Here is a 72,089-nt window from a genome sequence, read left to right on the forward strand (position 1 = left end):
ATTTATAAATGATCTCCATTCCTACTAGACTTCATGGTTTTCGGCCAAAAATAGTAAATGTCCACTTTAGCCAAACCATGTTATTTTTCTAATTTTTCCAAGTAATGTTTCATGTTGGACAGGACCCTTGCGACTCAAAGGATTAAAAGTTAAACTAAAACTTACTATTTATAATAAAAATGAAAATAAAAAGAACTTTTGACCTCAATGCGTTGGAATCTTACAAATCGCATGGGTAACCTGATGTAAGGGGAAGTACTTTCTTCTACCCAAAATTATATATGATATCTCAAAAAACTCATCTCAATTTGGGAGCTGCAATTGTTTGAAGGTTCTGATTATTCAGAATATTTCTGCATCTGATTGGGCCTTCTATTGTCCAATCCTTGCCATGAAAGTGTCTTTGGCCCGCTCTTTGGCCCGCTCTACATCATACATTTAAGATGGATAGTTGTAGGATGCTTAATCGGGCAATTCATGTGGGCCCAAGCCCACCAAAAGTCGGGTCGGGCTACCCAGCCCATTGTCACCCTTAGTCAAAAAAACAAATAAAAATAGAAATCCCCCCTTTTCGTCATCGATGAATTGATAAACAAGCGAAGGGTTGGGCGTCATCTTCATCCATCCATCACCACACCCATTCGTCAATGGCAGCAGCAACAGCAACAGCAGCAGCTCTGATGATGGCCCACCACCACCATCATCATCTCCTGAGACCTGCATTTCCCTTCCTTCCCAAGCTTCTCCATCACTCTTCCTCTTTCTTACTTACTCTCCCCACCTCATTCCCTCGCCGTTTCTTCTGCACTCGCTCTTCTCTCACTCACCCTCACATCTCTTCTTCCGTCGTCGATGACTTTCAAGTCGAGGCCGAGTACGAGGACGCGGACCCCGAACAACCACAACCACAAGAAGAGGAAACAACAGCAGCAGCAGCAGCAGCGATCACAGATTCCATCAGAAGAACTATAGTAGTGCCCGTTGCCGCTTCTTCTTCTTCTTCGTTGCCACTGCCGAACCTTAGCATTAAGGAAAAGAAAGAACTGGCCTCGTACGCCCACAGCCTCGGGAAGAAGCTCAAATGCCAACAGGTCGGCAAGTCCGGCATCACTCCGTCAGTTGCAGCGGCTTTCGTCGAGAACCTTGAGTCCAACGAGCTCTTGAAGGTAAACCCTCTCACTAATTTGAGTGTCATGCATTCATGTATTTGAGGATTTATGTGAATTTCTAGTGGTGGATATCGATAGTGCCCTCGAGTTTTCGTTGTTGTACAAGTGGGTTTTTGGTTATCTTGGTATGATGGGTCCCATATGGAATGGGGCATGCTTCCATCATGGTTACTGAAAAACTCGTTTAGGGGCTGTTTGGATTGGGGGAATTTGGATGGCCTGGAAATTTCGTTTACCATGTATTGTTTTTTTTTTTTTTTTTGAAGATGAGAATTTTATTGAAGGCCACCAAAGGGCATGAAACACAACCTTAAAAAAAAGAAGAAGAAAGCCCCTCCTTAGCAGGTAGAAAGCCCCAAAGAAAAGAGGAGCTAAGGAGCACAATCTCTAACAAAACCAAAACCCTCGGAAAAGCCCCTCCTTAGAGACACTATGGTTGGCAACGGTTGTTTCTTTCTGCCCAAACTGCCCAAAGAACAGCCATATGGATAGTTCTCCACTTCTTTTTTCCAAGGGCTCCTCCAGTGCCTTGGTGCCAAGTGCAAAACATATCGTCCACGTATTTAGGGAAGACCCACTTAATCCCTGCCAACCTCAGGACACTCCACCAAATATCTGTAGTGAAGGTATAGTGCAAGAAAAGATGATCCACTGTTTCTTTTGCATTTAGGCATAGAAGGCTAACATTTGGGAGTTGCATGCCTCTCGTCCTAAGGTTGTTGATAGTGAGTACTATATTCCTTCCTAGGAGCCAACCAAACGCTGCAACTTTTGGTGGCACTCCGTAATTCCAAATGGATCCAGTATGCAAGCAAGAGGAGTTTGAAAGATATCTGTAGATGGATTGGACTGTGAACTTTATGGAGGAAGCTAACTTCCAGCAAGGAGAGTCATCCGAGGTCAAAGAAGGATGGAAGCGAGTATCCTGCAGGAAAGATAACAACATTAGGAACTCCTCTAATTATGAATTTGAAAGGTTCCTACAAAAGGGAGGCATCCAGGTTCGTTGGTTCCCATCAGAAGAAAAACAGTCTCTGACCACTATGTTGGGGTCGGAGGTAATGGCAAACAACACTGGATATGATTCAACTAACAAGCAATCTCTGCACCACAAATCAAGCCAGAATCTGATTCTAGTACCATTTCCCAAGTTGAAGGCGATTTTTTCATGCATAGTTGGGGCCGTGGAGACGATTCTTTTCCGCAAGGAGGCACGGTAAAGAGAAAAGCTTTTTGTCCACCACCTAGAGGGTGTGGTACCGTACTTGGCAGCTACAATTTGGCGCCATAGACTGTCTTTCTCACTGCCAAACCCCCAGATCGACTTTCCCAGAAGGGCTTTATTAACTTTCTTGAGGTCTTTAATATGCTCCGCACGCCCCCCCCCCCCTTCAAAGTACAAACGTCCCTCCATTTTAAAAGAGGGAACTTTTCCCCATTAGAACCACCTTGCCAGAGGAAATTTCTTTTGAGCTTGTCTATTTTAGTGATAACAGATTTTGGGCAACGAAAGAGTGAAAGGAAATAGATAGGCATACTAGAAAGAGATGAATTGATCAAATTAATTCTTCCTCCCAGAGAAAGCAAATTAAGCTTCCAAGAGGACAGCTTATTCTCCATCATTTCCACGACCATACCCCATAAAGCCATGGGAGGCCTACCAATGCACAGAAGGAGACCCAGATACAAAGTTGGCAAAATACTTACCTTGGAGCCAAATGCATCGGCCAAAGATAAACATACCTGAGGCTCCAGATTGATGCAAAAAATTTCACTTTTGTTAAGGTTGATTTTCAATCCTGACATCACTTGGAACCAACATATTGTCATACTTAAGTTGGAGACCATTAAATATCGGCTTCGGAGAATAGGAGGGTATCATCCGCAAACTGTCGTTGAGATGGAGGGGTGTGGACATTTTTAATGGAGAGGCCTCTGTATAATCCTGCTTCCTGCCCTCGAGTTATCATCCCACTAAGAGCTTCAATCACCATCACGAATAAGAAAGGGGACAAAGGGTAAACCTGACGAATGCCTCTCAAAGGCCTGAAAAAACTAAAAGGAGATCCATTGATTATGATTAAAAATTTAGGAGACGTTAGACAAATTTTAATCTAAGCTCTCCACTTGAAGCCAAATCCCATTCTCTCCTGGACATAATCAAGAAAAGCCTACTCCACATGGTCGTAGGCCTTCTCGAGGTCAAGTTTGCACAAGATTCCCGGTTTCTTCGATATAGCTTGGGAGTGCAAGCACTCATTAGCTATAGGAATCTAGTTCAAGATCTGCCTACCTTCCACAAAAGCAAATTGATACAGGGCAATGATTTTTGGAAGGATCGTCCTTTGTCTTTGGCTAAGGATTTTAGAAAGGATTTTATAAGGAGAGCCAATAAGGCCGATCAGACGAAAATCCTTGACCTTTTGAGCTCCTTCCAATTTGGGGATTAGGGCAATGAAAGTGCTCCCCAACTCAGTAGCCAACCTGTTGTGGTCAAAGAAGTCAGCAATGAAATTGAACAAATCTAATTTTATAACTTCCTAGAAAGATTGGAAGAAAGCAATTGGAAACTCATTTGGACTAGGGGGGCTTTGTCCTTACGCAAGCCCCAAACCACTTCTTTAACCTCCTTGATGAGGATAGGGCGCTCGAGAAAGCAGACGTCAGACTCGGAGATGGTTCTAAAAGGGAGATTATCTACACGAGGCCTAATAACACTATTAGTTGTTAGCAGTTTAGAATAGGAATCCACTATGGCAGAATATATATATATATATATATATATATATAGAGAGAGAGAGAGAGAGAGAGAGAGAGAGAGAGAGAGAGAGAGAGAGAGAGAGAGAGAGATGCTCACACACAACTAGTTGGACCATTTAAATTGGTCCAACTAGCTATGCATTAAATGACAAAAAAATCATCTTTCTATACACATGTAATGCACTACATATGAAGATACGTGACATCGAGTCTTACATAAGTATAATGGCAGTTACATGTCATAGATCCAGTTCGTTTATCAAATAGGGCCCACCAATAAAATTTTATGTACTAAAAATTAGTAAATAATTCTCATCATTGGAAACCACACATATAAGTGGAATTTATATTGTTGGAATGGATTTTTAGCAACTTGCTTTTCTTGTAAATGAAAATATTATATTATTGATAACCAAAAAAAAATTAAAAATAAAAAATCCTTAATATGCTTACATGGGACCTAATCTAATGAACGAACTAGATTTTTTTAGACATGTGGGGCATCGCTCCAATATGTCACACATGCACAACTTATTTAATCATCCCACTTTATTTAGAAACAACCATTCTCCGTATCTCTCACCTCATTTAATGCACTACTCTCCTTCTTTAGTTACCTTTACTGACACGGTTTGGCTAGCTAGAGTCGTTGCCAGTGGTCGGTGCTTTGTGGGCTGCACTATCAAGTATTTGTTTTATCCATGCCGTCCATACATTTTTATAGATCATTTTAGGCCTTGATCCCAAAAATTAGGGGAATATAAATCTTAGGTCGACCACACCACAAGAAAACAGTAGTGATTGAATACACACCATTAAAATCCTCCTAAGGCCCACTATCCTATTTATTTGACATCCAATCTGTTGATTATGTCATGTAGACCTAGGTGTAGGATAAAAACAAAGATCAGCTTGATCCAAGACTTTTATGGCCCCTAAGAAGTTTTTAATGGTGGACTTTCAATCAACACTATTTCCTGTGATATGGTCCACTTGAAATTGGAATATACCTCTTTTTTGGTATCATACCATAAAATGATATAGAAAAATAGATGAATAGCACGGATGAAACAAATACATCAGGGTGAGGCCCATAGAGCACCGACCACTAGCCATTGGTGGCAGGGTCAGTAGCCTATCCGCCCTCCATCTTTACAGTGCTGGAACTTCCATCCCCGCATGGAGTGGATTAGGTGCAACCTTGTCCAAGCATAACAGGGTGTATCCCTTACCGTGGGGCTCACTTTGATGTATGTATTATATATCCATGCAATCCAACCATATTTTTAATTCATTTTAAAACACTATTCAAAAAATGAAATAGATATAAGTCTCAGGTGGACCACACCATAGGAAACAATGGTGATTAGCCATTAGAAACATTTTGTAAACCACAAAATTTTTGGATCAAGAAATTTTTTTTTAAATTATTTTTTCACTTTCCCATAATCTAGGTTTTCATAACTTTATCACTATGTCAAGTGGAAAATAAACACTAAAGTGGGCCTTAAGAAGTTTTTAATGATAAATGTTCAATATCAAATATTTCTTATCGTGTGGTAGTCCTGAGAATTTTATCTTCTCACTTTTTGGAATCTTGCTGTAACATGACATGAAGATACGGACCAATGACATGGATATACAATACGTATACTAAGGTGACCCAACGGTGAAGGATGCACCGTATTGCGTGAGGACCATGCCACACCTATTTTCGTGGGTGTTTTTTTTTTCTCGGAATGATGAGCGGGGAGGGCCCTTATCTCGGAGCCAACAGCGGGAGAGGGAGGCTAACATTGATTTTTTATAAGGCCCACCATGTGATGATGTATTTATAAGATCCCCTCCGACCATCATATTTGTAATCTCATTCTAGTTAAAGAGTCAAAATATCAAGCCGATATTTGATTCAAGTAGGCCACCCAAATAGAACAGTTGATGCAAAGACGTCCACCCTTAATTTTTATAGGGCCCACATTTATCGTTATGTGAAATCCACTCTAGCCGTTAGAGGCCACACCAAAAGCCATGTGTGGTACCAAAATATCATGCTTACATATGATTCAAATAGGCCCCATTAAAGGAATCATTTTGAATGGTGAGATTTTTTTTACACTATTTTCAATTATGTGGTCCACTTGAATAATGGATGGGGCTAATTTTTGGACCCGAGGTCTAACATGAGGTGACGCACATGATGATCAGAGAAAATTTCACATTAACACCATGGTAGGTCCCATGACTTTTGATCTTTTTTTAATAAGAGCCTAGTAAAAGCCACCGAGAAACAACCGTCTCTCTTTCTAAGCATTAATTAGCATTAATTGATCAAACTAGTTGGACGGTCCAACTAGTTGTGTCTGAGCATTACTCATATATATATTAGAAAGAATGACCCCATCAACTCGTAGAGAGGAGATGACATTGGATCGCATCCTTGCGCTTGCCATAGAGTGGAAAATTTTAGTATCGAGATCTCCTTCTTTGAGCCAGGTGGCCCTAGATCTTTGACGCCATTTGATTTCCTCCTCTTTTAATCTAGAGTAGTATTTAACTGATAAGCGATTTTTGGAATCCGAATCTTCCTCTAATAACTGCCTCGCTTCCTCAAGCAGATTGAAATCTTGAATGGCTACCAGAATGGAAGCCATTTTAGATTCCCTCTACCCCAAGATTTCCCAGTGCCATAATTTTAACTTACCTTTAAACGTTTGAAACTTTTTATGGAGGATGAAACCATTCGTGCCCTCAATTTGAAAGGAAGACCACCAGTTTGCCACCAGTTCCTTGAAACCTGCCATTTCCATCGAACCCAACTCAAACCGAAAAGGTTTTGGACTCCAGTTGATTTCCTTTGTTTCGAGAAGGATTGTACAATGGTTAGAGATCGGTTTAGGCAAGCCCTTTTGACGCGCAAAGGAGAAATGGGAAAGCCAATCAGGAGTGACCAGGAAACGGTCTAGCAGGGACATCGCCGTGGAGGATCTCCCATTAGACCAAGAAAATTTTATAATACCCATCAGGAGGTCCAACATCCCGCGTTTGACAACCCATTCAAAAAACCCTCTCATCGATTTAGAAATACCAAAATCGATGAGCTTTTCAAACGAGAACCTAACCACATTAAAGTCGTCTCCAAACAACCCAAGGCAGCTGCCATCTATTGGGAACCGAAGAAAGTTCTACCCAGAATAACGGCCGAGGGGAGGGCGTGAAAGGCTCGCAAACCCCTGAAAATATCCAACGGAATTCGGAAGTTTCCCGGAAAACGACGTTTATTGAAAACATCCTTGTCCAACAGTCTTCCATGGATCTCGAAGAGGAATCCCAAAGAAGAAGAATTCCTCCCGTAGATCTAGACGAGTCGAGCGCAATCCACTTGAAACCTTTCTTTTTCTAGATGGATCTAACGATACCTCTGTTCATAGAGGGCGATTTCGTTTCTTGGAGCACGATCACCTTTGCTTTCGAGCGGCGGCTCATTTCCTTGACTCGAGCCAGCTTCTGAGGGCATACCTAGCCCTTGGACGTTCTCGAGGAATGTTTGGGCCAAATCCTTTTCTTGATTCTTGAGAGATAATGAAACTTGGACCAAGGCCGGATCTCCAACCGAAGGAGGGGGTATCTGAAGAGGGAGTAGAGAATGAAAGACAGTGTGATTCCCAAAAATTGTAATGCTTGCATTTGTCTGGCTTATGATATTGAAATCATGTGTTGTTTTTCTTTTATCTATTTTTTTAAAGAAGTGTACAAATTGAAAGAAAAACTGCGGCCCATCTAATCAAGATCAACTTTAAATTGATGGACAGTTATGAATCGATGCCGTACAGATGGATGGTTATGAATCAAATAATACTTTACCAGATGACCGGTTATGAATTCCTGCTGTCCACATGTGGCCTACTCTCATGTCCATGATAGCCCTCAGCAAAAGCTCGAAGATTTCAAGGCAAATGATAAATGCTCCAAACAGTGACTCAGAACTACATGCAGAGTATTACAGTCACAAAAAAGAAAGAATGAAAGAAAGAAAAGAAATGAAAAGAAAACACTCATCACTAAGCAAGAGCAAGTAAATATAACTCAGCTGGTATGTTTTGAGTTCAACTCCCATGCAGTTGTTATGGCGTAATCCAGGCAACATGTGTTGATTTCTCTGTTGGTCATCCTAAGATCTATTGATGGGCCACACTGTGAATGTCTTATAGGTCAGAAATAGCACCAGTTGGACCTACCTAATTGCCAAATTAATGGACTTTTGGCTACTGAAATTTCCGAAGGTCTGTTTCATTCCAACACCTTTGTTTATTATCATGCTCACCATGGGATGGTTCATCATCCGGCATGCTATTTTTAGGTTGTTGCCTGTCAACAGTGGGGGCCATTGGATGAACTGTTCCCGTAGCCATAGGTGTGTGATGAAAAATCAAGGCCCTTCATCTATCCACCTGTCCCAAAAAAAAAAAAAAAAAAAAAAAAAAAAACTCAAAATTAAAATTCTAAAGTGTTCTAACTTTCTGCTTTACAAGAGGCATTGCTAGTTCTTAACCACAACACACCTCTCAATTTAACCCAAATAACAAAATCCAACAAAGACCACCATACCAATTACCAAAAGATTGCAGCATTAACTCATATGTCAAAAGAAAAAGTTGACAAGAGTCGGAAAAGTAATTTAACATAACACTTGAAATATAATTTGTCTTTCATGGCAATAAAATGCCACCCAAAAAAACATAATCAACATAAAAAATACAGAACCCATTAGAAACTATTGTCCCATCGGTTCACTACTCCCCATATTGAAATTCTTGACACATCCTGCTCATCTACCCTCCTAATTTCCCAACGCTCCGTACCCAGTCATACAACTAGCTTATAAACTATATCCACTCCGTCAACCAAACTGTTACTCCAGTGGAAAATCCTCATCAATTAATCCATCATTTTGAATTATAGAGCTAAGGTAACAAAATACATTGCTTGTGGAATCTTGAGGATACCGATTTTAACTAAAGCCTCACCTCGGTAGGTATTCCTACTAAAATTTGTTTCAGTTCTGCTAACCTTGAAATGTGTAGCTCTACAGCCTTCTTCCAGACCTCCAGTGTAGCATTTGCCTCCTTAGTCTTGTTGACCAACATCATATTGTCCATGACCACAAGTCCATTGATAAAGAAAATCTAATATTTGTAGATGCACTTGAACTGATTTTTCCTTTTGCTAGTCATACAAGATTTCTGCAACTATTTTTTCCAAAACTTTCCTCTACTTATGGATGAGCAATTTCTTTAGCCATGGTATGAGAGGGGAGAAAATGACATGATAAACTTGATAGGAAGGTAGATGTATTTTCCTTTGCAAATGGCAACAGGTAAAACAGGGTTTGAATAGAAATAGAAGTACTTACATTGGGAGATCCTGATTTATTGAGATCAAGGTCTAGGGGTGTACTGCGTTCAGCTTCCCTAAGAAACTTAAATGTGTGAAAAAAGTAGAATGAAGGAGTGGAATACACTCATTTTTGGAAATCTTGAGCAGGAAGAAGTGAGAATTCTTGGGGAAATATGGCTATCAACTTTGGGTAAGATCGCAATAACTTATTAGAAGAGTTCATTGTGACAAGATCCTTTCTAAAAAGGAGTTTGATGACATAAAGTGATTTTTTGGAGAAGAAATCACAACATTCGTCTAAAAGAGCATGGTAAAAATGTACTGCTTTCAACGTAGAATGTATTCTATGAGAATTAGATTAAAGACCCTTCTTCTTGGCGGGTTCTCAATATGAGCTTCCCACTAAGTTTCTTGCCAATAGACTGAAGGATGCGATGGGGCCTTTGATCAAGAGTCTCAAATTCTAGGTGGCATATGTATCACAATTGATGTGTGGATCTTTGCTAAGGGGCCTCCATTCAAGATTGTTGAATTCTTGATGGCATCCTTGTTACAATTGTAATGCAGGGGCATTTTCACACCGGGCTCGAGTGGGGTTGCTTGTGGGATGCAGGGGCACACTCGAGGTGGGCGGCCTGTGTGAGACGGGTGGCTCGTGTGAGGTGGTACCCATGTGATTTGGGGCGCATGAGGGGGGTTCGGCCGAGGTCTTAACCCATGAGATGTGGGGCTTGTGCTATGAGATAAAGGATTGATTTGTCATGCTCTAACAATTCGAGCTTTTAGTGCAAGTGGTTAACTGTCATGCATCAAATTGGTATCAGAGCGGGAGGTCTCGTGTTCGAGACTCCTCACCGGGGGTGATTAATGCAGGGACATTTTCACATTGGGCTTGAGTGGGGTGGCTCGTGTGGGGTTGTGCCCATGTGATTTGGGGCCCACAAGGGGGGTTCAGCCGAGGTCCTAACCCATGAGATGTGGGGCCTGGGCTATGATATAAAGGATTGATTCGTTATGCTCTAACAGTTCGAGCTTTTAGAGCAAGTGGTTAATTGTCCTGCATCAAATTGTATGTGTGGATCTTTGCTAAAGTTTGAGGATCTTTGGCAACTTCATGTGTGGAAGCCTTCTATTGGATGACAATGGTTAAAAGGGTCCTTACCTTGGATCACCTTCCTAGTGGAATTCGTTGCTTCAAAATCTTTGCTTTGTATATTGGAATGATAAGGAATCCATTGATCACAATTATTTGTGAGAAGTAATGATTTTATTAGATAGGGCCTGGAAGGCCAAAAGAGATGCAATTGCCAAAAGCAATTAAAATCGAAACCTATACTATTGCATCCACGTTATCCCATGAAAAGACCTCCAACCTTGCAAAGACTGTTGGAAGCATTGGTTGCCCCCCCTCCCCCAAATAAAAAATAAAAAATAAAAACAAAACAAAAAACACACACACACACACACACACAAAAAGGCCCAAAAGTCAGCTAAGAAGGCCAACCTCCACAACATCTTGCCTTTCTTACCAACCCCTCCCCCATGCCAAGCATGAATGAGATCTGCAATAGACTTCAGCATCACCCATTGCATGCCAAAAATACCCAAGAATCTTTCTAGCAATTCTCTTGCAAAGAGAAATGGATGAATAGGTGGTCAACTGATTCTTCACTCATGCATAGTACGCTTATGTTGGCAATCACCATACCCCTCTTGCAAAGGTTGTCCATCATGAGGACCTTGTTCCACACCAACATGATCTTTTGGTGTTGATCTCATCTCTTATGTAGGGATTGCCCCTGAGCCTATTTTTGGGGGTATGCTCTCTCTCGATTGTGATCATATGTGGTATTTGGATGGAACACAGTAGAAGAATGTTATAGAGGCTGTCTTCCTGAGCCTATTTTTTTGGGGCATGCTCTCTCTCAGTTGCGATCATATGTGGTATTTGGATGGAACACAGTAGAAGAATGTTATAGAGGCTGTCTTCCTGAGCCTATTTTTTTGGGGCATGCTCTCTCTCAGTTGCGATCATATGTGGTATTTGGATGGAACACAGTAGAAGAATGTTATAGAGGCTGTCTTCTGTTCAGTGTGTGTGAAATGCTGAATTTGTTCCATCTCATAGAGGCTCTCTTCCTCGCTGTGTGTGTGAAAGGCTGAATCAAGAGAGTGAATTTTTTGGGGTATGCTCTTCCGATTATGATCACGTGTGGTATTTGGATGGAACACAGTAGAAGAATGTCATAGAGGATGTCTTCCTTGCCGTGTGTACGAAAGAAAGCGTCAAGTTCCATCTCATGAGTTGGGTTTGTCTCTAGAGAATTTAAAGGGTGTTGATTTTAGACCTTGACAGGAATTGGGGTGGAGTTAATCAAGAATCAAGATGAAGGCTAAACCTTGAAGAAGATTGATTTGTGGAAAACAACTCCTCTCTAATGGTGGAAATTGAACATCGATGGTAGTTTCTTGGGCGTACTGACCAATTCTGCACTTTGTTGTGTGGTTAGGGATGAAAAAACGTTGGTACAGCTGATAGATTAAAAAAACGGATCTGCATTGTTAGTATTGACCATGTCTGTATCAGCGTCTTACAAGATGCGATATGGGGGTGTGTCATTATTTTGGGCGTATGCATAGACATATCAGCATGTATCATCTCCGATACACCCCTTTAACAATCTGAGGCTCATAAATTTGTTATTGTTCATCCTGTTTCATATATACGTTTTTTTTTTTTCATTTTGAGCTTGTAGGAGGAATAGATAGGGGTTTTAATCTGATTTGTGCTGTTTTAAAGATCAAAACACAAAATTCAAGAGTCTTCAGATGAATGGAAGCCACGTGGGTCAATTTGTGGAAAATATCCATCAATATGTTTTCAATTTTTCTTCCTCTGTTGTTTTTAATATAATCTGCCCTAATTGAGAAATTCATGCTTGATTTTTCTTCGATGAAGGTCTATTTTATTGTTTTTCCTATTGTTTCATGTTTTAACCAAATCTTGCTGATTCTTGACGAAAATTTTCTTCTCTCTCTCTCTCTCTCTCTCTCTCTCTCTCTCGCGTGCGTGCGCGCGCGATTGAAGCATGATTTTGTTGTTTGTGCTCTAGATTTATGGAGGGAATGCACAAAAAAAAGAAAAAGAAAGAGAGGTTGATTTGGGTATATTTGGGCATTTTGGCATTTTTGTTTACCATTTGTGTGTGTTTTACAGTTTTATCTGAAATGTTTTTGGTATTTTCTTAAAATTTGTTTAGGCAAAGAGATGATTTAACTACCTTCAACCTAGATCTGCTCAGGTATGAGATCGGTCCTATATAGTTTGCCTCTTTTCTTTCTTTCTTTCTTTCTTTCTTCTTTTCTATTATTATTATTATTATTTTTTTTTAATAAATTGATTTTATAATTTAATGTAGATGTGTATATGTAAGCATTTTTTTTTATGACAGTCTAGAAAGTAATTTTTGAAAACATGTTCATGCGGGAATGTAGTTTTAGTAGCACAGTTTCTGGAAACTCATTTTATCTGGAAATGTCATTTGGATGACAGTGTCTATTTTTCTTTTTTCCTTATGATGTTGTTTGTGATCATGTCATATAAAGTCAATATAGTATAAAGAGTCCGTCTTATGCAACTATCAGATGATGTACAGATGACTTAAACATGTGCCTTTCTGTGTGTAAGTGATGTATGCGGGCTGGCAGATATACGATTCCTTCATTTCAAGGGGTGTAACAAGTGGACTGACCTGATTTTTCAAGTTTTTTAAAGTTCTTTATTTGATTTCATGCAAAGGTGGCCAACCTGATGAGTGGACTGACCCAATTGTTGGGCCATTCTAGTTGCTGGCCCACCTTATGCACGTGCCTGATGTACACGTGCCAATGCAGCAGGCATGAGGCAAGTGGTGCATGAGGCTAGCCAACCTTACTTGCGTTTATTCTTGGACTGTACACCAATAGTAGTTCACTGCCATTTTAAAATAGTCATGAGTTTTCCATGTGCACATGGAGTAGTTGTATATTGAACGACAATCCAAACTGTCCAAATCACTAGCGTAATCATGGATGGAGCATAACGCAATATTACATTGAGCATATGGTAATAAAGTCTGATTTTAGTCTGGGAATTTGAACCACTCAATGTTTTACTTTTAACCATCCATTTGATATCTGCCGATTGAATGACCAAGATTGGTTGATCACTGTGATTTTCAAGATAGGCTCTATCCACATTTTAACCTGCACTACTGTGGTTTGGATAGCTGCACATCAGTGGCACTTGTGAGGTGTATAAGTCACCACCATTTTAAACTAGTGGTGAACTGTCACAGGAGGATAGCCCGAACCAAGAGTGCTATTATGCATAAGGCATATGATATGGTAGGGTTGGAAGAACCCTAATATGGTAGACCCAGCTCTACACAGTTCATGTGGCATAATTTTGTAACAATCGGGACCAAGGGATGTTAGGCCATCTTTTCAAAGCATGTTAAATCACCAACCAAACACTTCCAACGCAGAAAATTTTAAAAACATGAAAATAAAAATAGAAAACTAAAATTTCACAAAATTTATTTTGACAAGACATCCAAACATAGCCAAAACTTTGCTTCCTTCTCTCTTCTCATAGCATCAATAAAAAAACAAGTATTGGTTATTAACTAGTCCCTGCACTGTATGAACAGCTTAAAGTGCACAACAGCTGCCCAGGTGAGCTGGCCGATGTGGTGAAGCAATTAGAAGAATCGACAGGATCAGTAGCTGTTGGTCAGATTGGCCGAGCAGTGATTCTTTACAGGCCTAGCCTCACCAAGTTGAAGGCAGCTGAGAAAAAGAAACAGCATGTCCAAAGAGTCAGGAAAGGATTCCCTCTGAAAACTGATAAGCCGGTAAATGTTCATTCTCAGAGTACAAATTCCTCCACTTCTTATTTCTATTTTTAGTTATGTTTTTTCCTAAACGCTAAACTTCTGTTAACGTAAATGAGGAATTAGATGATATGAAAAGTATACTTGGGCTTTCATTTTGCATTAGTGGGGCCTGTATTTCAGCTGTCCAGATTGATGGTCTGATACAACCTGCCATGGACCAGAAAATCCCCAGATTGGAAGATCCTGGCCACTTACTGTGCCTTTTATCATCTGAATGTGGGCCTCTGCAGGCCAATCATTGAGATGTTAGGTTGGCTTGATTTGGGGCATGGTCATCCACTGTGGCACAAAATAACCCGGTCTGGACTACTGAATTATGGCCTGGCCCACTTATACAAACTGAAAACCTGAGTATACTGCACATATTCTCCAGTTGAGGATCACATACAAATTTCGTCTTCTTAAAAATGCAGAAGGTACAAGTAATGAGATCATCTGGTCAGGGGCGCCGTTGACGCAGACGGATTTAAAGGTCTCGTGTCATTGGATCTTCAGGAAACAGTATGGTAAGCTGATTTGATCCTGTTTCAGACTCGTAAACATGTTTACATTGTTTTTCGGGTGGTGTAGCTGGTGCTCTCGGCAGTCTGTACAAGCCCTACTGAGGGTAGATTTTGTCTTGAGGTGATCAGTTTCCAGGAGCATCTATCTGATTGGCTGCATCCATAAGAAAAGAAAAGGGAAGTGGATAAATGAGGGACTTGCTGATTTAACTGAGCAATCTAGAGGTCTAGTTTCCCTTGGAAGTCTAAAACTCTGTGAGCTCATAATGTAATCTAGTTCTGAGATGAGGGAGTTTTCCATTGTTGCATATCTTGCTTGCTGTAGTACATTCTCACTCTCAGATTGATAGCTGGGGCCCTCATGTGGGACACTCTTACAGTAGGCCCTCTGATAATTATATATATAGTAGGTCTCAAGTCCAACCAGTTGGACCACAAGCTATAGTCCACCCAGCTGATAACTTCCAACCAGTAATGTGAAATTCAACACCTCAAATAGGTTGACCCAACCATGAGGATTTCCTACTTAAAAAATCAGCCCCATCTACTCATTGGGTGGACCATGCTATAGGGAAAATTTTTCTAGCCATTAGTACATAGCAAAATACAAGAATGGTCCACTTGATTAGTTGATGCGGCTGATTTTTGCTGTATGCAACCTATTAGACAGGTTGGATGTTGCACATGCATCAACGGTTGGAAGTTATCTTCTGGGTGGACCGTAATTTATAGTCCAACTGGTTGGACTTGAGACCTTATATATACTATATAGGGCTAATTTTTCCACACAATTAGTTTTGGAGGGTTTTACAGGGCAAGGATTTGATCAAAGTGTAAATGAGTTTAGGTAATTTGGAGGTTTTTGACTTCCTAGTTACCAATTGTTGAGATTTTACCTACTCACCCCCATCATTGGTGTATATTTTACCCATTCAATAGGAGTATTTTTGTCATTTTAAAATGTTGATGCTGAGTAGCCAGCACATGCCTTAAGTGCGCGCAAGCACATAAACCCAAACGTGGTTTGCTAGAATACTTCTAGATGTATTGCTAGGGTCCTTTCTCATTCCTCGGTGGTAGACTCACAAGAGTTTCAACACGAGTTCATGGGTTCAAGTACCCATTGTGGCGAAATCTCACTGTGGTGTGAGTGCGTGGGTGTGTGTGAGGTGTGCGAAATTGATGTATTGCTATAGGAATCATTGGGACTTTAGTATTTGAATCTGGAGTTATCTTCCAATAATCCAAACTGTCTATATGATGGATCTTACCTTACATGGGGGTATATACAGAATATAAGATCTCTTAGATTGTGATATTTTATGCCTTTGACTCCTTCCCTTTGAATTTGGACAGTCTCCATAGCCTTCTAATAGCCTTGATAATATTTCAATCTAGGAGGTTTTTTTTTTTTTTGAAAGATGAAAGATTTCATTAAGCAAGCTCTAAATGTATGTGTATCAGCTGCATACAGTTCCAGAATATCAAATGACTCCCCTTCTACAATCACTCCACACATCTTCTCAATCTTCCAAACGGTTCCTCTCCACATTTGTTGCATGTGCCATAACCCACTAGTTGATAATAAATATAACTACTTAACATATGCACCATTGTTTGTTGTAATGTCATGTGCAAAAACTTCTTGATTCCTAGGCTCCTTTTTTTTTTTTTTTTTTTCTCTGTAGTTAATATGTATTGAGCCAGGGATTGGTAAGTAAAGCAGATGTTTTGACTCTTGTTTTTAGAAGACATGATCCTATGCATTGAAATGTGGATAGTTTCTTGTTGTGTGAGTCCACGCAAGTGGGGCCCATGGATCAAATTGTTGAGCTAATGGTCTCTGCTATGAATGCGGGATTCTCCAAAGCTTGAATATTCTAGTTTACTTTAGTATGCAGTTGAAAGTAAAAAAGCTTAACGTGTCCAATCATAGTCAATGCATGGTAGCGCTTATCATGCATCCATTTAATAGATAAAATTGACTCTTTTACCAGATTCATTGTAATGTTACAATATACTTCCACAAGTAATATTATTTTTCACACACACACACATATATTACACACGCACACACACACACCCCCACACACTCACACCATAGTGGGCTTTCACCACCTATGGATACTCGAAACCCTTGAATGGGTGTTGAAACTCCCGATAGTCTACCAGCCGAGCAAGAGCAAGGATCCAATTATTATTTTTCATATTTAATCTATGCTGAATTACCTCACAAGTATTATTAGTTAGTAGATGTTAGACATTTTATATTCTGGAATAAAGTTGGTGCATCAAAAATTATTTTACATTAGAACTCTTATTAGATTTGATAATGTTAGTTGCAAGAACCTTCAAAGCATGGGCTTGTGGCCCATTGCCAAGAAAGCATGGTGGTTGGATAATCCTAATCTAGTACGATGCATAGCCATCATTTACTAGGATCAATCGAGATTCTAAATATGGGCTTGACTTTCAGCCATGATATTCTGCCCATGTCTGCACTAAGATTGGTTGGATAAGTGTATGGCCCATCTGATGAGCAAATGAGTGTGATTTTTGGGCTAGGGCATCCATGTTCCATGGTGGGATGTAGCTCTTGACCAACTTTGATCTCGCAGACCTGATCACATGGGAGCAATGCCATGCGCTCTCTTATGCAACATATCGACGGAGTAAATATGCAAAGGTTCACAGCCAAACAAGAAAATATGAACCATTTACAGGTAGGATCTTCCACACTGAAATTAATTATATCAATGGTTTCGGATTATAGAACCAAGACCTCACCTTGTGCCAAGAAAACCCTAATGGCATTGTACGGACTCTTTGCTGTGGAGGTGGTAGCCTTTTCTTAGATGATCAGAGCTATTAAACTGATGGTCCCTTCTATGGGGGTGTACTCCTAAACTATTTGATGGGGACATCATGTGCACATGCATGCCCCCTATGCACGCACGCCCCCTATGTACGTACGCAAGGAGGAGAAGGGCCCCACATGATTGATAATAAACATCAAAGGTCATCCTAATGATGAGTGGCTCATATTCAAGGAAGGTCCGCATGATGGATTGGCCCACATCCAAGGTAAGCCCCGCATGATGGGCAACCTACATCAAAGGTGAGCTACACATGATGGCCAATTAATAATGGTGGACCCCACATGACAGATGATCCACATCAAGGTGGGCTACATATGATGGCCAATTAATAATGGTGGACCCCACATGACGATGATCCACATCAAGGTGGGCTACACATGTGGCCAATTAATAATGGTGGACCCCACATGACAGATGATCCACATCAAAGGTTGGCCTAATGATGAGTGGCCCATATCCAACGCGGGTCCTGCATGATGGACGGCCCACATGATGGACGGTCCACATCAAAGGTGGTCTCCACTGATGGGCAATAGATATTGAAGATGGGCCCCACATGATGGACAATAACATTGATGGTGGGCCTCATATAGTAAATGACTAACGTAAAAGGTGGTCGCTGCCTAATGAACTGTGCATATTAAAGCTTGGGCCCTAATGATGAATGACCGACAACCAAGGTAAGCCCTGCATGATGGATGACCTACATCAAATGTGGGACCCACACAATGAACGGTCCACATCAAAGGTTGGCCCCGCATGATGGACAGTGGATGTGAGGGGGGCCAAACAAACTTTCGGGATAATTACTTACGATGTTTGAAACCAAATATGCTTTTCTACTTTTTGAATGATAAGTATGTTGTTTACCAAATATACTTATCTGCTGATTAAATAAAAACCAAGATAACCTACTTATGGCATAAGAAGCTTATCTAAAGTAACTTACGATCCAAATGCCCCCTAAGTGAAAAATTGGCATAAAGTAGAATTGGCTGCCCATTGGACAAACTTTTGTGTCTTACCCAAGCTTTGGAACCGACCATTCTAGAGTCTCACATGTATAAATAGATGGATAAGAGAAATTAAACAACAACCCAAATTAACATACACATGGCGCTCATATCAGCCAGAAGGATAGTTTCCCCTTTGTCAAGGACATAGAAGTTTGGCACTTTTAGATGGGAGAGGTGTCTAATGCGTCCGGTCCCTTACCATAGAAGATTCTCTCTGGTGCATGGGAGGCTGGTTCAATGGGCTTTAACAAAATTCCATAGCTATGTATTCATGCTTCAGAAGAGATAAAATAAAATAAAAATTGCAAGCAGAATTAAATTCAACACATTGATATTTCACAACTTAGAAATGTTAAAAGAAAAAGGAATCTCAAGAAGAATATGTCCCATCAAATGTGTAGAGCTTGCATAAGTGACCTACTCACCTATTTCAAACCCTATTGATCTCTTTGGTGCGACCCACCATAACTTTAAATCAGTTCCATTTTTTAACGATGAAACAGATAAACGAAATGTTTCCTGTAACACCAATGTAGAGCCCATTAGGTAAATAAATAAATAAAGTGTGTAATCAATAAATTTTTGTTTTACTCTCCTTTTTCGTTTTCTCTGTTCATAATGAAATGCTTTATAACGATCTTTTACGTCTAAATAACAGGGAAAGAAGGGTGGGATTCTTCCTTTGAAGATGGGTTGCTTTATGCCGTCCTCAAGAAAGGACTTTTCAAAACACCAGTGCAATCAAATAAAAGAAAATAATAAAAATAAATTCACAACTCTTTAAATAGAGCTAACAAAAGAATGCATCTCTTAAAAGAACTGCATGATTTTGGATAAAGGACAAATCTAGTATATGAGCATAGATTTGGATTACAACTAAAGACTATAGCTAATAATTACCGCTACTTGATTATCATTACTTTTAGGATAACTCTAAGATAAAAGATATGTATATTTGATTTGTGTTGGATTGTATTTGGTTTGTCCGTCTATTATTTTGATGATTTCCTCTACTATTTATAGAGTTCTCCTATATAACACATTCTTCCATGCTTCTTTTATTACTCCAACGGTTACAATAGTCGAAGAGCCTCTCTCTAGATTATTCCCTTGCTATGTTTTTCCTTTTATGATTGTTTCTCTTCTGTCGGACAAGTTCTTTGTTTCTCGATCGCCTTTTGTATCTTGAACTGCTTCTGCCTCTTGAGCTTCTCAGTCATGCCCCATCTTTCCGCTCAACCGCTTTCCACACCTTGGATACCTTGGTTGTGCCAGTTGTAAGTCTGTGAAAAGTTCTTTGAATATCTTTAAAGATCTCGCGCATGCTATATATGTCCCTTGCAATGACACGTTTCCTTTTGTAATTAGATTTCCCAAGAATGGTAGAAATAGGGTACAACACTAGTAGCTATACTTCCCTTCCATTTGCGCATGTGTGCCAGATTTGAAGGAAGATCTTAGCTTTATGAATTATCCACCTAAGCTCATACTCTAGGCTAACTATAGTTAAATTCAGCGGTCATAGTTGAAAAATGATAAATTTGGTCATTTTGTTCAAAAATGCCTATCTTGATCGGAAAACATCAAAGCCAGTCAACTTGGCTGAACTCAACCATCTTGGTCAAAAAATATCAAAGTCGACCATTTTGGTCGAACTCGACCTTATTAATCGAAAACGATAAATTCATTCATTTTAGTCGAACTTGGCCGTCATTATCGAAAATTTTCGAATTCTGCCATCTTGGTTGAACTGGGCCATCTTGATCAAGAAATGACAATTTTAATTGTCTTAGTCAAACTCGGTCATCTTTATCGAAAGATTGTAAATTCGACCGTCATATTCGAACTCGGCTATCTTGGTCGAAAAATGACAAATTTAATCGTTTTGGTCGAACTCAACCATCTTAATCGAGAAACGGCAAATTTAACAGTCTTGGTTGAACTCGGTCATCTTGATTGAAAACATAAAAAATTCAGCCATCTAAATGGAACTCGACCATCCTGATCAAGATATGAAAATTTTGGCCACAACAATGGAAACCGTCGATCAACCCATTCCAAAAAATGTTTACGGTAGACCAAGGTAGTAATACAACTGAGAACTTGGCCTGCTATCTCTTGGACCATTTGGATAATTTGGTCATGATTCAAATTGTGAGGTTCAGCCACTGGTGACAGTTTCAGACCTACCTACTTTTGTCTTCTATGATAAGGTTGATTTCTAAGGAATGGCTGGCCCCCAGTTATACCCTGGTTTCTTTCTTTATGAATGATGTTTCTTTTCTCCTATTCCAATCTCTTAAACTCAACAGATGACAGAAGATTTTACACTTCCTATACTTACTTTCATACTAGTTGGGTCCCACCAGGCATGACAAAAATGTTAGCGCTCGATTTGTTTCTTGTCACGTGTAATGTGTGTTTTAAAACGTCCTATTTAAGCTTTTAGCCTGGCCGGCCGAAGGTTTCGGGCCGAATTCGTGATCGCTCTGTCATATGTCATTCGTCATTTGCATATCACGTAGTCTAACCATCATTATCTAAAAAAGATCATTTGGGGCACGACACCGACCCTTATGCAGAGGTTTCGTGTCATGAAAGTATTGGTGCTCGGTTTGTTTTCGTTCACATGTGTGAATGCGGGTGTGATAGAATTGATAAAGTAGCTTGATCCAAACAGATGAAATTTGACATTGTTGGCTGCTTGGTTTGTTTTCCATTATGCAGGCGTGCTAATTGATACACAACAGATCTAAACTGATCAACTTTGACCCCAAGCACCAAAATAAGTAGATACATCCAATGGTGGGGTTCTTTCTCCAAAGATAGGTTGCTTTGTGCCTTTCATGAGAAATAACTTTTTAGTATACATTCAATCAAACAAAAGAAAAACTCACAATCGATTAATAGATGAATTGTAAAAATATATATTTTGAAAAAAGCTGCGTGATATTGGATAAAGAACAAATCCAGTATGATCATAAATTTGGATTACAAATAAAGACTACAACTAGGACTTACTATTACTTGATTATTGTTGCTCCTAGGATAATTGAGATAAAAGATGGGTTTAATTTGATTGTTGAATTGTAACGAATTTTGTGTTTTTTTTTCCGGTTATTTCTTTGGCTATTTGTAGATTTACGCAATGTGGCATATTCTTGAAATGCTTCTTTCATTACTCCAATGGTTATAGTAGTTGAAAAACGCTCTCTTGTTTTCTATCTAGTGTAGTGTGTATGGGCGTTCTAGAATCAATATAGTGGATCAATCCAAACCGATCAACTTTGACCCCAAGTGACGAAATAAGCAGGTATGTTCAATATGAACATATATTACTAAAATCTTCTCAAATTGGTCGAGTAAATTTCCTCGTATGTCATATATTTCCCTTGCAATGGCACGTTTTCTTTCCTAATCGATTTAGTCATAATTAGGCTACAACATTGCCTCCCACGTCGCCTCATATTTGGTTAAAAAGTTGAGAGCGACGTTGATTTGTTATTTGACACAATAAATGTGATTGCTCAGCCATGTAAAAACATCAATTGGTTTAGGGCCTACCTGATTTTGTATTATGTAATACGGTGGATTCCTAGGGAAGGGTTATCCCCTAGGTATACCCTGATTTTTTCTTTTAAGAACGATGTTCCTGACCTCCCATTCATGTTGCCGAAACTCAATAGGCATCAGAGCGTTCTATATCTCCTGAATTGGAGCCGAATGAATATTCTATTGTGCAAGAGGTAATTGTGGCAAGCCTGTAATGGTCAGATCTTCATGATTGAGCCATCCTATGGTCAATTTAAGCCAACGAATGTTTTAGAATATACCAATTGATCTAAGTATCGAATTTCAAGCCAATTCGATCTAAAGTGAATCAGATCCACTCAAAATTATCCATAAATGGCCATGATTAATCTGAACAGATTGATGCAATTACTATCCAATCCAAAGCATTTTGAAGGAAGTTCCTATGTTTGAAACCTAGGTGGGGCCCACTGTGATGTTTGTGAGAAATCTATTCTGTCCATCAGGTTTGTGAGCTCATTTTAGGACCTACAACCAAAATTGAGTAGGATCCAAGACTTGAGTAGGTTGCACTAAAGGAAAAGATCAGTGGGGAAATTCCTACCATTGAAACCTCCCTAGAGTCGAGAGTAATATTTACATGCCATCCATACTGTTCATAACTTCATTTCTACTAGGATGAACTTAAAAAAAATAAGAAGCAAATATTAGACTAATTCACGACTTCTGTGGCCCCATGAATATTTCAACTATTGACGTTCAATACCTCCTGATCAAACCTACAAAATTTGCTAACGTCAATACAGCATCTATATAGCAGGTGTGAGGTTCACCAGCCAATCCGCTTTCCACTTTTGCCGGTCTTAGTGCTGACTACCAAGAAAGAATCGCGGACACGGATTGGCTATCCCTGCCACCCTTCAATGGCTGGTGGTCGGTGCTCTGCGGGAGCCACCATGATGTATGTGTCTCATCCAGGCTGTCCATATATTTTTTTAGATCATTTTATAGTATTAGACCAAAAATGAGGTATATCCCAATCTCAAGTGGACCACATTACAGGAAACAGTGTTGAATAAGCATCGACCATTAAAAACTTTTCAGGGGCCATAAAAGATTTGGATTAATTTGATCTTTGTTTTTTCCCTTCATCTGGTCTTTATGACCTAATCAACATATTTGATGTCAAATAAATATTACAATGGGCCTAAGGAGGATTTTAATGGTCACTATTGTTTTCCTATGGTGTGGTCCACCTGAGAGTTATATTCCTCTCATTTTTTTATAAAGCCCTAAAACGACCCGTAAAAATGGAATTTAGAAAAAGCAGAATCCATCACTCATGGATCCCCACCCACAAGAAATACCCCAAATAGGAAGATCCTAGTAATAGAACATTTGGCCTGTTATTCGTCAAATGGGAACTATTACTAAATTATCTTTCTCAACCATTTCTTTGTTCATCACAGATTGACAGGTTGAGGATTTCACATTTGGGAGACTTTTGCGGCATGGATGAACCATTCATGGTGGGTCCCATCATACCAACCGCTTAGCTCACCAAACCAACTTTTTTGGAAGGTGAGAAATTGAGAACAGGGGACTCATCCTGAGCTCAGGAGCATATGACTCCTCTCCAAATGGGTCATTTGGTTGCAGGTGGGGTGGAACTCCTTGTATGCTTTCATGATACCCTGCTCGGTTGGGTTTAGCTGTAGTTTGGACAATTGGACCGTTGTTTTTATGATCCGGAACGTTGATCTGTTCTATCCTGCAATGGATGAGAAATGCCCCAAAAATCTTCAAGACTGGAAGATTCTAAAGAAAGCTTTTACTGAACATATTCAACTCACAAAAATTCAATCAAATTGGTAAAGGGGGATTATTGGTGCATGAAGGCCCATTGTGTAAACGGCTTAGATCATTGAACGTTATTCATCCAAACAAAAAACTTCAATGATGTAAAAGAAGGACGGAGTGTGCACGAGAAGCTATGATGCAATACAGAAATAAGAGAAGAGGTCAAGAAACTACATGGTTGAAGATTGAAGACATAGTGGAGATTGTTGTCAGATGTCTTAAATTTGTATTTTTTTTACTATGCTCGACCGGTCGAGTGACTGGCTCGACCGATCATGGGAGTTGCACGACCAGTCATGGCCTGTTCGACTCGAACTCCAGCGAGTATCAGTTTTTGGGTCCGAGGTGCTCGACCAGTCGTGGGCCATGCTCGACCGGTTGTGGGGTCCGCTCGATCGGTCGTGCAGGCCGCTTGACCGGTTGTGGTCACGCAAATTCGTTTCCGAATTTGATGCGGACTGCAGATTTCTATGTCGCCCTTTGCAAGGGTGCGAAAGAGAAGTTTCCTAAACTATAAATAGGGGTCCCTAGGGCTTTTCTAACGTATTCTAAGGCTTTTTAAAGGAGTTCTAAGGGTTCCTAAAAGAATTTTAGGATTTTTAAAGGGTATAGTAAGGGTGAGATTCGAGATTGTTCAAATCGGGTAAGTCCTCTCTCTTTGTAATTTCTATTTTTATAGTGGAGATCTGTTGCTTTGTGCCATGGTTTTTTCCCGCAAGAGTTTTCCACGTTAAATCTGTGTTCTCTTGTGTGTGCTTGGTGTTATTGGATTGCTATCATAGATCTAGATCTGTATGATTCCGCAGTACAAAATCCTAATGGAAGCTCCCGACAAAATGGCATGGATGTCTAAAAGTCCAATACAACTATACAACTAGATGCATGCATGGGAATGTTTTTGTAAGAAGTACTCAAGAAAAAATAATTTTGAGTTATAGAAGATCAAGATGATGAGTTCCTTAATCAAGCAAGGCGAAGATGGTGCTCTTGAGGAGCGAAAGTATATGACTGATGATGAATGGAATACTCTTGATAAGAAGGCTTTATCATCGATCCGTTTATGTCTCACGGATGAAGTTCTCTACAACGTCATAAGGGAGAAAACCGCGGCTAAGTTATGGGCGAAGTTAGAGAACATCTATGCAAAGAAGTCTTCTGAAAATCGCCTGCACTTGAAGCTACAATGTTATACCTTCAAGATGGCAGAGGGTGGAGATCTAGAGGCCCATATCAGCAACTTTAATAAATTGATATGCAAATTGCTGCATATGGAGGAAGTACTTGTCAAAGATGAGGAACAGGCATGTATATTGTTGAATTCTCTTCCGGCGTCATATGAGTCATTCAAGGACACTATATGCAGCACGAATAAAACCCTGAGCATCGACACCGTTATCTTAGCCCTTCAAGGGAAGGCTATGAGAAAGCTAAATGGTGACATAGGGACATCTTCTGATGCACTATTTACAAGGGGTAGGAATTCTCAGCAAGGTACAAGTTCTTAAGGTTTTAGATCCAAATCCAAGGGCAAGGGCAAAGGAAAGGTAAAGTGTTGGAACTGTGGGAAGGAAGGACATGTGAAGAAGGATTGTGAAAATCCTAAATCGAAGAGAGAAGATTCTGAGGCTTTATACAGGGAGGCCAATGCTGCCACGTCAGATGGATCGAGTAGATGTGATGGTAATGTTTTGTCTGTGTATACGATCTGGCGGCTATACGATGATCGTAAGGACGAGTGGATGCTAGACACAGGGGCATCTTTTCACATGACTCCTCATCGGAGTTAGTTCACTAGCTACATGGAGTGCAATGGTGAACAGGTATTCATGGGCAATGGCATTGCCTGTAATATTGTGGCTGTTGGTTCTGTGTGCATCAAGATGTTTGATGGGGTGGAGCGTACCTTGACTGATGTCAGTCACGTTCCTGATTTGAAGCAGAATCTGATTTCTCTTGGTGTGATTGAGGCAAAAGGATGCAAGTACACAGGTATTGATGGTGCTCTTAAGGTATCTAAGGGGGCACGAGTAATCATGAAAGCGCAACGACTCGGTAATATGTACAAGTTGATCGGGAGCACTTCAAAAGGTGGAGCTACAGTGGATATAGCGGATTTCACCTCTGCACGTGTGTGGTATATTGGGCATAGCCACATGAGTGGGCAGGGCAAGAAGGCTGAGACCTGCGGACAGGAATACAGAGCAGGTGGAGCAGCCACTTATGAGAAAAATCACATGGCATGGTCGTAAGATATCGGCGAGGTACATGGATGACTCCAATATCGCAGGGGATTCATCTTCTATTCAGATGGCTCTAGGTGAGCCTGGTGCTGAGAAGTGAAAGGTGACTATGGGCGATGTGATGGATTCGTTGTACCAGACCGACATATGGGAGCTGGTGGAGCTTCCAGTGGGCCGGAGAGCGGTTGGATGCAGGTGGATCTTCAGGAGGATACAGCATAGATACAGGGCGAGGTTGGTAGCGAAGGGTTATGCTCAGAGAGAAGGGATCGGCTTCTCAGAGATATTCGCGCCGACGATATAGCAGGTGTCTATTAGATCCGTGATTGGCGCTGGTTGGCCAATGTGATCTTGAGCTGGAAGGATGGATGTGGAGTCTGCACTTCTGCAAGGGAAAGTGAAGAGCAGATCTACATGAAGCAACCAGAGCGGTTCGAAGTTAAAGGGGCTGAGAAAAGACTTTGCAGGAGGTCGTGGTTCGACCTGTCGCCTAGGCAGTGGTTTGATTCCTTCATGGTGAGTCAGGAATTGATGACATGTAGATCGCCAATTATGACATGTCTGAAATCAATGTACTGAAGACTCGGTTAAGTGGGACATTCAGGATGAAGGATCGGGGGGCTGCAAAGATGGTTCTCGGCATTGAGACTGAAGGAGGAGTAGGCTTTGGTAATCACAGGAGGAATACCTTGTGTGTAGGTATTAATCAAGGATGTGATGGGCCAGGTAAAGCCGGAGAGCGTTCCCTACGCGTCTCTCCTCAAGTTTTCCTCAGGACATGTCCCAAAACAGATGAGGAAAAGCAGGATATCTCATGAGCCTTATTCGAATGCGGTTGGCAGTGTATGCCATGGTCTGGATTAGACCGGTTATTTCACAGGCTATCAGTGTTGTGAGCAAGTACCCCGGCAAGCAATATTGGGTAGCGGTGAGATGGTAAGAAGACTACGTCTTTCCTTTTGAGAAGACAGGAGCAAAGGTGGTTGAGCACGTGGATTTTGATCCGGCAGACATGCTCACCTAGATCGTTCCTGCAGAGAAGTTCAAGTTCTGTGTAACTTCTCTGGGCTTGGTGATGGCGAAAAAGAAGGACGGAGTGTGCACGAGAAGCTATGATGTGATGCAGAGATAAGAGAAGAGGTCAATAAGCTACACGGTTGAAGATTGAAGGAATGGTGGAGATTGTTGTTAGATGCCTTAAATCTGATATATTTTTTCGACCGCTCGACCGGTCAAGTGGCCCACTCGACCAGTCGTGGCCTGCTGGACTCGAACTCCAGCGAGCATCAGTTTTTGGGTCCGAGGTGCTTGACCGGTTGTGAGCCATGCTCGACCGGTCGTGGTTACGCAAATTTGTTTCCGAATTTGATGCGGATTGCGGATTTCAAATGCAAATTTTGCGATTTTTGTTTCCTATTCCGATTCTAATTCTTTCTAAACTTATATAAAGGGGTGTATGTGGGATTGAGAGGTATTCTAAGGCTTTCTAAAGGTATTCTAAGGGTTCCTAAAAGAATTTTAGAGTTTCTAAAGGGTGTAACAAGGGTGAGATTCGAGGTTGTTTGAATCAGGTAAGTCCTTTCTCTTTGTAATTTATATTTTCATAGTGGAATTCTGTTGCTTTATGTCGTGGTTTTTTCCCACAAGGGTTTTCCACGTTAAATCGTTGTGTTCTCTTGTGTGTGCTTGGTGTCATTGAATTGTTATCCTAGATCTAGATTTATGTGATTCCCCGACACAAATCCCCAACACACATATCGTAACAAAGATCTCCGACACCGGAGGACATGATGAGTTCAATCAATGTCTTCCTCGGGAATAACTACTCTTAATTCATGGAGCTCTCTGGATTCCTCGAGAGTTTTCTTGAATCCATGAGGAATAAAGTATAAATAATTTCTAATAAATTTGAAAATAAATTAATTAATAATAAAAAGAAATTATACCAAAAAAATTTCTAAATGGTTTTCGGCCAAACTTGTTATAAATAGTAAACTTATTATTTATATATGGTCACCATTCCTACTAGACTTCATGGTTTTCCGCCAAAAATAATAAGTGTCCAATATAACCTAATCATGTTCTTCTCATAAATTTTCTTAGCCATTTTCATATTGGGCACGACTCCTATAACTCAAAGGATCAAAAATTATACTCAAACTAAAACTTACATTTATAGTAAAATGAAAATAAAATGAACTTTTAACCGTTGATCTATCCGATGGAAACTCGAAAATCCGGTGTGGGCAACCCCTGGCATAGAGGTTGGTTGGCTACGATTGCTTCTCACACCCCAAAATCGTATATGATATGTCAAAAACTCATCCCGGTTTGTGAGATACAATCGTTTTAATGTTCGACAATCCAGATTATTTACGCCTCGATAGGGACTTCTCTCGTCCATATTTGCCATTAAGGTGTCTGCGACCCGCTCTACATCATATCCACTCCATTTACCACTTTCTCTATATTATTTTAGGCAACAATGCGAATTCGAAATATCTAAATTACTAGTTCTTGTTGCAAAATATTGATTTTATAAAATATATTTTAAAACAAAATATAATAGAATATATTAAAAGTTTTGTAAAAAGCTTTTTTTTGGGGTTTTAAAGAATAGTCCCACATGGGAAAGGGAAGAGAAATTTTGTTGTTTATATGAAGGATGTGGAGTATTATTATACTTACACTTGGTTTAAAGGAGAATGGAACTTGTGTGTTCACTGGAACACTCGCGCGCTCGGGCACGGGCTCGCTCAGGCTCTGGCACGAGCTCGCTCTCGGTCATGGTGTGAGGGCGTGGGCATGTGAGGCAGTGTGGCTGTAGAGGCACTAGTGGCGCACTTTGCACGTCCGCATCGTGTCGCAGAGGGTCACTCCTTCGCGACCTTGAGCGAACCGGAGTGATATGTGTGCGAGTCGCTGTGCGACTAAGTGGCTAAGGCAAAAGCAGATGGATAACTGGACGAAATCTAGAGGACTGAATAAGAATTCCTCTGATTATATAGAGGCTGCAAATCATGTATCTATGCCATTAGTGCAGGTCCAAAGAAGAATTACCGCATGGCTAGCCCAACTAGAAAACGGCTAGTCTTGTCCTCATAATACCCCTTTCTTTCTTCTCACCCTCATTCTGGCGACTGCAACTTCCTCCCCTAACTTGGTCTTTTGATCCAATTTTATTAATTGGCCCAATAGTTTAGCCACTGTGATAAAGAACTCATCATATCCATCCCTCAACCCACTCCAGCAGACCCATACGAACTGAAACAGCCATCTACTTCTCTCCTATACTCTAGCAAGACAGTAAGGGTTGAATCTTTGCTTGAAGAACAGACCAACGATGTGGTCTAGAAAGGTTCGACTGAACCAGTGGCTGAAGATTTAACCAGTGTAGTGGTCTAAATCACATAATTTTCTTCTCTTTCTTTCTTCCGGGATTTTTTCTTTTATTGTATTTCTGCCAGACTGAGTGTAACGGAGTTCCAATAGGTGGGCTTTCATGTTTGCTGAACGCAGACCCACACCAGGCTCGTCGTATCATAGAAACGGTTTGCCTGTAACCTATCAGCATACTCAATTCACTTGAGTGGGGGCAAATAATGTTTTAAGGACAGTATTTTAGACGTGCTTCAGCCTGTCCATATTTCAGATTAATTTGCATTTTTCGTATTCCATATTTTACAGAAAAAATATTATTTCGTAAATTTCCAACACATCATAGACATGGTTTATATATATATATATATATATATATATATATATATATATATATATATATATATATATATATATAAACCATAAACATATTGCAAATGCATTTCATTAAACACGAAAAATGCAAGAATTACATTTAGAAGAAACCTTACAAACCTAACCCAAATACTATAAATTATCTAATTCTCATATACATGAACAAAAGAATAGTGAACTTGAGCATTAGTTCCATGAAAATCTAGAGTAATCGTGTTTGGATACGCTGATTCACTTAAGAACTCTAGGTCTCGTGAAACCCATTTCGACAAAAGCCAAAAAAAAGAAGAAAAAGAAGCATGAAGGAATTCTTTCAGAAAGCAAGGATGTCTCTTCCACGCAGCTCATCTCCATTTTCAAGATCTGCACATCCAAACGACTCTCATTTCACAAGCAGGGGTTGATTTGTCACAGAAAAGAGCCGAGATAAGCAACGTGCAAGGGATAATTGGAGAAAGGTATTGCCATTGAATTTCGACTGAAAAACAAATCTTCAGCAGCTTCCACTATCACACAAAAATAATCTATGGCGATACTTACTACTAGCATACATAATTCCAATCTCCATATTGCCATCATTTCCTCTCTCTTTCAAGTCTCCGCATCCATCTCTTCTTAGTAGGAATATGTGGTTAGCCTTTAGGAGTGCCCAAGAGCCATCTACCTCTCCTTTGATATTTTCTCTTTTGAGGTTATCCAAACTAGCAGTTTCTTTCACGCCTCCCTTCCATGATTTATCATTGCAGCGTGACAGCTCCTTTTATCTACTCGGCATGTGAGCGGATTAGGTGAGACTCCGGACTCACCCAAAACGATGCGGCCCTTAAAGTGGGGCCCACCCTGATGTATGTATTCTGTATCTACACCGTCCATCTGTTTTTCTATATCATTTTAATATCATTCTAGGGCATTATTCCAAAAATGAAGTAGATCCAATTTTAAGATGCGCCCTAAGAAGTTTTTAATGGTAGGGCGTTCAATCACCACTGTTTCCTTTGGTATGGTCCACCTGATAATTAGATCTGGTTCATTTTTGAGATAATACGATAAAATGATTGGAAGAACGGATGGACGGCGTGGATACAGAATACATGTATCAAGGTGGGTTCCATGCTAAGGGGCGCACCGTCTTGGGTGAGGCCGGCGTGTCACCGAATCCGCTCCCACGCGCATTATTACGTGGGAAATTTTTTTAAATGGCCTTACGCTGTGTAAAAAAATCAAGGTCCTGGACTCTCTTCTATTTATCTTAGTTTTTTTAGTGAGGTCACTTTTTACTTTTTTCTAAGACAAAAATGCCTTTTTGCTAGCCTCCACTAGGGATCGATACCAAGACCTCTGTGTTGAATCGAAACGAGGTATCTTCCATTCAGTCTACCACTTGAACTATAGATCAGGGTTCTTTTGCTAGTCTACTTAGTAAGATAAAAGAGCTTTTTGAAAAAGGAACTGTGGGCCCTACTATACCATGAATGAGTCTACTCCTTAGCTGATTCTATCCATTTATTTTAAGCAGACAAACGTGAACCACATAAAGTTTTTCTTTTTCAATTTTGGAATTGAAGTTTTTAGTGGCCCATAATAGTATTAATGTTGTTCGCTAATTATAAATTATTTCCTTCGGTGTGCTCCATTTGTGATAATTTTTTCCCTTAAACTTGTACTGGTTACATGAAATTAAAACTCCTTTCATGTAGAGGGGTTGAATTTGCTTTAGATAAGCTAGTGGACTCACATAGATGAGTTCTTATGGTGGGGCCTTGTCGCAGGAAGGTCATTTGGTATTTTCTTTCTTTTTTTTTTTATAGGAGGGGACCACACAAGATCTAAACCTCTACGACGATTAGTAGTTGTACGGAGCTCCACCATACTCTCCAGAAGACCACGATAATCTTCGGCAAAAGTCTGACGTAGATCGATACACTCTTTGGACAGAAAATAATGGTTTTTTAAAAGATTTCTGGGGATTTTTTATTTTTTATTTTCCTTCATGGATATGAATTATGGGAGTATCTGAAAGCGATGAGATTGTGGTGGTGCCCCTCTATGGCGGTGATCTCATTTTCATAGTGAGTTTATTTTTAAAAGCCAAGCAATGTGTATCATCGATAGTTACTGTGAATCACCGATGTGCACCATGGATCACTGATATTCGTTGTGGATTGCCAATATTCATTTTGGATCGCCGATGTTCACCGTGTATCGCGGATATTAAGTTTGGATTGTTGATCTGCACCGTTGATCATCGATATTCACTGTGGATCGTCAATGTGCATTGGGACTACATGGATCGTTGGTAGTCATGGTGGATCGCCAATATCCAAATTCACTTTGGATTGCTCATATTCACTGTGGATTGCCAATAACACTGTGAATCGTCGATATTCACATACATTAAATGCGCTGTAGATCGAAATCTAGAGGTGTACATGAGTCGAACCGAGTCGAGCTTGGCACAACTCGACTCGGCTCGGCCTCTAGCTAACCCCAACTCGAACTCGGCTCGGCTCGATTCGGTTAGCAGCTTAGGCCAGTTCGAGCCAAGATCAAGCCGAGTTTGCATGTGCAGCATTTTCACAAACACATGGACTACACCTTCAAATTCTCATGGTATGTAAAACAACAGCAGTGGTTTTACAGATATTTCATCAAACACCTTATCAACAACATCAAAATCAAGAAAAAAGGGTATTTGTTTCATATACATACCTTCCTTGCCACTAGCCGACACTTCGTTGAGTCATTTCATCAGACACTTGGTGAGCAACATTAATATAAAAGTAATCGACTCACCGAACTAGTTCAATCTGAGTTCGATTCGAGTTGGGGTTCAATCCGAGTTGAATCAAGCTCGAACTCAGTTCGAAATTCTTTCGAGCTCAAAAAATCAACTCAACTCAACTCGGCTCGAACTCAATTTTGAATCGAGCTTTTTTAAGTCGAGTTGAGCAAGCTAACCGAGCTAACTCGGTTCGTGTATAGCCCTACCGAAAACCTTAGACTTCCAAATGCATCCGTTGGAGAACGAAAATATCGACCTCGAGAAGCAAATCACTGTCATACAACCATCGTTCTGCTTATATATGTTTTTTAACCATCGAGCCTCCTTAATCCCATCTTTTCAGTTTTCAAATCTTCTAACATAAATTAATCTCTTTTGCTATGGCTTACGATGTTGCTCGCAAGGCTATTACTTTCTTAATTTCTCTCTTTGAGTTAGATTTGTTGGCTATGTCTTATAAGAAGGAATAGAGAGATTGTTGCACATATCCAAGAACTCTAACCCTTTGAAACTATAAATAGTTTTGCACAGGAAACGACCATCATTTTACGATTACTTCGAGCTATTTTTGAATAATTTCATGAGGCCCAACACTTTTACATTCTGATGACACAATGACTTCATAATCATCAAGCTCATCATGAACAACATAGACAAATGTAAGAAGACAATAAGCCACCATAGATGTGCTCCGCACAGATTACTATAACACCTGGTATTTTGTTCAACAACTCAATGCTCGAAAACAAATTGATACATCAAATTAGAAAAGAATGTTGTCTTGTAGAACCAGAAGTTCATCTTTATGAAGTCGAGATTGTGCTTCGATCAGCCCAACGCGTATCATTATTAACACCTGAAACTTTTAAAGAAGCTAAATAAATCATAACTAATCCTTCTTGCGACAATATTTGTCCTTTATGAATAGGAAGATGTTGAAACAATTTCGTGTAGGGAGAATTTATTTAGGATTGCTGCAACCTTAGCCAATTGCCCTTCTCAATATGAGTTAGTGCGAAATTGCTAAATTAAAATATTAAGATGTATATATATATATATATATATATATATTCTTCTATCTTCTATACATATTTTATCTTTTTAATGAAGAAAGCTTGTTTTTGACTTTTTTGCTTTATCTGGCATAATACTTTGTCTTTTATGCTGTGAATAGATTCAGCCTAATTAACTTTGGTCGAACCTATTAATTTTACTTAGGTATGGTTGTTTCCCACATTATGAGAATGTGTCTTTTGAAATATCGACCACTGATGGCCGGTGTACTTATATTTCCTTGAAATTTTGGTAATATATATACCCCACATTGTAAATCTTTATGTATGTGATAAATGGATGAACGTTGTATTGAATAAATGTTGTCAGGGAAGAATGTTGTAATAGATGAATGTTGTATGGCGGATAGTCGATATTCACTGTGGATCGTCGATACTTACTGTAGATCACCAATACTAATCGGTGATCCATCATTCAACATTCATCCATTACACCATTCTTTCATCTCAATATTCTTCTATTACAAAAATCCATCCATTATAACATTTATCACATTTACCCATTACAATGTTTTTCTATAACAAAAAATCATCCATTACAACATTCTTCCATACCTTCCTTCCTTTCACAAACTCTCGTCATTCATACCCTACCAAATAAAAAAACTAACTACAAAGGAAACTACCATACCCTCCTCCCTTTTACAAACTTCGATATGTTAGAAAAGTTTCTTTTGGATATACCGAAAAAAAAATTAAAATAAAATAAAATAAAGATTATCACTAGGCTGAATCACATATAAAATACGTTGTCCTTAAAGCGTGATTCGCCCCCTTATCAACTGCTGATGGGTTACAGGCGAATTGCTTCCGGGATAAGACAAGCCTTATCTGGATCCAGCGTGCAGCAATCACGATAGGTCCACTATGGAGCAATTTAACGCCGTAGATTTATTCTGGCAGACTTAGACGATGGAGATGATAACAGTATTCTAAAATAAAGCTATGGACTGTATCTGATTTGATGGGAGAGATGGTGTGTTGAGATGATGAAATCGGACTGGAATGGTCCAGTTTATATAGGCCTCAGATTTAAACCTGTTGTTGTGTGGTATTCAATGGTCCAGAACATTTGAAAAACGTTTCTGGCCGTTGTCCATTATTCCCAGACGTTTCTGGTCATTAGATCTGTAGATCTGACCGTTGGATCATCTTGGCCCGTCCGTTTTCGGACCGTTGTGGCTTTTAAGGTAGCTATCCGTTTAAGAAATGGCTGGACGTTTCGGATTTAAGATCCGACCGTTCTCAGTCACCTATAAAACCCAGGCTCATTTTCAACATTTCAGATCCACACCGCCCTAAGGCTCTGACCAGACCCATCGCACCGTCTCGCGCCGGTTCGAGCAAGGTCGCGAGGGAGCGACCACTCTGCAATACGATGCGAAGTGCAAAGTGCGCCATCTAGCGCCACTACAGCCACACTGCCTCACTGCCCACGCCCACGCCTGAGCGCGCGCGCGTGCATGCGTGCATGTGTTCTAGTGCGAACCTGTGTTTCATCTCCTCCAAAAAGCTCCAAGTAAGAATACCCTTCTCAATATTTCATATAAACCACAAAACTTTTCTTTGCATTTTCGATGTGGGACAAAGCATGCACACCACACCTTTTAATTTAAAAATTCAAAAAAGGTTTTTGGCGGGAAAATCCTGAAATTTTAAAAAATTTGAATTTGAATTTTTATTATTTTTAAACCACTGATTTTCAACACGATCATTAACACTCACCAATAAAAACAAACACGATACACAAAAGAAGCTACATTTGGCCACTATAGTTTTTACGTTAGATGGTGTGTCTGGAGAACTTAAAAAAAAAAAAAAAAAACACTTTATTTTTTGCCATAAAAGTGTACTAAGCTTCACTGGAGCTTTAATGGAGATTTGTCGAAGATTGTTGTGGTCTTCCAAAGAATGTCATGGCAATCTATATAATTATCAACTCTTGAAAAAACTTTGACTCTTCATATGGTCCCCTCCTATGAAAAAAACAATAAAGAAGAAAATAAAAAAAAACAGTCAAATGACCTTACAGCAATAAAGGCTCCACCATAAGAACCAATCCCACATCTTATGTGAGGCCCACTAGCTTGTTGCGAAGTAAATCTAACTCGTCCACATGAAATGGGTTTTAATTTCATGTTGTTGGCCAAAATTTGATAGCAAAACTCATCATAAATAGACTATATCGAAGGAAATAGTTCAATAGTTCAGAATTAACACACAACGTTAATATAGTTGTGGGCCACAGAGAGCTTCAATGGAAAATTGAAGAAAAAATATATATTTTTATGGGTTCATAATTGTTCGATTAAAATAAATGGAGAAAATCCGCTAAAAGGTGAGCCCAATCCTTGTTTTAACCGGGCTCACACTCCCATTTGAAAACAAAAAAATATAAAATCAACTTTCAAGACAAATTACGTACAGGGGAGCAATGATAGAAGGGTAATTTAACCTAGAAGAAAGCCATAAAGTGGTCCTATGACCGTAAAACTAAAGATTTAAAAGAGAGGAGGCCCAAGCGTTGTTTCCATTGTACCTTAAGCCATTGTAATAAATTTCCCTTATCATGTGAGCCGCAGCTGCGGCCCCATCCTCACCTGACAGGGTGTGGCCCTGAACACAGGGCCCACCTTGATGAATGTACTGTACCGTAATGTTGACTAGTCATCCATTATGTTGATAAGGTCACACAGAGATGGATGAAAGGAAAAACAAATATTAGCTTAATCCAAAACTTTTACAGTGCACAGGAAGTTTTTAATGCTCAACCACCACTGTTTCCTGTGGTGTGGTCCACCTGAGATGTGAATCTGTTTCATTTTTTTGCCCTAAATTTTCTGAAAAAACTGATGGACGGCGTGGATGTACAATCCATACATCAAGGTGGGCCCCACAGCAGTGCCGCACCGTATTGGGTGAGGTCGGGGCCGCACCTAATCCGCTCCGCAATGGTACTTTTTATGTTACACCTTCCCTGCTGAGTGTCTAATTTGTAAGCCTTTTGTTTTCTAACGTCGATTTGAAGGCCCGAAATCGACAGCTTAGATTGTCTGCGTGGTAGGGTTTTTTTTTCTTATCTTGCCATCTAGGATAGCAGGCACCACGTGGACGGTCTCGATTTTCACAAAACCACGAATTTGAAAGGAAAGTCTGCAATGGATCGAGGGCTGTACGAAGTTCTAGTTGTTACCCATTCTACCATATCATTTCCCTTCGTTTATTCGAGAGAAGGGTGGTCCCCTGATTACTGACATCCTAAGGTCTTTTCTATTGGCTGTAACGTAGAGAACTTTGATACCATCGCAGACAAATAATCTACTCGGCCGGCCTTAGCTCGTCATGATCTGCCCAAGCCCATGCCAACTTGTTTGTCCTTTGTTACGTTTTTATTAGTGGTTGGGTCCCGGTCCCATCTGTCCGTCCATCTGGTGCTCTGCATCAAGTTCGCCCTGGGATCTAAAATCAAACACTGGGTGCAACAAAATTCTTGGAATGGCCTGATTTTTTGTTGATCCCGTCATCCTTGTGAGGTCCATCTATGACAAATGGATTAGATGGTATATACAAAACACTTTGGACCTCACAAATCAGTTTGTATCGAGGGATCACGGAAGCACATAGAGATGAATCAAGTGAAGTAACCTGATCGCACCAATTAAGCACAATACAAACATACTGATTTTAATATGAAAAAATCCTTTCGAAAAAAAAAAGAGCACAAAGCGACAGATAATCACTATGAAAGTAGAAATTACAAGTTTATAGAATATTCGATTCGAACAAGCCTCGAATCATCCCAAGTTACAGCCTTGAAACCCTAGGAACAAATTGGAAAAGCTTTGTATCTACCACAATCTCGATTGCACTCCTATATATGGCTTTAGGAAGGATCACAATCAAAATCGAAAACAAATTCCACAAATACACAACTTTGTGTAACTTTGCGATATGTTCGATGAGACTTTGATGTCATCGATATATTATTGATGACATTGAACCCCACTTCGAAGACATTGAACTAACACCAAAACAGCTCAAAGACAAAATATGAAAAATTGAATTTTCTTGATTACATTTCGACGGGTCTCGATGGCATCGAACAGGTACCCAAATAGTCCAATAACTGGTTGTTCGATGGCATCAACAGACCTTGTTTCTGAATTGATTTAGGACATCAAAAACGCCAATTTGATGGGTTTTTATTAGTTGGGCATCCCCTTGCAATTACTCCTTTTGGCCTGTCCCACCTAAGTTTCCGATCAGGCTTTTTGTCTTATGGGCAAACATATCTAAGGGCACACCTCTAAGATGTATAATATAATACACACCATGGTGGACCCCACAGTTATGGAACTTACAGTGCTATTGATACTACGTGATCATTACCATACATTATTATTATTTTCTTCGTCACGTAGTTGCTGTTTTTATTATATTATATATTGTTAATAATATCAATCCCGTGGGCATACATTATTATTATTATTGTGGTCTTCGTTGCTATTATTATTATTATTATTATTATTATCATCGATCAAGTGCCCAGCTGAGCTTCACCAAACCCAGGCCCTTGAGCACGGACCCGGTCCAGCGCTGAGCCCAATCCATATGGACCAAGGAGGGAAACCTGGATAGGATGGCTGGACTCATTGACACCCTCGTGGTCCATGCACATGCACAGAAACATCATATTTCAATGGGCCAGAACAAGATCAGCCCATTTATTCTTGGAGCCTTCACTTTAAACCAACGGTATATATTCATGCTGGGGCCAAGCCAATAAAAGTCGATCCTGCGCGTCCATCGATGGGCCAAGATCCAATATCAGATCAAGCATCAATCGAGAATTTCGGTCCCTCGTCAGGCCCATTTCCTTTTTCATGCTGAAAATCGCGTTGAAGGACAGCCATGGGCCTTTCGTTAAGTCCAACATCAGACCATGAAGAGATATTCGTAGCAAGTAGACAAAATATAGATAATGCTGTCTTGTCAGTTGGTGGGCCACAGATCTCGTGTCTTATTACAGTTTCAAAAGAGCAAGGGTATAGGACTATTTCAGCCATCTGATCACTGTCCGGAAAACAAGCCGTCGGCTGAAAACATGAGGAAGGTTCCCATTCTGTGTCACAACTTACAATGTGCGATTTTGGCCATCCATCATGTGGACACCTCCTCCAGCATGGACCGTCCATCATGTGGGGCCTGCCTTGGATGTGGGCCACTCATCATTAGGGCCGACCTTTGATGTGGACCATCCATCATGTGGGGCCAATTTGATGTGGGTTGTATATCATGTAGAACCCACCTTTATTATCAATTGTCCATCTTATAAAGCCCACCTTTGATGTGGACCATCCATCATGTGGGCTGCTCTTCAATGTGGGCTGCCAATCACACGGCACTCGCGTTGGATGTATGTCATTCATCATTAAGGGCTGACCTTTGATGTGGAGTATCTATCATGTGGGGCCCGCCTCAATGTGGGCTATCCATCACGTCGGGCCCTGCTTCAATGTCTACTGCCCATAATGTGGAGCCCACCTATAATGTGGACAGTCCATCATGTAGGCCCCACCATTGAAGTGGGCCATCCATCATACCGGCCCACTTTGAATGTGGGCTATTTACCATTAGGGGCTAGCCTTTGATGTGGACCATCCATTATATGGGCCCACATTAATATGGGGTCATCCATCATGCAGGGCCCCCATTTAATATGGATTGTCCATCATGTGGCCCCACCTTTGATGTCGGCGGCCCATCAAGTAGGGCCTCCTTTGATATGACAGTGAAAGAGCACTCTTTGACATGGACCATGAGTGAGGGAGAGAGAAAAGTAGACTGTCCATCATGTGGGCCCGCCTCCGATGTGGGTTGTCCATCATGCGAGACCCGTCTTGGATATCTTGGATATGGGCCACTCATCATTAACCTGACCTTTGATGCGGATTGGCCATCATGTGAGGCCCAGCATCCATCATGTGGGGCCCACCATTATTAATTGCCCATCACGTGGAGCCCGCCTTCAATATAGGTTGCCCATCATGTGGGCCCTACCTAAAATGTAGGTTGCCTATCATGCTGGGCTTACCTTGGATGTGGGTCATTAATCATTACGGGCAAACTTTTAACGTGAAATGTCCATCACGTGGGGCAATCTTGATATAGGCCATCATCATGTGGGGCGCCCCATTAAATCATCAACCCATTAGTTGGATGCTTTTCCAATTTCATGAACTTAGAAATGGTTCATACCCACTGAGAGCATAAATAATTTCCTAAGTTGTGTCACCAATGATAATGAAGGAAAAAGAATAGTGAACTTGAGCATTAGTTCCATGAAAATCTAGAGTAATCGTGTTTGGATGCCCCGATTCACTTAAGAACTCTAGGTCTCGTGGAACCCATTTCTACAAAAATAATAATAATAATAATAATAATAATAAATAAAAATAAAAATAAAAATGCATGAAGGAATTCTTTCAGAAAAGCAAAGATATCTCTTCCACGCAGCTCATCTCCATTTTCAAGATCTGCAAATCCAAACGACTCTCATTTCACAAGCAGGGGTTGATCTGTCACAGAAAAGAGCCGAGATAGGCAACGTGCAAGGGATAATTGGAGAAAGGTATTGCCGTTGAATTTCGACTGAAAAACAAATCTTCAGCAGCTTCCACTATCACACAAAAAAAATCTATGGCGATACTTACTACTAGCATACATAATTCCAATCTCCATATTGCCATCATTTCCTCTCTCTCTTTCAAGTCTCCGCATCCATCTCTTTTTAGTAGGAATCTGTGGTTAGCCTTTCGGTGTGCCCAAGAGTCATCTCCCTCTCCTTTGATATTTTCTCTTTTGAGATTATCCAAACTAGCAGTTTCTTTCACGCCTCCCTTCCATGATTTATCATTGCAGCGTGACAGCTCCTTTTATCTACTCGGCATGTGAGCGGATGAGGTGAGACTCCGGACTCACCCAAAACGATGCGGCCCTTAAAGTGGGGCCCACCCTGATGTATGTATTCTGTATCTACACCGTCCATCTGTTTTTCTATATCATTTTAATATCATTTTAGGGCATTATTCCAAAAATGAAGTAGATCCAATTTTAATATGCACCCTAAGAAGTTTTTAATGGTAGGGCGTTCAATCACCACTGTTTCCTGTGGTATGGTCCACCTGATAATTAGATCTGGTTCATTTTTGGGATAATAGATAAAATGATTGGAAGAATGGATGGACGGCGTGGATACAGAATACATGCATCATGGTGGGTTCCATGTTAAGGGCCGCACCGTCTTGGGTGAGGCCGGCGTGTCACCGAATCCGCTCCCACGCGCATTATCACGTGGGAAATTTTTTATAAATAATGGCCTTACGCTGTGTAAAAAAAAACAAGTTTTTGAACTCGGGTGAGGCCGGCGTGTCACCGAATCCGCTCCCACGCGCATTATCACGAGGGAAATTTTTTATAAATAATGGCCTTAGGCTGTGTAAAAAAAACAAGTTTTTGGACTCTTTTCCATTAATCTTAGTTTTTTGGCCCGGAGGTCACTTTTTACTTTTTTTTCTAAGACAATGCCTTTTTGCTAGCCTACTTAGTAAGATAAAAGAGCTTTTTGAAAAAGGAATTGTGGCCCACTAAACCATGAATGAGTCTACTCTTTAGTTGATTCTACCTGTTTATTTTAAGCAGACAAACTTGAACTACATAAGGTTTGTTTTTTTTTTTTTTTTTTTTTTTTTAAATTTTGGAATTGAAGTTCTCAGTGGCCCATAATAGTATTAATGTTGTTCGTTAATTATAAACTAATTCCTTCGGTGTGCTCCATTTGTGATGATTTTTTCCCTCAAACTTGTGCTGATTACATGAAATTAAAACTCATTTTATGTGGACGGGTTGAATTTGCTTTAGATAAGCTAGTGGGCCCACATAAATGAGTTCTTATGGTGGAGCCTTGTCACAGGAAGGTCATTTGTATTGCTCTTCTTTTTTCTTTGTTTTTTTTTAATAAGAGGGGATCACATAAGATCCAAACCTCTACGATGATTAGTAGTTGTACGGAGCTCCACCATACTCTCCGGAGGACAACAATAATCTTCGGCGAAAGTCTGACATAGCTCGATACACTCTTTGGACAAAAAATAATGGTTTTTTAAAGATTTCTAGCCACACACTTCTGTGTAGAAGATTTTTTTTTTTTTTTTTTTTTTTTTGCACGGATATGAATTATGAGAGTATGTGAAAGTGATGAGATTGTAGTGGTGCCCCTCTATGGAAGGTGATCTCGTTTTCATAGTGAGTTTATTTTTAAAAGCCAAGCAATGTGTATCATCCATATTTACTGTGAATCGCCGATGTGCACCATGGATCACTGATATTCGTTGTGGATTGCCAATATAATTCACTTTGGATCACTAATGTGCACTGTGTATCGCCGATATTAACTTTGGATTGTTAATTTACACCATGGATCACTGATATTAACTGTGGATCACCAATGTGCATTGGGACCTGTAACGCCCCGGATTTCAAGGGTCGAACAAAGCTCTACTCCCGAGATCCAGCACATCACTTATGAAATATGGATGATAATGTTCAGATTTCACTCATATTAATGGGTTAAGCGTGAGTGAGATTATACTAGACCAGCATATCATACTCTAGATATAATTAAATTAAGCAAGCGGAAGACTGAAACATATATATTTAAATATGAGGGTGTTTTACCAACTCCAGAGTACGAGTATATAACCAGGCTGAATATATACAAGTATTGTTTCAAAATATACAAAAAGAGAAAATATAAAGTGTTCAACTAAACCAAAATTCCAGTGTTCCCTGCGTATCAGCACGAGGTCTACAACAACCCGCCTGATAATTGAAAGTAGGAGAACTCCTCCTCATCCATGTAGTCTTGCTTCATAGCATAGACTACCTCAGTACCTGCATCTAAACCATGGTCTGGTTGATGTTTTAAAACATCATCTCAGGTGGGAATAAGTAGCTAATTCAGTGGAACTATAAAGCAAAGGTTAACATGTTATCAATTTAGTCAAGCAGTAATGATAAAGCAGTACAATAATCATGTCCTAAGTACTCTTATTAATGCAGGGATGGTATGCTGAAATGATGCATGCCCTCACACAAAGCTCCCTCAAGCGACTTCCTTAACCATTCGTGCATGATAAATTCCCTAAACGTGCACTTCCACGCTAAAAGCACATGCAATGTGGTGCATGATCATGTTAGCGAAGTAATTGATTAGGCTTATTCATACAGCATATTCGGGAAGCTAGGGTATCTCCCTTTTCATCATTAATCCAAACGAGGATCCATCTAGGGTCGTCAATCCTAGTTAGTCACATACGATAGGCAAGTTGTAGGGAATCACCCCTAATGAAAAGCAGTCGATAGGCAAATTCAAAAGTTTATACTCGATGTCACTCCACCAACGCCTTATCAACTGAAGCGTTATTTTCGAAGGGAGTCCAGATCAGACGGTTCACCCCAACCCATGCTGGGACTACAGCCAGGCTGCGCTGGTGTAGGGCGATAGCTCGAACACGGTGTCCTATACCACCATGCCCGGCTCACAAGTTTGGGTTGCTCACTGGTCACTACGGGGAGGCTCGTCACCCCAGCGTAGGCCGACAGCTCGACTACGGTGTCCCATAGCACCATGCCCAGCTCATAAGTCTTAGAGGATCGCGATACCATGGTTGAAACGGGTCTTAACATTGGTAAGGGGTACCTTCGATTCAAATAGTAGTGTTTATACATAGTGAACATATAATATGCCAATCGGTTTGTTAGAAAAGTTCGATTGGTACGGGCACACATTGATTTAATCGACGTGGAGTGCATAAGCACCCCGTGTGGCCTAACCACCGTTGACAATCTTTGTACAACCCGGATTCATCGAATTTTTCCAAATGTGGCGTGACTAATTTAGCCACCCGAATAAAAGTTACTGATTGCCTGAGCTACGCGGTAGCCCCAATATTACTCAGATGCAGTAAATAAATACATGTGATAGGCATTTCAGCATTTGACAAATAATCCAAGTAAATACTTCATTTGAGCATTTTATCAAACACCTTGAACATGTTAACAAACACTTGCATTTTATCTATAAATTTGGTAAAGACAAATATGATTACATGAAATAAATTATACATACACACAAGGTAATACAAAATACTATCTTAATGCTCGTAATAAGTACAAATCATCAACAATTTCTCATTCAGACAATTCAACAAACACTTAGACTACACTATACCAAATACATAGACTAGGTTAGTTACAACATATATTTTAGCAATTCCTTATACGGAGAGAGTAACGTATATATGACGATGATTAACCCTAGATCAGTAATCACGGCAAGCTCAAATCACATTCAAATGCTCATTCAAACATTTCAACAAACACATGAAATGCATCTTTTATCTAACATAGTTCATACATGTATTTTATACAGGAATAGGCGTACCTACAACAACATGGCAGCAATCAAGTCAGACATAAATCATTAGCTGACATTGAAAGCATTGAAAACCATAACCTAAATGTTTATAATCCGTACCTTTCGTCGGATTGCTCATTTCGAACTCGGTTCGAATCCTACGCTCCTGTCTACAGAACTATAGTTACCTAAATCACGAAATAGGTTAGCTATTTCGTCGATTCCTTTATTTGGATTCCTAAAACAATATTAGGGTTAGAATTTCTTACCCAAATCGAAGTTGGAATGACTCGTGTAGCGATGGTGGGGAGGCGATTCGATACATGGAGTAGTAGGAGTGAATCCCAACAACGATCTCCCGAACCCTCACTCTACTCCTCACTATTTTCTCCTCTTTTTTCTCTTCTCACCTAGGGTTTGAGAAATTCGTATGAGAGAGGGGTGGGGTGGTTTAAGGGTCTTATATAGGATTAGAAGTGATGTAAATGGCCCCAGGGCCATGGTATACTTGAGTTATAGCCAAAGGGCAACTGTTTCTGACGAATGGGGCTCATGTGGAGGTCCATAACCTGTCTATGTCACGGAGTAAGTTCCCTGACAATGGATCTAGGTCAGGTTATGATTTCGGTATGATCGGATTAGTGGATCGACCGTGGGGGACCCGTATTAGATCAACTGTCGTTGTCACTCGATCAGGGCCACAAGTATACGGATAAGAGCAGGAAAATTTTCCTGATCCATGGGTAAATTTTGGTCAAAATCTAATGGTCTGAAGTCTTCAATTTCGCTCGCAAGCGAACGGTCCAATTCACTTAAGTTGTAGTTCACTTTCTAAAGATATTCACGTTTCTCACACACTTCGCTCAAGGCTCAAGTTGTGCGTTTCTGGATACTATTTAGGCTCGATTCCCGCAATGGTTGTCAAGCCCAATAAGACGGTCATAACCTTATAGTTTCGCGGTAATCGGACTTTCGACGCGCGGTCTAGGTTCGATATGGAGTTTCAATGTGCTCCCAAGAGCAACTAGGTTTTGAAATTTCTCTTAGGTTTGTAAGGGACGTGAAGTCAATGGTATTAATGATTTTAGGTCTTGCCATTTGTAGAAATGGTGGTTCAAGTTAAATCCACTACTTATTTAGTTTAGTACTTAACTAATTTTCGCTTAAAATCTTCGACAGGATGCGGTCCTAGGGTTGTTCAGGAAATCGGGGCATTTCTGGAATGAATTAAGTATCAAGATTTCTTGTGCGCAATTATTAGAATTTGGATTAGCTAAGCTCATAGTGTGACCTATTCGCAACTAGAGGAAATAAAAATTCGATTATAATCACTCTGAACCGTCGGTTCTCAGGTTAAAAGGATATTACTCAGTTTGGTTTGTTAATTGAGATCCGACCCTTAGTTGTCACAACCTTTGGCATGTCTTTATTTAGTTACGGTCATCTCAATTAGTCAGTGATAGGTCGGCGAGAATTGGACCCTATGTGAACAAATCCCGAGACTACGCTCAATGTTTAAGTGATCGGGTGGATTCGTTGGTCTTCTACGGTCGATCAATCCTATTTGTACGGTTCTTTATCAGTACCAGCCGCGTATAAGCCCATCTCGAGTGTCGAGGGTCAGTAAGTGATGATGGGGCTAGTTATAAAAAGAAAATTTAAGGATTTTTGAAATTTTCAAAATAGCGAAAATTCGGGGTGTTACAAGACCACATGGATCGTTGGTAGTCATGGTGGATCGCCAATATCCAAATTCACTTTGGATTCCTCATACTCATCGTGGATTGCCAATAACACTATGAATCGTTGATATTCACATACATTGAACGTGCTGCAGAACGAAATCTAGAGGTGTACACAAGTCGACGGCTCGGCCACTAGCTAACCCCAACTCGAACTCGACTGAGCTCGATTCGGTTAGCAGCTTGGGCCAGTTTGAGCCAAGATCGAGCCGAGTTCACATGTGTAGCATTTTCACAAACACATGGACTGTACCTTCAAATTCTCACTGTATGTAAAACAATAGCAGTGGTTTTATAGGTATTTCATCAAACATCTTATAGACAACATCAAAATCAAGAAAAATGAGTATTTTTTTCATATACATACCTTCCTTGCCTCCAATTGACACTTCGTTGAGTCATTTCGTCAAACACTTGGTGAGCAACATTAATATGAAAGTAACCGAGTCACCGAACTAGTTCAATCCGAGTTCGATTCGAGTTGAGGTTCGATCTGAGTCGAGTCGAGCTCGGGCAAGCTTAAACTCGGTTCCAAAATTCTTTCGAGCTCAAAAAATCAACTCAACTTGGCCCGAACTCAATTTCGAATCGAGCTTTTTCGAGTTGAGTTGATGTCACGCCCCAAACTCGAAAACCGGATTCACAAAATTCCCGATCACCGAATCTGGCGCCGACAGCCTCCGTAGTACCCCATTCTTGGCTCTCGGCACCTATACACCAGGTTCCGATCCTGGGATGCTACAAGGAGGATTTCAAATCATCAGTTTAATTATAATGAGCATAACAAAAGCATAACCCACGAACAATAACCACAATAACACCATCACAAGATCCACTATGATCAAAAACTTTAAGTACAATGCGTCTGAAAGGAAATACAAGATAATGCGAATAGCAAAAACTCCAAAGGCTCGACCGCACACTCCTGCTGCTGCTATGCTACGGCTGCGACCTGGCGTCACCTACACGCATCAATCGTGCATAAGCTTATAGAAAGCTTAGAGGGTGGTGTAAGTGTGTGCGCAATATGAGCGTCCTTAGGATGCAAGGTCAGAAAAATGCGGGATCATGCTGGTGAACACATGTATGCAATCAGCCATACCAAGGCCATGCGATGCAGAATGCAAGTCAAGCATGTCAATCCTCATCCACATATCAATGCAGCTCCTCACTAGAGCATCAAATTAGTACGGTTCTCAGTATGGATAATCACCGGGGTCAAGTACACTCTACGCCAGCTTACCGCCCCTATCCGGACACACAACTAGGAGGGTGGAGGAGACCTCACTATCCGCCTGCTAATATCGGGCCCGGCTCGTCGATAGCGGACAGATTCCTCAAGCTGGTCAAACTCAACCTAGAAATTGCCCCCTCACTCAGGCGAGTAAGGTCACACCCCTTTCCAACCGACCACGACACAATGGGAGACGCGGCCTACTGGTATACGGCCCTTGCGCGCTCGTGTATCCACTCAGTTTCGACGATGGAGTCATCCTCTGGTACCATCGGGTTTAGAGATTTTCACCGAGGGACATCTATGGCGCCCGTATACTAGAACCAAATATTTTCGGTATCCAATCCTGCCATCCACGATGTGTCTGTGGAGGCTATGGCCCTGATGTCGCTAGTGCATACAGTAACTACAATCACACAAATGCAAGTGCACAAGTCACACTATCAGTCATGCAACAGTCCTGCGTGTACCATGCACTTATATGGGGTAACTTCGCCTATCAGGGAACCCATAAACAGTCTGCCCGAAGGCATATGCTATGATCGGTCACTCCTCACATCAGGCATACATATGATGCGAATGATCATTGTCGCTTACTGACCCTTAACCCTTGATGTTAGCCTCTACGTGGGTGGTACCAGTAAAGAACCGCACAAAATCGATTAATCAATCATAGAAAGCCAATGAATCTTCCTGATCACTTAAGTATCGAGTTTAGCCTCGCAATTTGTTCACATAGGGCCCAAATCTAGCCGACCTATCACTTACTAATCAAGACGACCACAACTAAATTAAAGATCTACCCAAAGCTGAGATAACTAGGGGTCAGATCTTAATTAACAAACCAAAGTGACCCAATTATTCATTTAGCCTACGAATCAATAGTTTAGAGTGATTATGACTAACGTAATTTTTACTAATTGTGAATAAGTTACACTAGGAACATAGTTAATTCAAACCCTAATCATTGCACACAAGAAATCTTAATACCTAATTCATTCCAGAAATGCCTTGATTATCCAAACGAGTTCTAAACCGCTCGTTAGTGGGCCACTAGTTCCGAAACTATAGAATAATATTTGTCTCACCGGGCTTCACGCCCATCGCGGGTGGCAAACTAAGAAAGTTCCTAGAATGACTCAACTTGGGCCGGAAGTCAAGTGCTTGCAACGCGCGAATCCCTCAGGCTGAAATTCGAAACTTAAGTGAAATAGACATTTCGCTCTTCGAAGTTGTGATTTTCTGACTGTTAGATCACAATCAAACTCTAGGCATAAGTTAAGGATATTTCTTGGCTCATATACGTATAGCTACGACCCCAACCGATCACCGATGACCGAATATCGCAAGTGGGGTCCCCACGGTTTATCAAAGTCTCCGATTGCCGACAAATTATGATGTAACATAGATCTCATTGTGTGACAACTACCCTCTGGTGCGGATGAGCCTGTGGGCCTCTGTTAAGGCCGTGTAAGTCAGAAACACCCTCCCCCAAGATAAGTCTAATGGAAAAAGGGGCATCGGGGCTATTTGTGCACATTCTGGCACTATAAATAGCTCCAATTTCTCACTCACTCACTCTCATATGCATTTTCACTTGCAAAAGAGGGGAGAGAGAGGAGGAGAAGGGGAGAAGGTGTAAGAGGGGGTAGATTGGAGCATTCGCCCCAACCCCACTAGCCCTTGATGTAGTCGTGACCACTTCGCACCGCCGGAATTACCCCGTTGATAAATAGAGATAACTATTGAGCATTTTCTTGAGATTTGGGCCTTAGAGGCCAATTGCATGTGTCCTTGCAAGCTAACCTCACTAGCATAGGGCACCGGCAAGCTAATCCATAGGACCTTAGCCTTAGGAGCGAACCATTACCCTTAAGTTGCCGATTATTAAGCCAATGTCGAAATTAATGGTTTATGTAGTGACTGGATGATCGCATGTTAACCAGTGTGTACTCGTTCGATTGATTGCCCTTCATAAATTTCAAATTTTGTGTAACGTAGCCTGAACATCTTATTGTATGCTAGAATATGGTGAAATTGCTAAAATTTCAGGTTTATGCTTCATATTATTCTCCTATATATGCGCTTAATTTTTCCTTATCACATATAAATAGTGATGATTTAGGTAGTATGCCCGCATGTTCAGTAAAATGCCCAAATCAAGTAGAATTTCTCTGATTTGTTGTTTTATACTCTTTCCTGTAGTTGCGATAATTAATTTATGATGTATATTGATTGATTGTGGCTATTTAGTTAATCAAGTTAGCCAGTAAACCATAAATTTACGAGCGCAACCCTATTTAGGTTGGCCGCCCCAGACTAGTCCGATAGATCTGTGTCGATCGTGGAAAACCGACAGTAGTCGGACTACGCGGGATGCTTGCGCCCAATATCGGTTATGCTGAAGTTCGCCCGAGTCAAACGAACTAGCCTAGTAAGCCGACCAACCATATGTGTCCACCATGTCTGTTCACGTCTACTTGAATCTGAAGCACCCCCATACCCTGGAGAGGCCTATTAATAACCGTTAAGGATAGGATCCCCAAGTCTCAAGAGCTAGGCATAGTGGTACGGGACACTGTGTCTGTACTATTAGCCTACATTGGGGTGATGAGCCTCCTGTAGTGACCAATGAGCAACCAATAAGGCTATGAGCCTAATACATCAAACCGTAATGACGCTGCGACCGTTCCACAATTATGTTTGGGTGACAAACCTTACATCATTTGTGGGCGTCTTCCACCCGTCGTTGGGCGGCTTAATCCTGTGTGTATGGGCTGTGTCATTTGGATCTTGAGTGATCGGTCAGGCTAGTTGGTCAGGCCAGTGTTAGCCTCACATTGATTTGGGAGTTGTCATCTGGCTGATAAACCCTAATATAGATCAAGAATCGCAGGCACAGAGCCACTACGGCCGCCCTAGGCCTAACAATCTGAATAAGGTCATTGATTATATGGAGATGTTCCAGCTTCCCCAATTTTGCTAGATGAATGGACTTAATTTATTCACTTGGTTAACACAAACATTCATCACATTGTATTAGTTAGGTGCGTCGACTCGGGAGTCGAGGTCGCATGATGAGGGAGTGTTGCCATTTACGAATAAGGGGTTGGAGTTGCTATGAGGGAGTGTTGGATTGTGAGGGCATGCATCATCTCATATAGCAAACACGTGCATGAATAAGAGTATTTAAGAACCAGGTGTTTAAGTTGCTTTATCATTACTTGTGCTAGTGGAATCGATAACATGTGTAACTTGATATTAATGAAACCATCGAGTTGATCACTCACTCCCACTCTGGGACGATGTTTTAAAATACCAACCAGACCCTATCATAGATGTAGGCATCATGGAATCCAACGTATTGGACGAGGCATCCATAGACTTAGAGGAGTCCTCATATATCCAGTTGCTTAGTGGGCCGATGTAGGACACCTGTGGGTCGTTGATGAGATCTTAGAGTTAACGCATTTATAAATTTTAGACTGTATATTTTGCTCAGTGGTAGTCCCGTACTCTGGATGGACATGTTTTACTAATAACTGATTTACTTGCATTAAAATTTACGTTTATGTAACACCCCAAAAATCGGCACTCGAGTATATAAACTCCAATCCTAAGTTTCTAGGTGTTAATCAAATAAAAATGCACGTATGACCTCGTTTGCATTCACACTCATTTCACACATGAGTAATCAAAGTAACGCAATGCAATTTAGCGGATCCCAAAACGAGGTAGAGATAACGAAAATTCAGAATTATAGGGCTAACAGTAAAAATACAATTAAAATATGATGTACGCCGAAATAAGGATTATACAAGCCACAAAATACATATCCAAAAAAATTAAAGTGCAAGTTTTCAGTTTGGTCCAATCCTCTAAAATACAACGTCGATGGTGCAAGTCACTTTATGCCTATCCATCTGAAATCTCGATAGTCCCTCCATCAATAATATCGTCTGGATGGTGTTCTAAAACACCGTCCCAGAGTGGGAGTGAGTGATCAACTCGGTGGTTCCATTAACTCTAAGTTACGCATGTTATCAATTCCACTAGCATAAGTAATGATAAAGCAACTTAAACACCCAATTCCTAGATACTCTTATTAATACACGTGCATGTTGTCGTGAGATGATGTATGCCCACACAATCAACACTCTCTCATAAGCAACTCCAACACCACATTAGTGAATGTCAATACTCCCTCGACACGCGACCGTAACGTGTAAGTCGCCACAACCTATGCTAATGCAATACTATAAATGTTCATATTAGACGAGTATTTAATTAAGTTCGTTCATTCAGCAAGATTGGGAAAGTTGAAACACCTCCATTTAATCAATGGCCTTATCCAGATCGCTTGGCTCAGGGCAGCTGTAGCGGATCTGAGCCTGTGATCCATGATCCAAATTCAGGTATCACCCATTTAACTCAAAAATCATTAATTCTAAAGGTACGGCATAATACCCAAATGTATGAGGATCAACTTGGTATGGGTCATCACTCAATACCGAGTGTGATCACTCAGTTTCAAGGTGCGGGCTTATCACATAAAACCAAATCACCACAAGGAAAAGGAATCGCCACCTAATTTCATTCATGCCCGGGTCATTCAAACGGTACTTTGGCATGGAACCATCAGCTCGGTAATTTGACGGGGGCCGTTTGAACAACGATCTATCACCTCCTGTGCTCGCTGGTCAATACGAGGAGGCTCGTTGTTCACAGCCTCAAGTGTAAGATCGCGATGCAGTAATAATCTCGGTGAGATCAAGAATAGATATCCCTTGCCACATATCAATTGTAAGACCCGTGTCCTAATCCGTACCATTCCGTTGGCTTCCGCGGTCCTTCCGGTCAAATTTCGGCAACCTTCGCACCGAATTCGGTGTTTGCGCACGATCCTAAGCCAGGTCCTGCGCACCAACGTCGGCTCGATCTGAAACTTATGTCTTGACGATCGCGTCGTCGCCTCGGTTCCAATGCCGTGACTTGCGCACCGAACCGATACCCAGGTAAGAAGATGTCGATCAGCGTTTATTTCGAAGAAACACCGCGCGTTGCGGATTTCGAGGGAATCTCTACACAATTAGTCCCTCTAATTAACCATAAATGCAACCATGCCTCAAAGTACTTCACCCATTCCCTCTTTTTCCAAAAGTCCACCATCTTTCCACCTCACCATTCCTCTTTTTCTCATTTTCAACTTCAACCATCCCTCTTCTCCACCAATTTCAAACTAAACCATACCCCTCATCACTCCTTTCTTACAACCATCACTCCACCCATCCCTCCATCCCTTATTTCTATCTCTCCCTCTCATTCTCTAGCAATTTTTTCAAATCCCATGAGAAATTTCACTCATCCAACACTCCCTCTCAACTTCAAGTGTGGCCCACCCTCTCATCTCCAATCTCAACCATTCATCCTTCATCAATCTCCATTAAAAGTGAAGGTAAGGAGCTAAGGAGTCCAAGGGAGCTAGGAGAAGGAAGATAAGGTGGGTGATCTTCCATTATTTTAAATTTTAGGGCCCACTTGTTGGTGGGACCCATTTGGATGTATGTGATTTAATCAAGAGGGCCCATAGTGGCGGGGTTCCTCTATCTCACCGTGTATCTCTCTCTTTATCTCTCTCTCATTCTTTCTTTGTAATGGTGTGGATCCCACCGATAGGTGTTACATCTCCTCCGTCCATCTACATCAGACGGTGTGGCCCACTCTATTATAGGTGATGATCCGCACCCTCTACTGTTGGGATGGGTCCAATGCATCTTTTTATATGTATATATATATATATGTATGTTATATTTTATATAATATATGTATATAAAATATAATATAATATGTAATTATATATATATAAAATATAAGGAAAACATAAAATGTATATGTATATAAATATATTGGTTGGCCACATTCACGAGGGACCCACCACATTTTTGGAATATATATACAAACCGTCCAGACGTTGCAACTTTGGACAAAAAAAAGAAGAGAAGGAGTGGTGGGCCTCTCATGCAGCCCCACCTTAATGTTTCTATACAATCCAAACCGTCCATTCTCTTCCTCGGGTCACTTAAGCGTTGAACCGAAAAATGAGATTGATTTGGTTTTATGGGGCCGTGATATAGGAAACAGTATCCCTACCTTTGATTTGCTCCCGATGCTCCTGTACATCCGAAAAGGTCAATATTGGACTCATGGGGTTGGTATCAAGCCACGAGAGACCAATGGATGGAGTGGATCGTACTAAAGCGGGCCCCACCTAGGAAAAGCTGAGAAAAACCGTTTTTTTTCAAAAAAAAAAGGGGAAGAAGCAGCGAGCGATCTTCTCTCGCAGCCAGCGTTACGCGCTGCTGCCACCAACGGCGGACGGGCAGGGCTCACGGCCCGTGTGTGGCCCCATCTTGATGTGTCTCGACAATCAACACCGTGCGTTTGATGAGTACCCTCAGAGTCCACGCGTCCACGTCAAAAATCAGCCTTATGCGGGAGGGTGGGCCACACCATCTGAAATCATATGAAGACATGTCTAAACATATAGAAGCACTTGGTGGGGCCTACCTGAGTTTTGGATGCAAGTGAAACTTGATTTGGACCCTTAAAATTGTGGGACACACACAATGAATGGGCTGGATTGTGAATCACATCTCGGTGGGCCCCAAAACAACAAAAAAATAAAAAAAATAAAATATATATATGTATAGGGCAGCGCCTGCTGCCACTGACACAGCAGCAGACGCTGCTGCGTTTTTGCACGGGCGGGCGGCCAATAAGCAGGGACCCACGGCTCCATCCGTGGGCCCCACCATGATGTATATTTTGTATCCACACCGTCCATTTGGTGGGCCACTATTTGACATGGACCCCCCTCAAAAATCAGGCCAATCCAGCGCTCGGGCGGCCCACATCACAAGAAACAGTGTGAATTGAACTCTACCATTGAAACCCTTTCTGGGTCCACAGAAGTTTCAGATCAAGCTGAAAATTGTTGTTCCCCTCCTCCCTTGCCCGTGTGACCTTATGAATAGGTTGGATTTCAAATAAATATTATGGTGGGCCCTAGGCCCATGTGGTGGAGCCATATTGATGTATTTCTGGCCGTTGGGGAGGCCCACCTTGATATATATATAAGGCCCATGAGGTTAGGCCCATTCGACGTATTGGTGGCCCGATGTCGAGGCCCACTCTGATATATATAAGGGCCATGTTACAAGACCCATTGTGATGTTTTCAAAGGCTCATGGGTTATGGCCCATTGCAATGTACATAAGGCCCACTAATGCGGCCCACTTGACTTATATAAGGCCCATATAAGATGGCCCATTTGATGTATCTGAGCACTATGGGTCGAGGCCCAATGAGATGTATATTAGTCCATTGCAATGTGTGATTTCCTATGGTTTGTGTAATGGTGCTTTATGGCGGGCTAAGCCTTGGGAACAATGTTGGTTTGACGTCCACATTGTAAGGACAATGTTGGTTAAATGTCCGCATTGTCACACTCCTTAAGGCCACTGATAGGTTCATACTTATACTCTGCAGGCCGTCTAGGCCCATTTCTGTGATACGCAGAGCCCATCCCTATATGCATGTTTAGTATAGATCCATGGTTCATGATCATTCGCATCATATGTATGCCTGACGTGAGGAGTGACCGATCATAGCATATGCCTTTGGGCAGACTGTTTATGGGCTCCCTGATAGGCGGAGTTGCCCCATATAAGTGCATGGTACATACAGACTGTTGCATGACTGATAATGTGACTCATGCACTTGCATTTGTGTGATTATAGTTACTATATGCCCTAGCAACATCAGGGCCATAGCCTCCACAGATACATCGTGGATGGCAGGATTGGAGACCAGAAATATTTGATTCTAGCATACGGGCACCATAGATGTCCCTGGGTGAAAATCCCTAAACCCGATGGTACCAGAGGATGACTCCAATGTCGAGACCGAGTGGATATATGAGCGCACGAGGGCCGAATACCAGGAGGCCGCGTCTCCCACTGTGTCATGGTCGGTTGGAAAGGAGTGTGGCCTTACTCGCCCGAGGGTAGGGGGCAATATTAAGCTGAGTTTGACCAGCTCGCGAATGGGTCCGCTATCGACGTGCCGGATATGTATTGGCAGACTATTGGTCAGGCGGATAGTGAGGTTTCTTACGCTCATTTGGACTGTGCGGCTAGGAGAGCGACAGTGCCATTTGGAGTGTATTGAACCCCGGTGATTATCCAGAATGAGAACTGTACTGATACATGTTGAGGATTGGCATGCTTGAGTTGCATCTTGCATCGCATGGCCGTGTTATGGCCGATAGCATTCATATCTTGCACCGCATAGCCTTGGTACGGCTGATTGCATTCATGTGCTCATCATCATGATTCCGCATCACTCTGACCTTGCATTTTGAGCACGTCTACATTGCGCACACACTTACACCACCCTCTAAGCTTTCCATAAGCTTATGCACGATTGATGCGTGCGGGTGACGCTAGGACGCATCGCAGCCATAGTCTCGCCGTAGTTGGACCGTGCAGACGAGCTTCTGGAGTTTTGTTTCTTTTATCACATTGTATTTTCCTTTTCTATCGCATTGTACTCAAAAGTTTTTGATCTTAGTGGATTTTGTGGTGGTGTTCTTGTGGTTATTGTTTGTGGGTTATGCTTTTGTTATGCTCATTATGAATCGGACTGATGACTTGAAATCCTCCTTGTAGTATTCCAGGATCGGAACCTGGTGAATGGGTCAATACGAGGAGGCTCGTTGTTCACAGCCTCAAGTGTAAGATCGCGATGCAGTAATAATCTCGGTGAGATCGAGGTCGAATCCACAGGGACTAATCTAGTGAGTAATTCTGAAAGCAACTAAAGTAGAATTAGAAGAAGATGTGATTCTAAATCTAATAGTGTAGAGAGAGTAATTGTGAATTATTTAACTAAAACTTAAGATATTCAAAGGTGGGAACTATGGTTTCTAAGGATCCACTTGTAGAGATCAGGGAGATCTATGCTTGATTCAAGGATACAACTGGAATCGGAGTCCTATCTTATCTAGTTGGAAGATATCTCAGAAAAACCAAATCTGAACTTCCTTTAACCTGATTTTCAATGGTTGAGAGTTGTGAGAACTGGAAGTGATTCTATCACAAAACCATGCCCAGGAGATAATGACTCACAATAAAATATACCAATCTCAAAACTAAACATAAGAGAATTATGAAGATTAGAAGGGATTCCATCTTCTAAGCATGCCCAAGGGATGATGATGAACAATATGATTTTCTAATTTCACAATCTCAATACATGAAAAGAACCTACTCAAAGCTATCACAGATCTATTGTAATTTAAGTCACAACAAACCATTAAAAAAACTAAAAGTATTTCTTAAATACCTAACTAGAATAAAAGAAAGATCAATATAAACATGAATCAAAGCAATGGAAAACATCCCATCACACTACAAGGTTCACCTCTTAGCCCTAGCTAAGAGGTTTAGCCAACCATAATCATGATTAGAACTAAAACCTAGAAGAAAGCATGAAAAACTAAGGAAGGAAGAAGAAGAATGCTTGGCGACAACTCTCCATGCTTTTGCTCCACTCCTCAAACCCTAGATGATGCCTAAGGGTGCCCTGGGGACTCCTATTTATAGTTGTGTACCACCTCCTTTCACACCTCTTTGAAAAATTCTGAAAACTGCCTCAAATTTACGCACTCTGCGTAACTTCGTGCGATCTGTTCGATGACATCGAACAGGCTTCAATGTCATCGAAGGTGTCTTTTATATGTGCTTTTTCTATGCTTTTGTAACTTTATCCGAACTCTGCAATCTTCAATGTCATCGAACCTACCTTCGATGTCATCAAAGAGGCCTTCGATGTCATCAAACATTGTTTGAAGAATCGATAATGTGTCCAAAACAGTCCAGAGAGTTATTCCAATTTCTTCATTAATTTTGATGTTATCGAAGAGACCTTCGATATCATCAAGCAGATCTTCGATGTCAACGAGGAGTGCTTTGAGTAATTGAAAATGGTGCCCACTATGTCCAGCGAATTTTGTCGAAATTCCACAAAAAATTCGATGTCATCGAGCAAGTCTTCGATGTCATCGAGCAAAGCTTCGAGTCATCGAACAAGTTCTCGAGTCATCGAAAAATGTCTTCAATTTGTCCAGCGACCAACTCGATTTTCCTTCATAAATTCGATGCCATCGACCTATGTTCGATATCATCGAATGTGTCCTCCATGTCATCGAATAGTACTCGATAACACAGTCAATGTGTATTCTACACTTGTTCTTTCGACTTCATTCCTTCTTCACTTAGTTTTCTTGAATCTTAGGCCTTGGAATCTTCAATCTTTGTCTCCTAAGATCCATTCTTTACCTTAGTGATCTTTGAGCGTCAAATCCATGCTTTTATCACCTTTTCCAATCAAAGCTTTCAAATTCACCCTGCAACACAAACATGAGTAAAATAGGACATTACGCAGTATTATGTTCATAAAACCAAGACATAAATGGGGTCCAATATGCAATATTTGTCCCTCAACACAATTCTCAACCAGCATTTTGCTAGTCCCGAGCAAAGTATGCGAAAAATAAATCTCAATGCTTAGTGTCAGAAATCTTTTTTAGGAAACAATCTTTCATGCACTCAAGGATGAATGGGTACAAATAAGGTATGGAAGTGAGATTTTGAAAACCTAGAACCAAATCACATAAGTAACTAATCAAATAAGTACTTTGTCCATTAAATTGAAGCTTAATTTATATATCAAGTTTTTTAATGTGCTCAGTGAAAGCCAACTTACTTCCTGTACGAATACCATCAATTCATCATGTTAGCCATGCTCATCACTTCAAGATCAATTTGAACCTCAAGTATTAATTCCGAACTTATCCCCTTTCCTTCTTATTCCAATTTTTTATTTTATATCGATGTTCAATTTTTATTCATTCTTTTTTTTTTTTGCATTCTTTTCCTTCTTTTCATTCTTTTTCCTGACCTCTTTATCGATCTCCTTTTTTTTTTTAACTATTTCTTTTCTTCTTTTAAGGTGGATAAAATTCTCCCGACTCAATGATTCGCATACTAATAATAAGAAATTCTAGCACATCTTACAGAAGGTAGATTGAGTGTATTGTGTCTTGTAATTTAAATTAACATGATATTCAAACTACCTCTTAATCAATTGAGCACAATCACTTAGGTGATAAGTTACTTATATTATTAGACTCCAGCAATTCAAGATTCAATCTCTATCTTATCATACTCAAAACATTCTCAAGTACACAAGTCATCGCTTCTCAAACAGATTTTAACTTAAAACATTAAAAACTTTTAAAAATGTTACTCAAAACTGAGAAAACACTGATTAGGTTACCTAATCCCCCATCCCCAAATGAAAATTTTATATTGTCGTCAATGTAAAAGAATGAGCATACAATGTAAATGAAGTAATGAAAAGAAAAAGGAAGTGATGGAAAGGTAATACTTGAAGAAGGGATTTTGAGGCGTTCCCAATAATCTTACTATCAATATAGGTTAGCACCAAACAAAATTCAATAAAGTATAAGCAAACTATCCCAAACAGTGGAAACAAACTACCCTAGTCCTATGAAAGCGATAAACCTACCTATACCTCCAATAGACTAGGAGATTAATCCTGGTACATATGATCAGTCAGAGGTATCGACATGTCCTCTAAATCAAATTTCTCAACAAATGGCTTTAATCGATGTCCATTTACTTTGAATTCATTGTCATTGTTTAGATTCTTTATCTCGACAGCCCCATGAGGATAAACATTTGTAATAGTGAAAGGTCCGGTCCAATGAGATAGGTGCTTACGCAGAAAGAGATGTAACCGAGAATTATACGAGATGACTTTCTGACCTGTTGTGAATGATTTTCAAAGAATGTGTTGCTCATGAAATATTTTCATCATGTCCTTATAAATTCTTGAGTTCTCGTACACATCATTCCGGATTTCTTCAAGTTCATTCAACTGAAGTTTGTATAGCGTGCCAGCGATGTCCAAGTTGAAATTCAAATTTTTAATAGCCCAATAGGCACTATGTTCCAGCTCCACAGGTAAGTGGCAAGCCTTCCCATAGACAAGTCTAAAAGGAGACATTCCAATAAGGGTCTTAAATGTGGTACGGTAAGCCCATAAGGCATCCGTCAATTGGATTGACAAATCCTTACGGTCAGGGTTAACCGTCTTTTTCAAGATGTGTTTAATTTCTCTATTGAAAATCTTAGCTTGCCCACTTGTTTGTGGGTGGTATGGAGTGCTTACTTTGTAAGAGATTCCATATTTCTTCATTAAATTCGTAAATGGCCTACTACAAAAATGTGAACCTCCACCATTATTGATGACTTGAGGAGTTCCGAACCGGGAAAGGATGTTCTCTTTTAAGAATTTAATGACCGTTTGACGATCATTGTTCCGGCATAGAATTGCTTCGACCCATTTAGTGACATAGTCCACGTCAAGCAAAATATATAAATTCCTAAAAGATTGGGGGAATGGTCCCCATGAAATTGATGCCCCAGTAATCAAATGCTTCAATAATCAGAATGGGGTTCAAAGGCATCATGTTTCGATGGGACAATGCTCCCAATTTCTGACAATACTCACAAACTTTGCAAAACTCATGAGTGTCTTTGAACATAGTGGGCTAGTAAAAGCCACACTGCAGAATTTTAGTCGTAATCTTTTTGGAAGAAAAGTGACCAGCACAAGCCTGAAAATGACAAAAGGAGATTACACTTTTGTGTTCATTGTCTGGCACACATCTCCTTCAGATTTGGTCTGGGCAATATATAAACAGATATGGATCATTCCAGAAGAATTTGCGTACCTCAGTAAAGAATTTTTTCTTATCTTGCACAGTCTAATGTGTCGGCGTGAAACTTATAGCAAGATAATTAATAATATCTGCAAACCAAGGTGAATAGGAGACTTTAAACAATTGTTCATCAGGGAACATGTCATTTATATGTGTCGTCTCAAGAGAATCAAAGAGATCAATGCGGGAAAGATGGTTAGCCACTACGTTCTTTACTCCATTTTTATCTTTTATTTCCAAATCGAATTCTTAGAGTAGGAGGATCCATCTTATCAAGCGAGGTTTAGCATCATTCTTAGAAAGGAGATACTTGAGTACCGCATGATCTGTGTAAATGATGATCTTGGATCTGATCAAGTAGGACCTCAATTTGTCCAAAACGAACACTACGGCTAAGAGTTCCTTTTCTGTAGTGGAGTAGTTCACTTAAGCAGGATTTAGAGTTCTACTTACATAATGAATAATGTAGGGCTTCTTTTCTTTTCTCTGACCTAAAACCGCCCTAAGAGCATAGTTAGACGCGTCGCACATAAGTTCAAAAGGAAGGCTCCAGTCTGGTGGCTGCATGATAAGTGCAGTTGTTAACATGCTCTTAAGCTTAGTAAAAGCTTCCTGGCATTGGTCGGTCCACTTATATGACACATACTTTTGAAGTAGATTGCATAAAGGACGAGAGAGGTGACTAAAGTCCTTTATGAATCTTCTGTAAAATCCAGCGTGTTCTAAGAAGGATCTCACGTATCATATGTTCTTGGGTGAAGGTAAGTTAGAGATAAGATCAATCTTAGCCTTATCTACCTCAATTCCCTTAGACGAGATGATATGTCCAAGGACAATTTCCTTATGAACCATGAAATGACACTTTCCCAATTCAGTACCAAATTCTTTTCCTCACATCGCTTTAATACACATTTAAGATTCTCTAAATAATAGTTGAAGGATGGACCAAAGACAAAGAAATCATCCATGAAAACCTCTAAATATTACCCCACTATATCAAAAAAATACTTATCATGCATCGTTGAAAAGTGGCGGGGGCATTACATAGTCGAATGGCATCCTTCGGTAAGCAAAGGTGCCAAAGGGACATGTGAATGTGGTCTTTTCTTGGTCTTTAGGGGCTATCGCGATCTGATTGTAACCCGAATATCTGTCAAGTAAACAGTAATAGGAATGACCAGCTAGCCTTTCCAAACTTTGATCGATGAAGGGCAAAGGAAAGTGACCCTTCCTCATGACAGTACTCAACTTCTTGTAGTCAATGTACATTCTCCAACCAGAAGTGACTCTAGTTGGCACGAGTTTGTTGTCAGCATTGACTACGATGGTGATTCCGGATTTCTTAGAAACCACCTGAGTTGGACTCACCCATTGGCTATCAAATATAGGGTATATGATACCCACATCTAATAGCTTAAGAACCTTGGCCCTAACCACTTACTTCATGTTTGGATTTAATGTACGTTGTGATTGCCGGGAGGTCTTCATATTATCCTCTAGATAAATGCGGTGAATACAAATCGAATAGTCAATTCCCTTGAGGTCTACAATCGACCATCCAAGGGCTCCCTTATGCTCAATGATAGTAGATATAAGCATACTCTCTTGTTCTTGCTCAAGGTGGGAAGAAATCACCACCGGGTATGTCTCATCTTGATCTAAATAGACATATTTCAACTCAGAGGGCAAAAGTTTTAGGTCAAGCTTCGGTGCCTTGAGGTTAGACGGTAGAGGCACTACATCAGTTTCGGGCAATTCTTCAAATTGTGGCCTCCACCGGTTAACTTTAAGTTTTGGCACGGTATCTAGCATGGCACCCGTCTCCCTAATCATGTCATCATCCAAATCATGGGAGTGGGCCAGGCACGTCTCTAAAGAGTCAGAGGACACGATCATCAGAATTCTATCATCTAGAAGAGATTGGATCATTTATTTTATATTGCGGTTTAGGATTGGGGAAAGGTTGGGCTGGAAGAATCCCTCTTTCCCCAATTGAATTTTCTGTCTCATGCCCTTGTATGGCCTTTGGAAGGTCTTGAGAAAAGGTTGGGCTGGAAGAATCTCTTTTTCCCCGATTAAATTTTCTGTCTCACGCCTTTGTATGGCCTTTGAAAGGTCTTGAAGGGTTTACAATATACTCTAATTAATAAGCTCTTGGTTTTGAATATGTTTCCAGACCAGATCCTCTTGAGGTTTCCCTTGATTCAAGAATTCGTTAGGGATTCCTTGAGGAGTAGCAGTCTATCCATTTCTCCAACTAAAATTCGGATGATTTCTTCAACTAGGATTGTATGTGTTAGAGATAGGTCCACTGAAAGGTCTTTGGTAGTTATTCACGACATTTGATTACTCATTCAGTGCTTCTTGAAAAGCAAGTATCATTGGGCAATTTTCAATTGTATGTATGTTGCAAGCACAGATGCAACACAGATACCGCAAACAACTTCCTTAACCTTATCCTTCTTAAGTTTCATGGCCTTAACCTTCCTTGCGAGACTATCCACTTTAACATTTATATCATCATCCTCTTTTAACATCCCACCTCTCTCCCTTGCTTGAGTAAGCTTAGATGTAGAGCTAGGTTTTGGGGAGATGTCTCATGATTGTGCAGTTTCAGCGAGTTTTTCAAAGTAATCTCACACCTCATCGACATTTTTGTTCATGAACTCCCCATTACACATTGTCTCGATGAATTGGTGTATGAAATATGTCAATCCATTGTGAAAGAAAGTTGTTATACGCCACGTTTCAAAACCGTGTTGTGGGCATGAACTGACAAGATCCTTGAATTATTCCTAACATTAGAAGAATATTTCATCTTCCTTTTGGGCGAAGTTCATGATCAACTTCCTGATGGTGTTCGTCTTATGATATTGAAAGAATTTTTTTAAGAACTCCTTCATCATGTCATTCCACGTGCCAATAGATCACGGACGTAGTGAGTGCAACCACGTTTTAGCCTTTCTTTCCAGGAGAAAGGAAAGAGTTTTAGCCTGGCCGTGTCCTTAGACACGTTAGGAAAGTATAAAGTGGCTATAACCTCATCAAACTCTTGCAAGTGTAGGTATGGAGTTGGATCAATCCAGGATTGATATCTATGCTTCCTGTGTTTCCTGAAAAAACCATACAAGAAGGGGTGTTCAACCCCCCCAGTTGTAAGTAATCTCATAAAGTACGAGGCGGGGGTGTATGGTACACCTCATTCTCATCCTGGACTTTCGCAACTCGAGGTTATGGCTGATTCACTGATTGATTTATAGGTTGATTTGCAGCCATAACCTCAATTAACTTTGAGGATCTCGAGTGGTATCTAATCTTGTGATAGATAGATAACCTATCAATTAATCCTCCTTCACTCAAAAGACGTCGAGTGTTGTCATGGACCCACTTGGGCATGAAACACTCTCAATCCTTAATTTTAGATTCTAACCTAAACCTAAAAGAAGGGAAATAGAAATTTAGAATTAGAAAGAGAGAGAGAGAGAGAGAGAGAGAGAGAGAGAGAGAGAGAATTAGAAAGAAGTTACCAAATTAGAAGGTTCTATGTTAGGATCCTGCAAAATAAACAAAAAGGAAAGTGAATTAGTTTCTAAAAGGGAAATAAGGAAAGCAACCTAGTTTTAAAAAAAAGGAAAGTTTCTAAAAATAGAAAATAGAAAGTTTCTAAAAATTAAAAAGTTAGTTTCTAAAAAAACAAAGTAGGAAAAGTTTCTATCCAAGAACTAGAAAGTAGTTTCTAAAAACAGAAAAGGAAAGTTTCTAAACCTAGAATTAGAAAGCAAAGTTAGTTTCTAAAATAATTTAGAAAACCCCAACCTAAAAATAGAAAATAGAAAAACCCTAATCCTAAACTAATTCCAAAACTAGTTAATTTCAAAAAAATGCAACCGTTAATCCCCAGCAATGGCCCCAAAAACTTGTTCACAACCCCAAGTGTAGGGTCGCAATGTAATAATAATCTCGGTAAGACCAAGGTCGAATCCACAAGGACTAATCTAATGAGTAATTCTGAAAGCAACTAGAAGTAGAACTAGAAGAAGATGTGAATCTAAATCTGAAAGTGTAGAGATAGTAATTGTGAATTATTTAACTAAAACTTAAGAAATTTAAAGGTGGAAACTAGGGTTTCCAAGGATCCACTTGTAGAGATCAGGGAGATCTATGCTTGATTCAATGACACAACTGGAATCAGAGTCCTATCTTATCCAGTTGGAAGATATCTCAGTAAAACAAAATCTGAACTTCCGTTGACCTAATTCTCAATAGATGAGAGTTGTGAGAACTGGAAGTGATTCCATCACAAAACCATGCCCAGGAGACAATGGCTCACAATAGGATATACCAATCTCATAACTAAACATAAGGGAATCATGAAGATTAGAAGGGATTCCATCATCTAACCATGCCCAAGGGATGATGGTGAACAACGGAATTTTCTAATTTCATAATCTCAATACATGAAAAGAACATACTCAAAGCTGTGCAGATCTATTGTAATTTGAGCCACAACAAACCATTAAAAAAATTAAAATAATTTCTTAAATATCAAACTAGAATTAAAGAAAGTTCAATATAAACATGAATCAAAGCAATAAAAAACATCCCATCACGCTACAAGCTTCATCTCATAACCCTAACTAAGAGGTTTAGCCAACCATAGTCATGATTGGAACTAAAACCCCAGAAGAAAGGGTGAAAAACTAAGGAAGAAGAAGAATGCTTGGCGATGGCTCTCCATGCTTTTGCTCCACTCCTCAAACCCTAGATGATGCACAGGGGTGCCTTGGGGACTCCTATTTATAGTTATGTAACATCTCCTTTCGCACCTCTTTACAAAAATTCAGAAACTGCCTCAAATTTATGCCCTCTGCGTAACTTCACACGATCCATTCAATGACATCGAACAGGCTTCAATGTAATCGAACGTATCTTTTATACGTGCTTTTTCCGCGCTTTTGTAGCTTCATCCGGACTCTGTAATCCTTGATGTCATCGAACCTACCTTCAATGTCATCGAAGAGGCCTTCAATGTCATCAAACACTGTTCGAGGAATCGATAATGTGTCCAAAACAATCCAAAGAGTTATTCTAATTTCTTCAATAATTTCGATGTCATCAAAAAAACCTTTGATGTCATCGAGCATATCTTCGATGTCATTGAGGAGTGCTTCGAGTAATCGAAAATGGTGCCCAATATGTCCAGCAAGTTTTGTCAAAATTCCATAAAAAATTCGATGTCATCGAGTAAAGCTTTGAGTCATCGAAAAATGTCTTCAATTTGTCCAGCGACCAACTTGATTTTCCTTCATAAATTCAATGTCATCGACCTGTGTTCGATGTCATCGAATGTATCCTCGATGTCACCGAACGGTACTCGATGACACAGTTAATGTGTATTCTATACTTGTTCTTTCCGCTTCATTCCTTCTCCACTTGGTTTTCTTGAATCTTGGGACCTTAAAATCTTTAATCTTTGTCTCCTAAGATCCATTCTTTGCCTTAGTGATCTTTGAGCATCAAATCCATGCTTTTAACACCTTTTCCAATCCAAGCTCTCAAATTCACCTTGCAACACAAACGTGAGCAAAATAAGACATTAAGTAGTATTATGTTCATAAAACTAAGACATAAATGGGGTCCAATATGCAATATTTAACCTTTAACACTCGTCACCCCAGTATAGGCCAACAACACGGACATAGTGTCCCATACCACCATGTCCGGCTCCCGAGACTTGGGGATCGTATTACTAACGGCTAATAGTAGGCCTCTCAAATGTATGGGGTGCGTGAACACACACACCTGGTCTGTTGTTAGGCTAATTCGGTTGACTCAAACAAACTCTGGCATAACTGGCATTGGGCGCAAGCATCCCGTATAGTTCGACTATTGTCGGTTATTTGTGTTTGACCCAGATCAATCAAACTAGTCTGGGGCGATCAACCGGCCAATCGAAGCCACCCTTGTGGATTTGCGGTTTGCCGGCCAACTCGACTACCCAGGTAGTCCCGGTCATTCAATTGCACTAATAAATTGACTACCATGACTAACAGGAAGGGATATAAACATTGAATTCATATTATCCTACTTTATGGTGTATTTCATCGAACATGCAGGTGGCATTACACTAAGATAGCAATACATGGAAAGTAAGCAGCCATATAAGTGCATACTAGTTAACATGCATCCATCTACGCATTATATCAATCATGAATCGACATGAATTATCATGCATTGGCCCATACATTACCCAAATGAATAATCAGCACTAGTTATCATGCATCTGTCTACGCACTACACATTCATAAATCAACACTAATTATCATGCATTGTCTCATACATTACACAAATCAATAATCGGCACTGGTTAGCATGCATCCGTCTACGCATTACACAAATCATTATTCGGTATAAGTTAGCATGCATTCATACATTCATAACATAAATCATTAATTGTGACATGAGGCTTGACAAAGGGAAACCTAGGGGTAATGGTCCGCACTTTTAAGAATAAATTTCCATTTTTTAGCTCCTAAGGTTAGAAATTTGGGAGAAAATGATTCCTACTCCAAATTCAAAGGAATTGGTAGAGAATCATGCAATTAATCCTGAAAAAATTAAATTGGGAAGCATGGTTCGTTTCTTCCTCTCAATCGAGAGTGGGATGGATTTGGAGAAGGAGAACTATCGAGGCTACTGCTTGATTGAAGGAAATCCATCAAGAATGCTCCAAGATTTCTCTCGCAACATCTCTCTCTCTCTCTCTCTCTCTCTCTCTCTCTCTCTCTCCCTCCCTTTCCTCTTTCTTGCAATGAAAATTCGTATGGAAGTGAGAGGGTACAAATAGAGGGTATTTATAGTGCCAAAATGTGCATAAATAGCTCAAGTGACCTTTTTTTCAATAAACTTGCCATAGGGGAGGTTGTTTTCGATTTACAGGGTCCTTTCAGGGGCCAATTGGCTCATCCATGTCAGTGAAAAGGTACCCCACTATAGGATCTATGTTTGGACACAACAGGGCGACAATCAAATTCTCTAATTAGCCGTGGAGACCCCACTTGCGATGAACGGTTGTAAGACCCGTACCCTAAACCGTATCATTCCGTAGGCTTTCGTGGTTCTCCCAGTCGAATTTTGGCAACCTGCGACCTGTAATCAGTGTTTGCACATGACCCTAAGTTGCATCCCAAAGATCTGAGTCGGCTTGACTCGAAAGTATATCATTGCATCCACGCCGTCGCCGGGGTTCCAAAGCCGTGTCTCACGCGCCGATGCGATACCTTGGACAGGAGTTATGGGCCCGCGTGTATTCTGATAAAACGTCGCACGTTGTGAATTCTGAGAGAATCTCTACAACCCGTCACATTAATCAATGACCTCAAGTCAAGTACACATCTCATCACTCCCCTTACAACACCCATGCCTCTCCCATTCCCAAAGTCAACTCTCTCTCTCCACCCATCCCTTCCTTACACCCATAACCCATCACTCCATCACCTTTTCACCCATCACTCACTCTTACATCATCTCTTTCTCTCTCTTTCTCAAACCATTTCTCAAGCAACCAAGAAACCAACGTCCAAGCCATTCCAAAGAGCCAAGTGTGGCCCACTTTCTACCCCCACATCTCACCATCCAACCATTCTAACTTTATCATCCTCCATCAAAGAAGGAGCTTAGGAGATTAGCATTTCAAGGAGCTAAAGAAGGAGGCCAATTGGTGGGTGATCCACCATTGATTTTCATTTGAGGGCCCACTTATGATGGGACCCACTTTGATGTATGTGTTGTGATCTAGGAGGGGCTCATAGTGGCGGGATCCCTCCTCTACACTGTCTTCTCTCTCTATCTCTCTTTCTCTCCCTCTCTTTCATTTCTTGATAGTGATGTGGCCATGTGGCCCACTTGGATGGATCCCACTATGATGAATGTATTTGATCAATGTCGTCCAACCAAGTGGACTAAACCGGGGGCCCACCCACATGGACCCCACCTATCCACGTTTTCCATCCTCGGACAGACCTGGACAGAGGGAAATCGCAGGTATTAGCTTTATTTAAAAGCTGGTGGATTCCACACGTGTGGACCCACTTGACGCATGTCTTTCATCCATGTCATCCACCGAACGTGATGTATGTGTTTATATCTACACCGTCCATCCATTTGCTGGACGGTGGGACCCAGTCACACATGTGAGGTCCTCACCGTCTACCTAGTACGTGGCCCCCACTAGATGTATATGGATGATCCACACCATCCATCCAAGGTGGGACTCCACCTGACGTATGTAGCCATGCCGTCCATCTGCCATGTGGGGCCCTACCTTGATGTAGGTAATCCAGACTGTCCGTTTGACAAACGTCCAACTATCTGGACACTGGCCATTTTAAATATATATATATATATATATATATATATCTGGTGGGCCCATGTGGGACCCACCTTTAATGTATGGATCTTATCTACATTGTCCAGTGGCTAGACGATGGGACCCACTAGTAATGTATTATTATATTCACACCGTCTATCAAGTGGCCACCTTGATGTATGTGTTACATCCAAACGGTGAGCTCGTCTTAAGGCTTGAGATTAAAAATGAGGCAGATCCGTATATCAAGTGGACCACACTGCAAAAAATAATGGAAGATTGTATGGCTACCATTAAAATCCTTTTTGGGACCACAACAGTTTTGGATTTTTATGATATTTGTTTTTCCCTCTTAATTCAGGTCTTTGTGACCTTGTGAACAGATTAAATGGAAATAAACATGGCCCCGGCCGGGTGAATTGTTTAACGATGGAAATCATTATCTCCATTGTTATTTGTGGTATGGTCCAGATGATCCTCTGATGTGATTCATATTTTTTGGGTAATGCTCTAAAATGATCTTTAAAATAGATGAATGGTGTAGATGGTGCGGCCCATTGATGCAGCCCACTTGATCTATTTGAGGCTCATTGGTGTAGCCCATTGATGCGGCCCACTTGATGTATATGAAGCCCATTGGTGCAGCCCATAGATGAGGCCCACTTGATGTATATGAGGCCCAATGTGATGTATTTGTGGCCCATGAGTGAGGCCCGATATGGTATATATGTGGCCCATGAATGAGGCCCATTGAGATGTGTATGAGGCCCTTGAGTGAGGCCCATGGTGATGTATATTAGGCCACTTTGTGAGGCCATGGGCCCCACTATATTTTAGACTTTATGTGGGCCACTCCTTGGGAGCATTATTAGTTAAATGTCCACATTGTGACCTTCCTATAGGCCTTGTTAGGTCTATTCTCATCATTTTCTTTATGGGTTAGCCCAAATTATTAGGCTCCATTGATGTTGTATGGTCCATCCTCGCCATAAACGAATGGCTTCGTGCCACTGGAATTGATATATCCACGGCCGAGGGCCAATCTTTATATTGTAGTTTAGATCGGTTGTTTATCTACGGACCCCGCCTTGCTTATAGGTCGAGGCCCTTTTTGTCGATTATTGAGGCCAATTGTCAAGCCCGATTATCTAGGCCGATTGTCGAGGCTGATTATCGAGGCCGATTATTGAGGTCGATTATACCGATTGTTGAGGCCAATTGTCGAGGCTGATTATCGAGACCAATTATCGAGGCCAATTGTCGAGGTCGATTATCAAGGCTAATTGTCGAGGCCGATTATGCCAATTATCAAGGACGATTGTCGATTGTCGAGGCCAATTATGCCGATTATCGATGCTGATTATGTTGATTGTCGAGGCCAATTGTCGAGGCCGATTATCGAGGATGATTGTTGAGGCCGATTTTCGAGGCCAATTATCGAGGCCGATTATCAATGCTGATTATCGAGGCTGATTATCGATGCCGATTATCGGTGCTGGTTATTGATACCGATTATGAGTATGTAACAGCATAACATCATGATATATACCCATACGCATCATTTGCATGTTTGTTATGAGATGTGATTGACCCTTGCATATGCCATAGGGCAAGTTGTTTATAAGACTCCCTGATAGGCGGAGTCGTCCCATATGAGCGCACGGTACGTGAAAGATTAATGCATGATTGAACTGTATGACTCATGCATCTCGCATTTGTGTGACGGGATCACTTGACGCTCTATCGATATCAGGGTTGTGACCTCCACAAGATCATCGTGGATGGCCGAATAGGATACCGAGAATATTTTATTCTAGCATATGGGCACTTTGGATGTTCGTGGGTGAAAATTCCTAAACTCCCATGGCCAGGGGATGCTCCAACGTTTAGACCGAGTGTAAGACATGAGTGCCAAGTGCCGAATACTAGGAGGTCACACTTCTCACTGTGTCGCGATCGGTTGAGAGAAGGTGTGGCCTTATCCGCCCGAGTGAGTGGGTTGTAAGCTAGGCTGAGTTTGACTGGCTCATAAATAGGTCTACTATTGATGAGCCAGGTCAATATTGGCAGTGGATAGTGAGGTCTTTCCCCCTCACTGGGCTGCGCTGCCGGCAGGGGCATTAGCTAGTTTGGATTGTACTAGACCCCGGTGATGATCCCAGAGATGTACGATACTGATATGTGGACTTACTGAGTAGCAGTTGCGTACTCAGCATTTGATTCATTCATTCATACATTATCCACTCAGACTGGTAGTGCGTAACTATTTGTTGTATACCTTCACAATGGACAGGATTTTGGTTGGGGCGCATAAGTAACCCGAGATCAGGAGTTTACCACATGGAGTCTGGCTATCCAAATTTAGGTATGAGACTAGTTTGGATAGAAGTCTTTTACGATGAACCTTGTAGCCTATGATACTATGTACTATCATCCCAAATTCACACTCCTGCTTGGTCTTTTCATTCGCACCGCATATTGCATTACATCCGCGGCATTTGCCATTTTGGGTTGCTATGTTTTTGCATTTATATGGCCTAAATGAGGTTGACGGTATTCATGGACCCGTCAGGATTTGCATATTGTGTTGCATTCTCAGTATATGATAGTTGGCTTACTATGATTTCGCATTGCATAGCTGATCTGCATTATTTTCTCGGTATATGATGTTTGGATTACTATGACTCCGCATTGCATAGGTGATTTGCATTGTTTCCTCAGTTTATGATATTGGCTTATTATGTTTTGCATCACATAGCTTGAATAAGGTTGATGGTAATTATGGATTACCGGCATGTTTCCGCATTGTTCTGATATTGCAAACTTGATACTTACCTTGCGCACACACTTACACCACCCTCTAAGCTATCTATAAGCTTATACACGATCGATGCGTGCAGGTGGCGATAGGACGCAGCCGTAGCTTAGTAGGAGCAGGAGCGTGCAGTAAAGCTTCAGGAGTTTTTGTTATTATTATCATTGTATTTCCCTTTATACACATTGTACCTTAAAGTTTTTTAATCATAGTGGATTTTGTGATGGTGTCCTGGTTATTGTTCATGGGTTATGCTTATGGTTATGCTTATTATGATTCAATTTCATATTAATAATCCTCCTTGTAGGATCCCAAGATCGGAACCTAGTATATGGGTACCGAGAACCGAGAATGGGGTACTATGGAGGCTGTCGGTGCGGGATTCGATGATTGAAAATTTTGTGAACTCGGTTTCCGAGTTTGGGGCGTGACAACAGTCATCAGTGATCAATCAGAATCGCAGATACATGGATATGAGTGGGGAAATATCCTTTACTTGTACCTCGAGTTTGGTCATAATCCAATGGTTGAAAAGTCACAACTTCACAAAAGAGTAAAGAGCCTAATTCACTTAAAATTTTAGGTTTCTACTTAGGGCAATTGCACATCCCATGCACCCGACCTTCAACCTAAGTTGAGTGATTCTAGACACTATTTCGGCTCGACATGCGCGATGGATGTTAAG

At 40.7% G+C, this 72,089-nt stretch overlaps 1 protein-coding gene across 1 annotated transcript; it reads left to right on the forward strand.

Annotated features, from left to right (window-relative positions):
• Positions 1–573: 573 nt before the first annotated feature.
• On the forward strand, positions 574–15,142 carry LOC131243387 (uncharacterized). The gene is made up of 3 exons (XM_058242719.1): positions 574–1,166; positions 14,015–14,218; positions 14,674–15,142. The coding sequence occupies exons 1-3, from the start codon at positions 648–650 to the stop codon at positions 14,713–14,715; spliced, it is 765 nt and encodes a 254-aa protein (XP_058098702.1). The 5' UTR covers positions 574–647; the 3' UTR covers positions 14,716–15,142.
• The last annotated feature ends 56,947 nt before the right edge of the window (positions 15,143–72,089 follow it).

The sequence above is a fragment of the Magnolia sinica genome, chromosome 4 (assembly GCF_029962835.1).
Source record: "Magnolia sinica isolate HGM2019 chromosome 4, MsV1, whole genome shotgun sequence".
In the NCBI taxonomy this organism is placed as follows: Eukaryota; Viridiplantae; Streptophyta; class Magnoliopsida; order Magnoliales; family Magnoliaceae; genus Magnolia; species Magnolia sinica.

Excerpts from the sequence above, each read along its gene's own strand:
- LOC131243387 (XM_058242719.1), top strand. The coding sequence starts at position 648 with ATGGCAGCAGCAACAGCAACAGCAGCAGCTCTGATGATGGCCCACCAC. Across the intron at positions 1,167-14,014 it reads AGTCCAACGAGCTCTTGAAG|CTTAAAGTGCACAACAGCTG; the intron begins GTAAACCCTCTC and ends CTGTATGAACAG. Across the intron at positions 14,219-14,673 it reads CTCTGAAAACTGATAAGCCG|AAGGTACAAGTAATGAGATC; the intron begins GTAAATGTTCAT and ends TTAAAAATGCAG.